The 72,089-nt window shown below is 47.7% G+C and overlaps 2 protein-coding genes and 1 long non-coding RNA gene across 3 annotated transcripts; 1 reads left to right on the top strand and 2 right to left on the bottom strand.

Annotated features, from left to right (window-relative positions):
- Positions 1 to 28,311: 28,311 nt before the first annotated feature.
- Positions 28,312 to 35,719, top strand: LOC127335224 (uncharacterized). The gene is made up of 4 exons (XM_051361830.1): positions 28,312 to 28,467; positions 29,347 to 29,597; positions 31,062 to 32,169; positions 33,003 to 35,719. Exons 2-4 carry the CDS (start codon positions 29,428 to 29,430, stop codon positions 35,379 to 35,381), a joined length of 3,657 nt encoding a protein of 1,218 aa, XP_051217790.1. The 5' UTR covers positions 28,312 to 28,467; positions 29,347 to 29,427; the 3' UTR covers positions 35,382 to 35,719.
- A 541-nt stretch (positions 35,720 to 36,260) lies between these two features.
- On the bottom strand, positions 36,261 to 39,092 carry LOC127335223 (uncharacterized). Its single transcript, XR_007872672.1, has 2 exons — positions 36,894 to 39,092; positions 36,261 to 36,789 (listed from the first exon to the last, which is right to left on the bottom strand). It is a non-coding gene; the product is annotated as an uncharacterized lncRNA (long non-coding RNA).
- Positions 39,093 to 64,277: 25,185 nt separating this feature from the next.
- Positions 64,278 to 66,401, bottom strand: LOC139835290 (uncharacterized). The gene is made up of 2 exons (XM_071825175.1): positions 65,666 to 66,401; positions 64,278 to 65,489 (listed from the first exon to the last, which is right to left on the bottom strand). The coding sequence occupies exons 1-2, from the start codon at positions 66,282 to 66,284 to the stop codon at positions 65,461 to 65,463; spliced, it is 648 nt and encodes a 215-aa protein (XP_071681276.1). The 5' UTR covers positions 66,285 to 66,401; the 3' UTR covers positions 64,278 to 65,460.
- Between the last annotated feature and the right edge of the window lie 5,688 nt (positions 66,402 to 72,089).

Below are 72,089 nucleotides of genomic sequence, written 5' to 3'. Positions count from 1 at the left end.
AAGATGATAGAATATATTTTGGTGAGACTACATAAACTCATAAGTTTTATGGGAATGTACGAAGGTTGAAGACGCAAGGCGTCCCAATCCTCCAACTATTGGGGCACTAACGATATTCGCATATCCATGAAGTGATTGTCCTTAGTATGCACCGTTGCTAAGACTCGTCGTTTCGAAGCATCACGTGATGATCGGGTGTTATAGATTCTACGTGTGCTTACAACGGGTACAAGCCAGATTTGCACATGCGAATACTAAGGTTAAACTTTACGAGCCTAGCATGTACAGACATGGTCTCGAAAATTCGTCATGATATGATGGATAAAATTATGAGTGAAATTGTTCATCATATTAAAAGGTTATTAATAGAGAAATCTGGAACACTTGTCATATGATGATCAACTTCAAAGTAAGAACCTCGAGGTTATTGGTATTTGACCAACAAACCTAGAAGTTATTGATGTTGAAGTGTTTTTTTCTGAATAATGAGGAAAGCTAAAAGAGAAACTGCAAAAGATATTTTGGCAGAAAGAAAGAAAGAAAAGACTAGAAAGTCTAGCTCAGGTGTATATAAATGATATACATGTTATGGTTGTATTCCTAGTAAGGTCACACTATGAAATTCTTGAGAATTAGTACCATATTGGTTGGTATGAAGTGTCATACAAAACAACACAATACAAGAATACAATGGCCTAAGTGACTGACAAGGAATATGATAGGAATACACGTCTGGAACAAAATAAAGTGTTATTATGTTCGTCGTTGGCATTCTATCTAGCCCTTAGAATTTATAATAAAGAACTTAATAATTGTTATTTTGCTCTGGTCAAATGAAAACAATGAGTTGTTCAAATTATGACATTACTCCATGTACGATGGATAAGTTATTATAAATGGTGAAACACACATACATAACACTGACGCTAAAATGCCATAAGGCAAATGATTTGAATTCCACGTATTTGTGGAACCGCCATTTAGGTCATGTTAGAAAGGAACGCATGAAGGAACTCCATGCAAAAGGATTTTGGAGTCATTTGATTTTTGAATCATTTGGCGCTTGCAAATCTTTTCTAAAAAGAATGATTAAAATACCGTTCATAGGCCAAGAGTTGAATGGGCAACTAACTTAGTGAAAAATACATGATGATGTATGTGGTTCACTGGGCATAGTTGTGTGCGGGAGATTCTTCTACTTCATGAAAACTTTCAACAATGAATTGAGTATATATATGTGGATATATTCAATAAGGAAGAAGTTTGAAACATTTGAATGGATTCAAATAAATTTCAGCATGAAGTGGAAATCATCGTAATAGAAAAGTCAAATATCTATGATTGGATCATGGTGAAAATATTTGAATTACGAGTTTTAGCGAACATCTAAGAGAGTCATGAAATTGTTCTACAACTCACATTTCTTGGAGCATCATAATGATGATATAGTATCCGAGAGATGTATCCAAGCCTTGTTGGATTAATGATGAGATAAAATATTATGACGCCATTATATTTTTGTGGATTATGCTTTAGTGACTACCGCTTTTACACTGAATAGAGCATCATCATGATCCGTAGAAATGACACCATACGAGTTATGGCATGGGTATAAACCCTAATAGTCCTTTCTTTAAATTTTAGTCTAAAAGTTAACAACCAAAATCAGATGAATGTCTTTGTTGGTTATCCCAAAGAATTGATTGGGAATTCTTTCCACTATGAAGTAAACGACAAAAGTGTTTGTTAATATTACATGCTTATTTCCAAGAAAATGTTTTCTAGCGAAGTATTTGAGTGGGAGGACAATAGAACTTGATAAGGTTTATGAACCTGAGCATAATGATCAGAGTAGCGCAGCATCGAAAATTGGTTCCGGAAGCGACCATGACGAACATGGCTCCCATGACTACAAAGTGTTTTAGCCATGGAGATCGAAGTACATATTGAACCTTGTAGGTATGGTTTACTTTGTGATCAAATAAATGATTTGTGAACAAAGGATTGATTTTGAACAATGATAAACCAACTACAAACAAAGAAGTTATGATGGGCCCTGACTCCGTTAAAATGGCTATATGCCATGAAATCCAAGATAGATAAATACTTTTTGAAAGTAAATGGATCTATAAAATTGATGGAATTGGATGGAATATCCTTAAAGAAGCTCGACTTATCGAAAAATTGTTTACGACAAAGTTCAAAGAGTTGACTACGATAAGATTAGATCTTCCGTAGCAATGCTTATAGTCTATGTGGATTATTCTAGTAATCACTACATATTTCTTTTATGAGATATGCTAGTAGGATGGCAAAATACATTACTTATCAGAAGTATGTATTAAAAGGTGTATACAAGATACAACCAATAGTTTTCCTGGTCCGTGGAATACTAGATAGGTATACAAACTTCAATTTGATGAAGTAAGTATAGCGGAGTTTGAATCTTCACTGGATGAAATAGTCGAAGAGTTTTTGATTTCATCAGAGACGATGAAGAGGCTTGCATTTGCAAGAAATTAAGTGGGAGCGCTGAGACATATTTATAATACTTATGTAGAAGACATATAGTTGGTTATAAATAATGTAATTACATACTTGATTAAAAGGTTTCATTGAAAAATTAACTTCAATGAAAGTGATATGGACTGAAACAAATTTTGTGTCAAGATCTATGAAGATAGATTGAAACACATAATATGTTCAAGTCAAAGTACATAGAATGGATATTGAAATAGTTCAATATAAAAATATTAAGAAAATATTCTTGTCATGTTAAGTTTTAACAAGACTTGAGTGTATCTGACACTCAATGAGTAAAAACACATGAGTGATTATAGATCACGAATAATATGTACACAATCAGATGTCATGTGCTATAAAGTGTTATGAGCATATACCAGAATGATTCATATGATGATCATTGGACGACAGTAAGAATATTCTTGAGTACTTTAGAAGAACTAAGGATATATATATAGTTTTGTATGGGAAATGACAAACAAATCGCTGTAAGATGTTGCACCGATATTTGTTTTGTCACATATAAAAATTAAATTTCAATCTCAAATTAGACTAAGTGTTGTTTAAAAGGTAGCACGATGAGCTAGAAGTTATCGATGCTAGATTTAGAAGAGTTCTAAATATTATGATGGATTCTACAAAAGAAGGCAGAATATGTCATTGTTTTGACAATCACAAAGGATGTTAAAGTCAAGAGGTTCTTTGAGAACTTGGTGTAGTTCCGACAGAGTCAGAACTTTGAAGCTATATTGTGTGTGACAATATTAGTAACATATTTCAGACCGCGGAATTAAGGTTCCACCAGAAGACCAAACATATTTAATGCCGACTCATTTGGAAATGAGTGATGCGTTGAGATGCAAATGAATTACAAAATACATATGTTTCTGAGCATGTCAGATCCGTTGACTAAAACCTCTCCCATGAGCAAAACATGATAAAACACCAGAAGGCCAAGGTGTTATATCTTTACAAATGTAAACTAGATTATTGACTCTAGTGCAAGTGGGAGACTGAAGGAGATATGCCCAAGAGGCAATAATAAATGTGGTTATTATATATCTTTATGTTTATGATAAATGTTTATATATCATGCTATAATTGTATTAACTGAAACATTAGTACATGTGTGATATGTAGACAACAAAGAGTCCCTAGTATGCCTCTTAACTAGCTTGTTGATTAATGGATGATTAGTTTCATAATCATGAACATTGGATGTTATTAATAACAAGGTTATATCATTATATGAATGATGTAATGGACACACCCAATTAAGCATAGCATAAGATCACGTCATTGAGTTATTTGCTATAAGCTTTCGATACATAGTTACCTAGTCCTTATGACCATGAGATCATGTAAATCACTTATACCGGAAAGGTACTTTGATTACACCAAACGCCACTGCGTAAATGGGTGGTTATAAAGGTGGTATTAAGTATCCGGAAAGTATGAGTTGAGGCATATGGATCAACAGTGGGATTTGTCCATCCCGATGACGGATAGATATACTCTGGGCCCTCTCGGTGGAATGTCGTCTAATGTCTTGCAAGCATATGAATAAGTTCATAAGAGACCACATACCACGGTACGAGTAAAGAGTACTTGTCAGGAGACGAGGTTGAACAATGTATAGAGTGATACCGATGATCAAACCTCGGACAAGTAAAATATCGCGTGACAAAGGGAATTGGTATCGTATGTGAATGGTTCATTCGATCACTGAAGTCATCGTTGAATATGTGGGAGCCATTATGGATCTCCAGATCCCGCTATTGGTTATTGGTTGGAGTGAGTACTCAACCATGTCCGCATAGTTCGCGAACCGTAGGGTGACACACTTAAGGTTTGATGTTGAAATGGTAGAACCTGAATATGGAATGGAGTTCGAATATTTGTTCGGAATCCCGGATGAGATCCCGGACATCACGAGGAGTTCCGGAATGGTCCGGAGAATAAGATTCATATATAGGAAGTCATATTCCAAGTTTGGAAATGATCTGGTGCATTTATGGAAGGTTCTAGAAGGTTCTAGAAAAGTCCGGAAGAAATCACCATGGAAAGTAGAGTCCCGGAGGGACTCCACCTTGCATGGCCAGCCAACCCTAAAGGGGAGGAGTCCAAGGTGGACTCCCCAAGGGTGGCCGGCCAACCCCCCTCATGGAAGGGGGGAATCCCACCCCAAGTGGGATTCCCACCTTGGGTAGGTTTCCCTACACATGGAAGGTTTTTGGTTCGGGTCTTATTCGAAGACTTGTAGTCCAACACTTGGGGCTTCCACCTATATAATGAGGGGCATAGGAGAGGGGGCTGACCACCACAAGCCCATAGCTTGGCCGCACCCATAGGTGGCCGGCCACCCCCTCTCCCAAACCCTAGCCGCCCCCTCTCTCCTCCTCTTCTCCCGCACGCTTAGCGAAGCTCCGCCGGAGATCTCCACCGCCACCGCCACCACGCCGTCGTGCTGCCGGATTCAAGGAGGAGCTACTACTTCCGCTGCCCACTGGAACGGGGAGAAGGACGTCGTCTTCATCAACACCGAACGTGTGACCGAGTACGGAGGTGCTGCCCGATTGTGGCACCGTGATCAAGATCTTCTACGCGCTTTTGCAAGCGGCAAGTGATCGTCTACCGCAGCAATAAGAGCCTACTCTTATAGGATTTGGAAATCTTCAAGGGTTAGTCTTGATCATCCCCTCGTTGCTCCCGTCTTCTAGATTGCATCTTGGCTTGGATTGCGTTCTCGCGGTAGGAAAATTTTGTTTTCTATGCAACGAATCCCTACAATTACATGACCAATCTCATCCAATCCCTACCATCCCCTTCAGCCTACAGCGGGGGAATTACTCACACATGGATGGGGGAAACATGGCTGGTCGATGGAGAGGCGTCGGTGGTGATGATGGTGATGATCTCCTCCAATTCCCCGTCCCGGCGGAGTGCCAGAACGGAGTTTCTGGTCCCGAGATGGAGTTTCGCGATGGTGGCGGCGTACTGGATGGTTTCTGGAGACTTCGACTTCCCGTCTCGCGTTTTTAGATCGAAACCCTTAAATAGTCCAGAGGGGGGCGTCAGAGGCTGGCCGAGGCGGCCACACAGTAGGGCGGCGCGCCCCCCTACAGGCCGCGCCGGCCTGGTGTGTGGGGGCCCTGGGCCTCCCCCAGGCCTGCCCTTCTGGTTCCGTGAATCTTCTGGAAAAATAAGCCCTTCAACATAAATTCTGGGGATTTTCCTGAAAGTTGAATTTCTGCACAAAAATGAGACACCAGGGCAATTCTGCTGAAAATAGCGTTAGTCCGTGTTAGTTGTATCCAAACTACACAAATTAGAGGCAAAACAATAGTAAAAGTGTTTGGGAAAGTAGATACGTTTTGGACGTATCATGCGCCGGTGATAAATTGAGTTACCACCGGTGAACTAGATGGTGTGCCGGCAATAAGCCTTTACCACCGACCCATTCCCACCGGCGGGCGCTGGTGCGCCAGCAATAGCCCGTTTTGGTGCGCCGGCAATAGGCCTTTTCCTAGTAGTGAACGGAGGCAGCCTCGGCATAACCTCTATGACGCTTGTTCAGAGGGAACCCATACTAACATACATAAATTTCCAGCTAACGCCTTACCCATAATCAGGTATTGTGGGGGTACTCTAAAATTGGAATGGTATCACATCCGAACCCAACCATCGGTTTTTGTCAAATTTACCATATCATTCAAAAGTCAGATTCACCTTCCACACTTTCAATAGAATGACTCATCATTCCAAGGTTTTCAAATTCATTTGATTCACAAGTTCCCATCTAGAGTATTCAATTTTAGTTTAGCACTAGAAATTAGTCATGAGGGGTGCTAGCAACATTTTTGATCTCTAAGCTAAGTGTGAAGCTCTTGTGATACTCTACACTTAGACACAATTTAAAAACAACAAGTAAACCTTAGTGATCAAAGTAAAAGTAAAGCAAGATAAAGACTTGGGCTTGGATGAATAAGACTTTAAACACAATTACTAGTGCCATGGTATCTTGCACTAGTAACTTGGCAAGAGTAGAGCTTGCATTAGGGTAGCTTGCCTTGGTTGGTACTGATCAAAGTGTTCCTCCTCTTCCTCGTAGAAGACCTCCTCCTCCTCGTAGCCTTCGGTACTAGCGTCTATAAGCGGATACGAGGTAACAATCACCAAACAATATTTAAGGCGACTATTTAGCCTTAGTGGCTTACTCAAGATGATCTAGCATCATCACAATCATCACTCAACATAACACTAGGGTTTTCTTATTTAACCTTGGGAAAAATAATTTCCTCTCATTTCAAATTACTAAGATTTAATATCCTCAAATAACAAAATATGAGGCCATGTAACTAAGGTCATAACCTCACATCAAATTACTTGGGAAAGTGATTTAAATGAGATGCTACCCCTCATAGATTTGAAATACTAAATTTGAAATAATTTAAATGGGCTAGAATTGACTACATAGCCATTATTTGAATCTAGCCCATGATCATATGAAACAACCATGTCATATTTTTGCATAATCAATTAGAGTTTTTGAAAAGTGAATTATGAGAATTGGAATCACCTCAAATTCATTATGGATGGTTTTCTATAATTGTTTGAATTTTAAAAAGGTACTGCCTTGTTATTTTCATTGCAAGTGTTCTATAATGAACTAGGGTTTGAGACCAGTGGGGTTGGGTAGATATTTTCATCTACTTTCACACAAAATTGGAATCACTCAATTTAAATTTGTAGATTTGATTCTATTAAATTTTTAGCAAAGTACCAGTATTGAAATTTGAATTAACTAACTAAATCGAATTCAAATCATTGGGCTTCGGCGGGAAACTGGATTGGGCCAGAGAGAGAAAAAGAAACGGGCCAGCCCAGCTGCGTGTCTTGCACGAGCGGGCAGCCTAACAGCGGACCCCACATGTCAGTGAGTCATAAAACCCGAATCGGTACGTTTTAAACAGAGCCGCATGATTAGAACATGATCCAACGACGGATTCATCTCCGACGAGATGCAACCCTGGCCGCGGCAAACCTAGGGGGCCGGAGGCTCACCGGAGGTCTGGCGATCGTCGGCGATGAAGCAGGGCGGCATTGTCGACGACTGCGAAGCTCCTGGTACCGGCGGCGTCTCCTGGGGTGGCTCCTAGCTTCAGCTTCTTCTGCGGTGGCTCCGCGGTACTCCGGCGACGAATTGGGGCAGTGGCGATGAAATTGGAAGGGGGCAGGGTTCGAGGAGGCTCAGTGGGAGGAGAGGAAGCGAATTGTGTGAAGAATTTGGGCAGGGGAGTGCTCTATTTATAGGGGCGACGAGGTGCCGAGGCGCACGGGCAGGTCGACCATGGCGACGGTGCTATAGCGGCTCAAGGGCGTGGGCGAGGACAGCGTGCTGTTCCTGACATCATTGCGAGCACGGCGGGCTTCGTGGCACAGAAAATGGAGGTCTCCTGCGATGGTGAGGTCATCGTGTCCTGGCAGCACCGTGGCGGACGGCGTCGACGATGGTTATGGCGACAGGGCACGAGAGAGAGAGGGAGGTTGTCTGGCGCGTTGCTGGTGTCGTGGTGATTGTCGGGGCAGAAGCGGAGGTCAAGGGGAGGACGGAGTCGATGGGGCGACGTCGTGAACTGGCGTGTCCAGGGGCATGTCCGTGCGCGCTCTGGCGCATCATGGGGTCACTGGGCACGTCCTGTGCTGGCCAATGCCAGCCTCTCCTTGGTCGATGGCGAGCATGAGCAGGTGCAGGGTAGTGAGGGCAAGCTCAAGGACATGGTGAGGTCAACCAGAGGTGAGTGGAGAGAGGGGTTGGCATGGTGGTGGCATGAGCTCACGGCATGGCCATGTCCTTGATGAAATCATCAGTGATCATTGTCACCAATGCTTGGCATTGTCCAGGGGATGCAAGAGGAGGCTGAGTATGACATAGGCATGGATGGTTTAGGCTAAAATCCATTGGATATAAGAGTGTATGATCAATTCAGACTTGTGCACACAAGGTGTTTGATGAAATGGCCGAATGAAATTTGAATTTGAATTTTGCCAAACTCTTTTATGGGTGTGAGTCAAATAATGTTTGGCACTTAGTGATGGTGTTGGTTTGCAAAATGGAGTTGGTTTTGGGAAAATCAAATTTGGTATGATCTTAAATCTGTTTTAATGTTGCAACTTTGAATACTTAAAATAAGAATTTGAAAATGAATTTGCAAGGTTGGTCAACACTAGTGTGATCACCTTGATGAGTTCTTGGATGAGGAGCAAAGAGTTGAGAAAGTGTGGTTAAATTAATAACCACATGGGTCTAAAGTGGGTAACATGTTAAAAATGACACAAGTGACCATTATCACATGTGTTAGGGTTTTTCAATTTCTTTTGTTTCGTTTTGATTTTTTGACCAAAATGTATTCTTTTGAGTTGCTTGAGTGTTAAGTTGAGTTTAGTAATGGTTTCATCCATTTTGGTAAAGTAAATAGGGCATATGCCAAGATTTGCACATATGGCTATATGCCCATATGTGTTTTTTTCTTTTTTTCTTTTCTTTTCTCTGTTCATCTTTGGATATTGAGAAGGGGTAGGGTTTAGCAAACATGCTCAACACTTTAAACAAACAAACAGGGCAAAGATCACCACATACATGCAAGATCACTATGCACACTAAGCAATTCAATTCAAGTTTTTGTTGGCTCCAAAATTTGGGAAAAGGGAATTGATCTTCTTTATTGATTTGAAAAGTTGGGATGTTACAGAGGACCACAAGTAATAAAGGAATTACAATCATGCCCCTAGGATCCATTGTACAAAAATCCGGCAAATATCTCCCGAAGCCACCACTGTCGAGACCGATAATGGAGTCGGACATGAGACGCCTCAACAACATGACCTAGAGCAGTTTCGTGCAGCTAAACTGCTTTTTCGACATCGAATGGAATCCTCCGAGACGGACAGAAACACGTACCCTAGGGAGCATCGGCCAGGGAGCACCCTCAACTACTCCGAATCGGCATGCCTCCTGAACCAGTTGTTGGGGGGATGACCCCCGGTATGCCAAAGGCATGCCAAACCGGATGGTTTGAGCCATCAAGATACCGGTTTAATATTCTTACCGGAGCACAAAGATAAGAGCTTGGCTAAGTAAGGACAGGCCGGTATCCCCAGAGGGGTATACCGGAACCGGATAAAGAAGATACCGGAAGGAGGGCAGGTCAGCAAGACCGGTCAAAGATTCTCTTCAGAGCTAGAAGACAAGGATGAGCTAAGCAAAGTGACTTTAATCGGAGCCCTGGCGCCAAAGAGAGGGGTGATGCAGAAAGAAGCCGGAAGACGTCAGCGTCCCTGATTAAAGAAGAACCCGTCGTCATCTATGATTAAAGTAGCTTTGTAAAGTAGTTTGTCCAGTCAAAGATGCCATTAGGGTTTCTTGCCCTGTAAGCCACCCTCTCCCCTATATAAGGAGAGGGGGCGCTGCCCTTTGCGGGCACGATGAACCTTGTAGCCAAAAAACCTGTAACCATGTTAAGATCAATGAAGCATGCGATCTAGAGCAGAGTTCTTCCTCTTGTCTCTCTTCTTGCATACCGGCCTTTGGTTGTGTTCTTGAGGAAAGCATCCGGAAGTTCATCCCATCTACTCGCAAACCCTCCCCCGAATCCTCTAGCGCCCATTCGGCCCCAACTTAAGCCATCTCATGGCATCTGTTCGTTCGCCACGACGACAGTTGGCGCCCACCGTGGGGCATGAAGTGGCGCTTGCTGGAGTTCACATTCGGGCGGGCATCCTCGACATCGCCGGCCAGCGTACGGTCTCCGCGTTGGTGCAGCGCATCTACGCCATGGACTTCATCAATGACAACGCGGGCTGCTTCGCCAACGGCGGCATCTTCCCCAAGAACGGCCGCATCATCGAGTTCGGCAGCCATCGCATCTACTTCGGCACCGTCCCTATGCGCTAGTGCCTCTCGCCGGTACTGGTGGCGCCGGATCCACCAAGATGGCTACATGCTGGCCGCGCTCCTGGCAGCGTGGAGGTGATGATGGCAGGCGCGGTCGACGCCGGCAAAGAAGCTGCGGAAGAAGGTGCTGGGCGTGCGGTTTCGACCCGTGCGGCCAAGCCACCGCTGGAACGCGGCGCAGGCGCTGCGGGAGCATCATCCGCATCGCCGGAAACACCACTCCAAGCGGCAATGAATGTCCTCGCCACCCCCATTGCGCAGAACATCGACCCGGCAGCGGCTCAGGCGGAGCTGGAAGCGCAGCGCCAGAAGATACTCGAGAGCGGCAAGGACGTCGTCAGGGCGCATCGCGAGCTGAACCTAACCGTACGTGAGTATAACGCTGCCCATGGCTTTGCTTCTGTTAGCGCTCATGCTGCTAGGATACCGGAAAACCGGCTTAAGGCTCGCAATCTAGACCAGGATCTGCGCAAAGAAATTGCTGCCGGCAAAAGCACTTCTGCATCTGTGAGCATAGTAGAAAAACCTAAATACAGTAGTCCGGATAAAACAATAAAAGCTGCTAAAGCTGCCGTAGCGCTGTGTGACTCGCTTTCCGGGGACGCACTGGCAAAACAACAAGAGCGTGTCCGGGAGCTTCTTGAAACTATCGAGCAGCAAAATGCTGAGCAGCTTGATAAGCTGAACAAGGCTGTGGCTTCAAAATCCGCGCGTTCGACAAGGAATGCCGGTAGCAAGTCCCATGGGCAGGCTTCGTCCCCCCATCCGGACAGAAGAAGAGAAAAAGAAATGAATGTGCAGCAGATGACTGTGTATGATCCGGTTCTTGCCGGAAAACAACAAGCCGGGCAATATGATGCCGGTAGAAAAAGCCAAGGGGCAAACAGAGGCTATGCCAAAGAAGGCTATGCCGGAAACAATCATGCCGGTAGACAAGAGACCGGGCAAAATTATCGAGCTGCAAGAGCGGCGTATGATGAGGAGGAAATAGATCCCCCAAGGTACCGGCAGGCAAGGGCCGCGGTACCGGAATGTTACGATGAGGCTGATTCCACAAGACCGGCAGCATACCGGAACCCGTTGGGAGAACGCTTGGGAGAAAGATACTTACCGGAACGGGATGCGAGGCACCGTCTGGATAGAGTATACTTGTCAGAAATGATCGAGGAAGAAGGTCCCCCGGGTCCAAAGTGTTTTGGCCCAAGGATCATGAAAGAAAAACCACCAGTTCGCAACTTCATGTTGCCTCGTGACACAAAAACATACGATGGCACCACGAAGCCGGAAGACTGGCTCGCGGATTACGTGACCGCAGTATACGTCGCAGGTGGCGGAGGAACCGTAGCAGGAGGAGGAAACCGGCGTTGGGCCATGAGAATCATACCATCATTCTTGGTAGGACCGGAAAGAATTTGGCTAAACAACTTGCCGGCGGGAAGTATAAATGGTTGGTTGGACTTTGAGGAAGCTTTCGTGAGCAACTTCAGCAGCACCTATCAAAGGCTAAACAGGCCGCAGCAGCTCGCTCTGTGCATACAGCGCCAGAACGAAACAGACCGGGATTACCTAGCCCGGTGGAACACTACAAGGAACTCCTGTGAAGGGGTAATCGAGGCACAAGCCATTGCTTGGTTCAGCAGTGGATGCAGAAGAGGTTCACCGTTGTGGCAAAAGCTGCAGCGGAACATGCCGACAACGTTGGCAGAGATGATACGTGTGGCGGATAGCTATGCATTGGGAGACCCAACGCAGCCGACAGTGCAACCGGAGCCGGAACAGCAGCGCCAAGAGCAACACCGGGATAACCGGAACAACAAAAGAAGGGAAGATTTCCCGGATCGAAGGTACGGTCCGCGACAAGTTCTTCTTGTGCAAGAAAACTCTGAGGCCAGCGGCAGTCAGAGACAGAGAACCGGATCGCAGCCATGGGCGGGTCCTAAGAAATAGTGGGTAGAAAAGAAGCCCTGGGGTCAGAAAAAGAACTGGCAAGAACCCGCGAAGTACACCATGGAAGCTGCCATGGACCAACCTTGCCGGTGGCACACACCGAATCCGGCACACCCGTCAAACCATCTGACGAAGGATTGTACCTGGACCAAGTACTTGATGCAAAAGGGAACGGTAAAAGACGCACAACCACCACAAGACATGCCGCGGCAACAACAACTACCACCACCACCACCGCTTACCGGGGCAAACGCCTTACCGGTACAGCCAAACCGGCAACAATACCAGCAAGTTAACCAGGTGGGAGAAGGCAATGGCCAACCACCTCCACCGGCACCTTTGGGCTGGAATGTTTACCATGACCCAGATATGTGCTGCATTGTGTTCGTAACTGAACCAACCGACAGACAGAGCCTGCATCGCCGTTCTATGGAAGTGAACGCGGTGATGCCGGCAGTACCAAAATACATGCTGTGGTCTGATCAAGAGATCTCGTGGTCATTCAAGGATCACCCTAAGATCATGCCTAACCCGGGTGGCTATGCTCTCGTCTTGGACCCAATCATGCAAGGGCCAAACGCTCGAGTCAAGTTCAGCAAGGTGCTGATAGACAATGGGAGTAGCATAAACATCATGTACCGGCACACCATGAACATGCTGGGCATAACAGAAAACATGCTTCAGCCAACGCGCACGACGTTCCATGGAATCGTTCCGGGCCTGTCCTGCGCACCGGTTGGAAAAGTCCGGGTGGATGTGTCGTTTGGAGGACGTGACAATTGCCGGGTTGAAAATCTTGAGTTTGAGGTGGTGGACTTAGATAGTCCTTACCATGCTTTGCTGGGGAGATAGGCGTTGGCTGCTTTCATGGCCTCAACTCACACGGCGTATCTCAAGATGAAGATGCCGGCACCTCGTGGACCCTTAACTGTGGTGGGAAACTACAAAGTCTCACTGGAAACAGCTTCCGCCGGATCAAACCTGGCAGAATCGCTGGTGATCGCTGAAGAAAAAAGGATGCAAGCTGCAGCTTGCGCCGGCTCGATCCTCACAGCTGAGTTTAGCGGCAATGAGTGCAAACCTGGGCTCACCGGCATTCAAGCCAACAAAAGAAACAAAGGACATTGTGCTGGACCCGGCTTACCCTGAGCGCACCGTTCATATCGGTGCCGGCATGAATGAGGCATAGGAAAGCGCGCTCGTCAGCTTCCTCCGTGAGAATCGGAATATCTTTGCCTGGTCTACAGATGACTTGGTAGGTGTTCCGAGGGAGCTGGCTGAGCACTCATTGAATGTCCGGAAAGATGCGAAGCTGGTAAGGCAGCCGTTGCGCCAGTTTGCTGAAGACAGGAGAAAGATCATTGGAGAAGAGGTAACAAAGTTACTGGTTGCCGGTTTCATCGTGGAAGTACTGCACACTGAGTGGCTAGCCAATCCGGTGCTGGTCGAGAAGAAGAAAGAAGAGAACATGGAAGCAAAAGCTCCAAAGGTGTGGCGCATGTGCATCGACTACACCAACTTGAACAAAGCTTGCCCGAAAGACCCTTTCCCTTTACCTCGGATCGATCAAGTGATTGATTCCACTGCAGGATGCGAGCTGTTGTCTTTCCTGGATGCTTATTCCGGTTTCCACCAAATCCCCTTGAAAAAGGAAGATCAAATAAGAACTGCGTTCATTACCCCGCACGGGGCTTATTGCTATGTCACTATGCCTTTTGGTTTGCGCAACGCTGGTGCAACGTACCAGCGCTGTATGCAAAAATGCTTGTTTGATCAAATCGGAAAAAACGTGCAAGTCTATGTGGACGATGTCGTGGTAAAAACCAAGGTAAAAGAAACCTTAATCGATGACCTCCGGCAAACATTTGATAACTTGAGAAGATTCCGGATGAAACTCAATCCGGCAAAATGTACCTTTGGTGTACCTGCCGGCAAGTTGCTTGGCTTTCTCGTATCAAGCCGGGGCATTGAGGTCAATCCGGTAAAAATCCGGGCAATTGAAAGAATGACAATACCGCGCGATCTCAAAGACGTGCAGAAGTTTACCGGAAGCTTGGCATCGCTAAGCCGGTTCATAAGCAGGTTGGGAGAAAAAGCTTTGCCACTCTATGCTCTCATAAAAAAATCTGACACGTTCGTCTGGACCCCTCAGGCAGACGCAGCGTTTAAGGAGCTAAAAACAATGCTAGCTACAGCGCCTATACTGGCTTCGCCTCTCGAAAGGGAGCCTATGCTATTATACATAGCAGCAACAAACCGGGTTGTGAGTGTTGTAGTTGTGGTTGAAAGAGAAGAGGAAGGAAAAACCGTCTAGAGGCCGGTATACTACCTGAGCGAGGTGCTCTCCCTCTCAAAACAAAACTACCCTCACTTCCAAAAGATGACTTATGGCGTGTACATGGCCGCCACAAAGCTTAAGCATTACTTTGAGGAACACCCCATGAAAGTGGTAAGTGAGGCACCCATTTCCGATATCATGTGCAACAAGGATGCTAGCGGAAGGATTACAAAGTGGGCAATTCAGATATCACCGTATGTACCGGTGTACGAAAGGAGAGATGCCATAAAATCACAAGCTTTGGCTGATTTCCTTGTTGATTGGGCGGAAATGCAATACAAGCCGCCAGATCAAAGAATAGAGTACTGGAAGATGCACTTCGACGGATCCAAACTAAAAGAGGGTCTAGGTGCTGGTGTGGTGCTTACCTCGCCTAAGGGAGATCATCTCCGGTATGTTCTACAAGTGCATTTCAGGGCATCAAACAATGTCGCTGAGTACGAGGCTCTGATTCATGGGCTTAAAGTAGCAAAAGAAATCGGTGTGCACCAGATCATTTGCTATGGAGATTTAGATCTCGTGGTACAACAATGTTCCGGAGATTGGGACGCGAAGGATGCAAACATGGCCTCGTACCGGTTTCACGTGCAAAAGATTGCCGGCTTCTTTGAGGGTTGTGAGTTTCACCATGTACCGCGAGCGGAAAATGAAGCCGCGGATGCTTTGTCCAAGCTGGGCTCATCCAGGCAAGAAATTCCTCCCGGAATAGCCTTGGAACACTTAAGGGTGCCATCGATCAAACCTAGCACGGAGTCGGAATCAGTTTTCGTACCAGAGTCACACATAGTACCCATGGACGTCGATGAAAGAAACCCAGGGACTGCTCCGGTAAACTCGGGGACTGCACCGGCAAGCTCGGGGACTGTTGCAGTTGTACCGGAAGAGACAATGTTGGTGGATAACATGGAGATAGACGCACCGGTGTTTCTGGTTCGAGAGACACCATCATGGGTGAAACCTATTAAGGAATTCCCGATCAACGACACCTTGCCGAATGACGAAAATGAATCCAGAAGGATCCAGAGGAGGTCCAAAGCATACACAATCATCAATGGCGAGGTGTACAAGAGAAGTGTAACCGGTGTCCTTCAAAGGTGTGTGGAACCGGAAGAAGGAAAAGAAATGCTTGAAGAAATTCACCAAGGAGAATGTGGGCACCACGCTTCATCAAGGGCACTGGTAGCAAAAGTATTCCGGCATGGGTTCTACTGGCCTACTGCTTTGGAAAACGATGAGGATTTGGTAAGAAAATGCAATGGATGCCAGCGGTACGCCAAGCAAAATCATACCCCAGCGTCCGGTTTAAAAACAATACCGCTAACATGGTCGTTTGCTGTTTGGTGCCTTGATATGGTTGGCCCATTCAAAACTGCAAGGAGCAGCATGACTCACATCTTGGTCATGGTGGATAAATTCACCAAGTGGCTAGAAGTGAAACCTATCGCAAAGTGTGATGGGCGTACAGCGGTGAAGTTCTTAAAAGATGTCATTTTGCGGTATGGCTACCCGCATAGCATCATCACAGATAATGGGACCAACTTTGCTCAAGGTGAGTTCAAAAGGTTTTGTGAGGACAACAACATCCGGTTGGACTTGTGCTCGGTGGCACACCCACAAGGCAATGGCCAAGTGGAAAGAACGAATGCTTTGGTACTTTCCGGTATCAAGCCAAGACTCATCGAAGCGGTAGAAAAGTCACCGGGGTGTTGGCTCGATGAGTTACCATCAGTGCTGTGGAGCATAAGAACAACTCCAAACCGGTCCACCGGATACACTCCATTCTTCATGGTGTACGGAGCAGAAGCGGTTATACCAACCGACATCATCCATGATTCACCAAGGGTACAGCTCTATACCGAGCAAGAGGTCAAAGAGGCCAGAGAAAATGATGTGGACTTGCTAGAAGAAGCAAGAGAGTTGGCATTGGCAAGAACAACCATTTACCAGCAAAACCTCAGACGCTATCATAGCCGGAAGGTTAACCCGAGAGTATTCCGGGAAGGAGATCTGGTGCTACGCCTGGTGCAGCGCACTGAAGGCCGGCATAAGCTTTCACCCCCATGGGAAGGTCCCTTCATGGTGAGCAAGGCTCTCCAAAAAGGTTCCTTATTACTTGATCGATGCACAGGAGTGGAAAAAAGGAAAGGCGGACAGATCCGGAGAGGAGAGCAAGCGTCCATGGAATGTAGCTCTGTTGCGTCCTTTCTACTCTTGAAGTTGTGGAGTAAGAAGTTCCTTTTTTGTACCTTATATGCTATGAATAAAAAGATGTCGGAACCTCGAATGAATCTCGGGGACTACCCCTAAAGTTGCATGCAATATGTTTATTTTTTCAGTTCACCGGTTGCTTAGTGAACATTTTTTCTTTCCGGTTTAGTAGCGTGCTAAACCTACCGGAGTCTTCGACTCTGCTGCTGTTCGCAAACCGGCTTCATGGCAAGCAAGATAAACCGGTAGCAATTAAGCACGCGAACTGCGAAAAGAGAGAGTGGGAACAAGCAATCCGGAAAAGTTTAACTAACCCCGGTTAAACCGGTTTTTTGCAAAATTTCGAAGTTATTTCTAAGTTCAAGAAAGTGCTTGTTTGGTAAAAGAACCTTGTGCTCATACGCCAAAGAACGCACAGAGAAGGCAGGCAGAGCCAAGGTAAAAGAGCCAAATGTGCATCGAATTGGATGCGGAGACAATTTTTGAAATTTTTGCAGTGCAGGATAAAATCAAAACGATAAGCAAATATGCTAGGGCAAACATAAGATAATTAACCACCGGTATAACATACCGGCATAAACTGTTGTGCCACAACCAAAAGGGAACTTAAAGTTTTACATCATAAACCCCGGCATACCGGGGTAGAATTTAACAGTGTTTCAAGTCAAGCAGGACCAACGAACATATCACAGGCAAATGAGTAACATCAGGCAATCAGGCAACAGGGGCTTCAGGGGGAGCATCGCCAGCACCAGGACCCTCTGGAGGCGCATCATCAGCTTCGGCCTCCTCCTCGCCTTCACCTTCCTCCTCGTCGCTGAGATAATCTTTGACATCTGGAGGAGGGGGATGAAGGTGCGCACGTCGGCGTACTCCGCGATGTGGTACGCCCGATCTTGCCGCTTAGCGGTAAGGATTGGGTCCAGATCGGTTTCAGCGTCTTCGCGCACTCCGGTGAGGGCGTCCAAGTCCAGCTCCGGGTACCAGGAGCAAGCCACGCGGAGCGCAGAGTCTGCTCCGGCACGGGCAGCAGAGCACTGCCACTCCCGGATCCTCCTGCCGGCACCCTTGAGGCGGTCGCTGATGAGGGAGAAGGTGTCCGGCACCACTTCTCCAGGCCAGAGAGTCCTGAAGAGCTGGGTAGCCACATCAGGAATGTCGGAAACATTTCGATCAATGGCGCGCATATGGGAGACCCGCGCATTCAGCGCAACCAGATGGTCATAGGGGGCCCATGGCGCACCAAGATTCTCCTGGGCCTGGCCAACGCGATGCTCTTCAAACCTATTTATGGCAAACGCCTGGGAGTCCGGGAAGAGACCTACACGAAGAAAGAAAGAGGCTAAGAAAGTGCAGCCGGAAGAAACAAGCTTATAAGCAGAAACCGGAAAAGGAAAAAGGAAGAAACTTACGGAAGGCATGCGCATCAGTTTGCGTGATTAGCCGGTCATACTCCTTCCGCTCCGCCTCCAGCCGCGCGGCCTTGTCCTCAACAGCTTTCTGCGCCTTGGCGGCCTCCTCCAGCTCAGCCTGCAACACCGCATTGGAGCTGCCGGCATCCTCCAGCGCTTCATGCAGCTTGGTCGCCGCGTCGGCTTCGGCAGCCTTTAGCGCCTTGGCATGGTCAAGGCCAAGCTGGATGAGCTGACCCTTGATCTCCTGGTAGCTGGTCTTCTGGGTGCTCAACTCCTCCTGGTGCTGCCGGATAAGCTGGTCCTTTTCCTCTGGAACCCGGAAAGAAAGTGTTAGTAAAAGTTGCACCGGTAAGATGAAGAAGGAGCAGGCCAACCGGAAAACAGGAAGTCATACGTTGGGCGGTGGCGAGCTGCGCCTTGAGGGCTTCAATAGAAGCTTCCGGGATGACTGTTAAACAAAAATCATGAATGTTAAGAGAAAGAAAGTTTTCCGGTAAGAAGATGCCGAAGGTACAAACAGTTTACCTTGGCACTTGTCATGTGCCTCAGCAAGATCCCGGTGCTCCCATAGAAGCTCCTCAAAGAGGACCTTCCGAGCGTCAGCCGTGAGTTGTTCAAGAAAAAGATATTAGTTAAAGTTTTGCGCTAAGAACAAGGTTCTTAACCCGAAACTCGGGGACTAGCTATGCCAGTTTCGCGCGTTTCTAAGCTAAGTTTTGCGCTAAGAACAAGGTTCTTAACCCGAAACTCGGGGACTGGCTATGCCGGTTTCGCGCGTTTCTAAGCTAAGTTTTGCGCTAAGAACAAGGTTCTTAACCCGAAACTCGGGGACTGGCTATGCCGGTTTCGCGCGTTTTTTAAATTAAGTTTCGTGCTAAGAGCTATGCTCTCAACACAAAACTCGGGGACTGGGAGAATAGACAGGATTCAGGAAAGAAGAGAAACCGGCAAAATTTTAAAAGATGAGGAAAACATAGACAAGATCCGGAAGGAAACAAACCGGCAAGAATTGAAAAAAGTTGGTGGAACTTACCATCATGTTGTTCGTGGCGTCATACCACGCGCTGTCCAGCTCTTTGACGGCTCGACGAAGCCGCATAAAGTGCTCCTCGGAGGACCGGTCCCCAACAGGGTCAGGCGCCGGCTGCCTGTCCTTGCCCATACCGCGGGTCGCCGGGGTCATGTCCGCGGCATTCCACTTCTGAGCGTAGGGCAGCAGATGCCCTAGCTCCCGGCCTTCACGCTGGAATTCAGTGATCCGGCCAAGCAGGCCGGTGGCCTTCTCGCTGGCAGTGCTGGCGGCGCGGGAGACGTGCAGCACCAAGGGCTGCGGACCGCCAGAGGGGGCGCTGGAGGCCGTCGCCTTTCCTTTGATGAGCTTTGAGGTCCTGGGCGGCGGCGGAGTTGGAGTGGCGCCGGCTGGCTCGGCGCGAGGAGCATCCGGCGGAGGCGTTGGAGCAGTTCTTGGAGAGGGGGGAGCGCTAGGCGCACCACCAAGGTTGGAACTTTTCGGCACGGAAGTTTCCGGCGTGGAAGTATTCTTCTTCTTTTCAAGGATGGGAGGAACCAAAGGTTCCGCCCGCCCGGCAGCTTCTTCCTCGGCGCCGGTGTTGCTGGCGCCGGTGTCTTGATTTTCTGGAGGGGAGACAAAATCCTCCTCCGCGCGGTGTTCTGGCGGTGTAGGGGCCGCGCGCCTCGAACTTGTTGTGCCCCCCAGAGGGGAGGCAGAGGTGTTGCCGGCACCAGATTGTGCCAGGCTTGAGTGAGGAGGAGGGGTTGAGGTCCTCGCGGTACCCTCAGAGCCCGCAGGCCTGGAGCCAAGCTTGAGCGCAGGGCTGTATGAGAGGAAAAGGAAAGAGTTGGAAAGAAGCAGCCGGCAAAAGAACTTGGTAAAAAGAAACAAGCAAGAAAACGGAAGCTTACCCGGAAGAGGTCGGCATTTGCTTGCGCTTGTAGCACCGCACACCTACTTCCTTCTGCCCCAAAGGCTCCGTCCGGAAGCGCTTCGGGGGAGGGGCCTGGCTGGAACCGGCATCAGATGCCGACGCCTTGTTCTTCTGGCCCTGGGCCCTGAGCTTGTCCACGAACTCATGACCGGCCTCCGCTTGCAGGGGCGGCGCGTGCTCGTGGATCTGCAGGTTCGAGATAGCTAAGAGAACATCTACTAAGGAGCAATAATGAAAAAAGTATAAGAAATCGAAAAAGAAAAGTACCTCGAGCACAGTCAGGTCGTCCGAGGAACCGGTTGGTTCCGGCACGGACGGGCCGAGGCGCGAAGCTTTGGTTTTGCCCATCTTCAGATCCCGCCAACGGATGTAAGGATCCGGGTCAACAGAGTCTAGGGCGCGCTTCACGCAGGGGCCGCGTCGCTCTGCGTGGATGGTGGGGAAGCGGTCCTTGGCCTGAGACAAGTAAAAAGAAGGTTAGCAACGGCAAAAAGTTACCGGCAAGCCGACCCGAGTTGCGTAATCTCTTACTTCTTGGGTCGGAGCGTTAGTAGTACTGAGAGGCAGGAGGCCCCATTCCCAATCATCCGGCATCGCAGTTTGGCAGATCTGCTTAGCCTTGCGGACGACGTCCCTTTTGCTGAGAGGAAGGCCGGTAATCTTGGTGGGATCACCAGGACCATACATCTCGCTCATCCTATGCTGCCGACGCTTGAGAGGAAGCACCCGGCGCGAGATAAAGGTGCGGATAATATCATCGGAGCAGATGTTAGTCTCCTTCACCAAGTTCGCCATGAAGCGTACCACCCGGTTGGTTTCGATATGGTCCGTCTTCGGGTTGTAGCCCCAGTTGGCTCTACTGGGCGGCGCCGGGTTGAAAGGCGGCAGATCGATGAGATTTGCAGCGCCGTTGTTCTTCACATAGAAGAAGGTCCCTTGCCATAGCCGGCATGACTCGAGACCGGTAAATTTGAAGAAAGGGCTCCCTTGGCGGGAGCCGATGATGCACGACCCGCAATGAACGGGGGGTTTGGGCTTAGGAATTTCCTTGCCCTGAACGGAATTGATCCGTAGAGCAAAGAAGCGGGCAAACGTCTCGCGAGTGGGACGAATGCCAATATAAGCCTCCATGAAGGTGGCAAAGCAGGAAAGATAGAATATGGCGTTGCCAGGGAGATGGTGAGGTTGGAGTTCGTAGAAATCTAAGAACTTCCGGAAAAACTCGGAAGCAGTAAGGCCGAAGCCGCGCTCAAAGTGAGCGAGGAAAACAACATGTTCACCGGGTTCAAGCACCGGTTCGATCTCGTCGCCAGGAAGCCGGCAGGTTACTCCCTCCGGAATCCTGCGGGACCGGTATAACCAGTCGATCTCATACTGGGTGACGTTGGAGCCCATCCAGGCTCCACGAGTGACACTGGAAGGATTTACACCGGAAGCTTGGCTAGAGCTACCGGATTCTTGGTGGCTACCGGAATCAGTATCCATCGGAACTGAATCAGCGGATCTATCGGAAGATTGGCTACGCCGGCTACCAGAAGAGGAGGCAGAGGAGGAGGCAGAGGAAGACTCCTCGCTAGACATGAGTTTAGATGCAGAAAAACAGAAATCCCACGATTTGCCCCCGCGCGAAGATCTACGAGTAAGAGGAAAATCAAAGGAAAAGAGAAAATAAAAACACTATCGACCCAAGATCTGGAAAACAAGCAAAGGGGGAGCAAACTCAGATTAGACCTAACCTGAGGCGGCGCAGTTGCTACGGAAGAAGTTCGCCGGTGAAGCAGTGGGCCTGCGGTCGCCGAGGAGCTCCGTCGACGGCGGAGCGAAGAAGAGCGCGAGGAAGCGTGAATGCAGCGGTCGCAACAGGAGCACTGCGACGAATCTCCGCACGGTGAAGTCCGGCGAAGAAGCGGCGCGAGTTCGCCGGGCGGCGGAACTCGAGCGATGAACGGCGGACGGAGAACGGCGGAGGCGCAGAGAGCGAGAAGCACTGTGCGCGAAGAGCGGAGAATGCGAAGAAGAGGAAGAAGAGGGGGCGGTTCTCCCTTATAAAGGAAGAAAGAAGGTGGGCCGAAAACCGTCGGGCCGCGGCGGTTCGCTCCGCGGGCCGCGACGGTTCGCACCACGGGCCGCCACGTGGCGCGGTAATACACGCAAGGAAACAAAAAGCCACATGAAGGTGCACAAAGATCTGGAATGGCCACGGGGATCCGCTGTGAGGCATTTAATGCGCGTGCAGAAGTCGAAGGGGAAGTGACCCCTGACACTGGCGCGACAGTTAACAATGCGCATGTCACTGACAGGCGCGGGGCCCGAGAAATTCTCGACTTCGCCGAGGAAAGAGTAAATGCTAGAGATACCGGAGAAAAACATATCGGAAGGAACCTTGCAAAGAGAGAAAAGGTAACACCGGGCAAAGATGCCGGATCCAAGCTCAACGCCGGAAAGATTAAACCGGTATCCTAAAAACAAGAGAACCTGGCATGGTATGTTGGATAGAATCCACCAGACTATACCAGCTTCGGGGACTAATGTTGGGGGGATGACCCCCGGTATGCCAAAGGCATGCCAAACCGGATGGTTTGAGCCATCAAGATACCAGTTTAATATTCTTACCGGAGCACAAAGATAAGAGCTTGGCTAAGTAAGGACAGGCCGGTATCCCCAGAGGGGTATACCGGAACCGGATAAAGAAGATACCGGAAGGAGGGCAGGTCGGCAAGACCGGTCAAAGATTCTCTTCAGAGCTAGAAGACAAGGATGAGCTAAGCAAAGTGACTTTAATCGGAGCCCTGGCGCCAAAGAGAGGGGTGACGCAGAAAGAAGCCGGAAGACGTCAGCGTCCCTGATTAAAGAAGACCCCGGCGTCATCTATGATTAAAGTAGATTTGTAAAGTAGTTTGTCCAGTCAAAGATGCCATTAGGGTTTCTTGCCCTGTAAGCCACCCTCTCCCCTATATAAGGAGAGGGGGCGCTGCCCTTTGCGGGCACGATGAACCTTGTAGCCAAAAAACCTGTAACCATGTTAAGATCAATGAAGCATGCGATCTAGAGCAGAGTTCTTCCTCTTGTCTCTCTTCTTGCATACCGGCCTTTGGTTGTGTTCTTGAGGAAAGCATCCGGAAGTTCATCCCATCTACTCGCAAACCCTCCCCCGAATCCTCTAGCGCCCATTCGGCCCCAACTTAAGCCATCCCATGGCATCTGCTCGTTCGCCACGACGACACCAGTCGATGATGACCCACAAGTATAGGGGGTGTATCATAGTACTTTCGATAAATAAGAGTGTCGAACCCAACGAGGAGCAGAAGGTGTTGACAAGCAGTTTCGATGAAGGATTCACTGTAAATGCTCACAGACAAGTATTCAGGGGGTTTTGATATAGCAGATAAATAAAGTACGAGTAAGTAAAATGCGAGAGAAATAATTGCAGCGAGTGGCCCAATCCTTTTTAGCACAAAGGACAAGCCGGTTTGTTTACTTATAATGACCAAACGTTCTTGAGGACACACGGGAATTTAGTCTAGTGCTTTCGCTTCATATAGCTGATTAATCTTCATTGTTTTGATAAGTGTTGTGTGGGTGAACCTATGCTAATGCACTGCCCTTCCTAGGACTAATACATACTTGTGATTATACCCCTTGCAAGCATCCGCAACTACAAGAAAGTAATTAAGATAAATCTAACCACAGCCTTAAACTCTGAGATCCTGCCATCCCTCCTGCATCGATATACCAACGGGGGTTTAGGTTTCTGTCACTCCGGCAACCCCGCAATCGGCAAACGAATACAAGATGTATTCCCCTAGGCCCATAAAGGTGAAGTATCTGATAACCCACAAGTATAGGGGATCGCAGCAGTCTTCGAGGGAAGTAAAACCCAAATTTATTGATTCGACACAAGGGGAGGTAAAGAATACTTATAAGCCTTAACAACTGAGTTGTCAATTCAGCTGCACCTGGAAAAGCACTAGCAACAGGGGTGATGTGAAAGTAGCGGTAATATGAGAGCAGTAGTAACAGTAACACAGCAGCAGTAATAGCAATATGAGAGCAATGGCACCAGAAGATAGTTGATACTACTTCCAATGACATATAGAACGAGTATATGATGATGAGAGATGGACCGGGGTTCCCAGCGATCTACACTAGTGGCAACTCTCCAATAAGTGACAAGTGTTGGGTGAACAAATTACAGTTGGGCAATTGATAGGAATCAAAGCATTAAGACAGAACATCAAGATTATTAATTATGTAGGCATATTTTCCATATATAGTCATACGTGCTCGCAATGAGAAACTTGTACAACATCTTTTGTCCTACCAGCCGGTGGCAGCCGGGCCTCAAGGGAATCTACTGGATATTAAGGTACTCCTTTTAATAGAGCACCGGAGCAAAGCATTAACACTTCGTGAAAACATGTGTCCCTCACATCACCGCCATCCCCTCCGGTTGTCCCGATTTCTGTCACTTCGGGGCCTTTGGTTCCGGACAGTGACATGTGCATACAACTTGTAGATACAATCTAAGCAATAATATAAAGCTCAAATCTAAGATCATGCCACTCAGGCCCTAGTGACAAGCATTAAGCATAACAAGATTGCAGCAACAATAACTTCACAAACTTTATAGATAGACTAATCATAATGTATCATCCATCGGATCCCAACAAACACAACACCGATTACATCAGATGAATCTCAATCATGTAAGGCAGCTCATGAGATCATTGTATTGAAGTACATGGAGGAGAGAATACCAACTAGCTACTACTAGAACCCGTAGTCCATGGGGGAACTACTCACAGAGCATGATGGAGGCGGTGGCGTTGATGGAGATGGCTTCCGGGGGCACTTCCCCGTCCCGGCAGGGTGCCGGAACAGAGAGTTCTGTCCCCCGAATTGGAGTTTCGCGATGACGGCGGCACCCCTGGAGTCTTTCTGGAGTTTCGTCAATTGGTACTGTGTTTTTAGGTCGAAAGGGATTATATAGGCGAAGAGGCGGCGCAAGGGGGTGCCTGGGGGCTCCTCACCATAGGCTGGCGCGGGCCCAGGCTAGGCCGCGCCGCCTTATGGTCTGGTGGCCCTCTGGCCCCTCTCCGACTCTTCTTCGGTGTTCTGGAGCCTCCCGGGAAAAATAGGATGTTTGGCGTTGATTTCGTCCAATTCCGAGAATATTGCCCGAACAGCCTTTCTGGAACAAAAAACAGCAGAAAACAGGAACTGGCACTGTGGCATCTTGTTAATAGGTTAGTTCCGGAAAACGCATAAAAAACATTATAAAGTGCAAGCAAAACATGTAAGTATTGTCATAAAACAAGCATGGAACATCAGAAATTATGGATACGTTGGAGACGTATCAGTATCATGTAGTCGACGTTCACATGACACCACTAGAAGAATAACACCACAACTTAAATATCAAACCATTGAATATTACCCAACATAATTCACTACTAACATTTAGACTTCACCCATGTCCTCAAGAACTAAACGAACTACTCACGAGACATCATATGGAACATGATCAGAGGTGATATGATGATGAATAACAATCTGAACATAAACCTTGGTTCAATGGTTTCACTCAATAGCATCAATAACAAGTAGAAATCAATACCGGGAGAGTTTCCCCTATCAAACAATCAAGATTCAACCCTAGATGTTACATCGGTGACGAGGTGCAGCGGTGGAGATGGCGGTGATGATGATGGAGATGATGGTGATGATGATGGAGATGATGTCCAGCTCGATGACGGTGACGATGGCGTCGATTTCCCCCTCCGGGAGGGAATTTCCCCGACAGATTTCAGCCTGCCGGAGAGCTCTTTTCTCTCTGGTGTTTTCCGCCCCGCAGAGGCGGCTGTCACTCTTCGCGACTATCCTCTGGAGCTTAGGTTTTCGGGACGAAGAAGTACGCGAAGGAGAGGCGGCCAGAGGGGGCTGTGGGCCCCTCCCCACAAGGCGGCGCGGCCAGGCCTGGGCCCGCGCCGGCCTATGGGGGGGCCATGGTGGCCCTCCTCGGCTCCTCCTTTTGGCTAGCTTCGTCTTCTGGGAAAATAAGGATTTCCGTGTAATTTCCGTCAATTGTTGGTCTTCCGAAATATTGCATTCTGACGGTGCTTTTTCCAGCAGAATCCTGACTCCGGTGCGCGATTCTCCAATAATCATGAAACATGCAAAATAGATGAAATAACATAAGTATCACCTCTAAATATGAAATATATCAATGAATAACAGTAAATTATGATATAAAATAGTGATGCAAAATGGATGTATCAGTCGACAAGGTCGACGGAGGAGACCAACGAACCCACCAACATCCGCAAAACCAATACTAGATCCGTCAGCTTCTCGTCGATGTCGATGCCCGAGGAGGCGCCGGTTGCTGGTCCGTTTTGGTGCATTTTCTCCTAGTCTCCATAGTGACGCAGGAACATGCACGACTGGACAAAGATGGAGGAAAATTCCACAGCGGATTCGCTGCCCCTACCTCTGCCACAACAAACCCAACCCGGCTCGCAAATCCGACTCCATCCATAGTGAAGGACATCATGATTGCGCAAGATCCGAGGCCGACTTATTGGGCGGCGCCACCCTCGTCATCGTGGACAAACTAGGAGTCGGGCTAAAGATAGTTAGGAATAATAACCCTAGTCTACATCTATAAGAATTCGAGCGACGAATCTGGAACCTTCCCTCCCGCCGATGAACACGAGGCCCATGGGGGAGAGGCAAAACCGCCACCGAAAACTTGTTCCCCTCTTTTTTCGCCCTTCTTGGTGGAGAGACGAAAGGGAGGGGAAATTTTTTGTGAGACCCGCTAAACACTGATCTTTGTACATGCCCTTGATCCCATTTCATTGCACGAGTTGACTTTTGTGTATGGCTAGTCTTTTGTCGCGCTAGCCTATACAAATGAACATGCCCCTCCGTCTAAACAATATATTAGATTGGAGCCTTTGGCTCCCATGTGTACGGTGCCAACAAAAATGCACGTGACCTTATTATCTTTTCTTTTGAAATCCATCCATGCACAGGATATCACAAGGGTTGCAAGCCTCGTCCTGCAAAAACATAATTAAAGCAAAGATGTAGGAGTAGATCCGGGGGAGAAAACTTGAAGGGGCTAGATAGGGCTGAGAAAAATATTCCGTCCCGCATCCCATCCCCCGCCATCTCCATCGTCGAAGCAAAGGGACTCTAGTCTAACCGACGTGGGCTGTCTCCGCTCGCTTCCAATCGTTGCACACCGCAACTCACAGAACAGTAGGTACAAATTTCTTCTTCGACAGGAAAAACCTATGCGACTTACTCAATCCTCCTAAGTATAACCGGTAGCTGTATTTCGAATTTGGATCTGAAAACTATCGAGATTGCAATGCACATTGTTTCAACACTCACAATGTTTTTCGAAATTTCTAGAAACATGTAGATTTGAATTTTGAGAAGTGTGGTATCCTGGTATCATGATATATTTCCCTCTGACCAGCTCACGTAGGCGACAAAAAAGTGGAGAAGAAAAAAAATGATACTCCGTATTTGTATTCTTTTTTTTTTTGTAGTGAAGGAAAAAGATGATAGAAGTAGCAGTTGGTGCAGGACAAGACAGGCCTGGGCTGTCTGTCTGCTCTTGCTGTCCATCTCCATGGGTCCATATTGGTCCATCCCCTCTCCTTTTCCATCGCTCAAAGCAAATTACACTGTTGATATAGCCCCTCTCTCTCTCTCTCAGTGTAGATTAGCGGTAGACCCCTGAGTTAGCGTGGCGGAGAACCAGATGCCCCCTCTCTGATGACTGATGTAGTGATGTGCGAGTGGTTGGTGTTTCCTTCTCCGCCTTTCCTGCATTTCTTCACTCCTATCTCTAGTTTATTTACCACTTTACTCCACCACTATCGATAAGCTGAAATGTCAAACAGAAAAAAGTATTATTGCTCTAGTCTCTGGAAGTGGAGCTTAACCAGCAGATAGACGGTAGTCCGACTCCCCACGCTTCTCCCCCCCACTTCCCATCCCCTCTCCTCTCCCTCTTCCTCCCCACCCGTACTGGACACTGAGCTCCACACTCCTCCCCCCAGCTCCCCCGCCGGTACCCGGTCCCGGGGCGGATCTACGCGCCTGGCTCGAGGAACAGAGGTGAGGAGCTCCGCCTACCATCTGGCCGTTCTTGCCGTGATTTGTTACATAGCATGTTCTTCCGCTGAGACTCCTCCGCCTGGATCCATCCCTGAGAGAGACTTTCTTTTGCTCGTTCTGCCCCCCCTTCTCATCTCTAGCTCGCGGCAAGAAGATAAGGCGGCCTACGGTGGATCATTTTCTTTTCTTTTTTGGATTTTTCTTCTCCTTCTCGTGCTGGATCTTGGCTATTCTTTTCCTGCCGATGCATATGCTGCTCTTAATTAGCTGCACGGAGAAGATTCCCAACTGATTCCTGCCTCGCCTTTCTTAGATTTGGTGCGGATTATGCCCTCCCCTCTCTAATCCGTGCTTTGCTAGCCAGGGGGGCAGTACAGTACTGCTTTTAATTTTTCCAAGCTGAACCTAAGATTAAGGAGCTTAAAAATACTTACTTTCTATTCTGGATTCCTCACAACATATATTCCTGGTTATACTACCCCTCTCCCCCCTTCTCCCATTTTTTCTATATTTATTTCACCATCAACAAAGCACTGCCACCATACAAGCTGACCTCCGGTGCTTAGCAGCTACAGTACTGTTCATGTATGATTACCTCATATTCCCTTTGTTCAAATCCTTGCAAGAGCTGCGCGATCTGTATAAGCTCCCCACCGATCTGCTTCTTTGATTTGCCAACACCGCTCCCTTTTTTGCTTTCGACTGCTGATATTTCATGTGATTTCGACTAATCCAAGAACTCGCGCTACTCCGCCCTTCTTCTCCACCACATCATTCCAATCTCTCTTGATGCTCCCTCCCACATAAAATGACACGTTGGATTCCCCAACAAGAGCTCGTCGGACATGAAATAACATGGGCCTTGGTTTCTCCTCGCAGGTGCCAGATGAGGTAGTTGGGGGCAGCCAAAGAAGCAAAGGTGGTTCTTGCTATCCCACCTGCTGAACATTCACCAGATCGATGCTATCCAGTGAGCACCCTTCAGACGCCTCATGCTCCTCCAAGTCTGTGCCCGGGGGTGTGGGTGCTCATCCAGCCGCGTCGTCCCCGGCCTCCACCACCAACACGCCGTCTCCGGCACGGGAGGAATCCCCAGATCTTGTCCAACGGTGCCCCGCCTTCTCCATAAGGTCAGAAATAGGAGGGTCCTCTCCTGATTATCGATTTACTACCTTTATGATATGGATTAGCAGCTTGAGGTTTATTATCTTCTTAATGGTGGATTTCAGTCTTTCTGATGCGTACGTACAGACGAATTAATTATTGGCTGCATCTTGGAGGGGTGGGATCGATGATTGGGTGTGAACTGTTGCTTTCATGGGGTTAATCTCTCTGTGTTATCGTGCTGGCCTGGTGGGTGTGGGGGAAGGGATCCAAGAAACTGAAACAGAAGGGGTTCCTTGTTTCATGAATCTAATTTGACAGCTGTTTACAGCTTACTTTTTTTTTTCTTTTCCTTTTTTGCATACTTAGTGACGTTGGGCTATAAATAGGTAGGCTGATTTTCAGCTCCTTGCAGATGTTTTCCTCTTCTTTTCTTCTACTTTTTTACACCTCCGATTAACATTAGTTGCCACTTAATATAAATGTATCTACGCGTATTTTAGTTCTAGGTACATCCATACTAGTGGGCTTTGAACCTGCTTGAGTTTTGTCAATATTATACGGGGCATGTGGGTAAAAAGGAGAAGCAAGCAATGTCAACACGTCTTGTGGTGGTGGGAGTTGAAAGCCACAACCGGCGTTACCTTCTCTGTGTGACAGATTCTACTATATGGAATGTCAAATTGACGTATAGAGGTATAGGGCACATTACCAGGGCCTGATCAAACACCATACCCATTCTTGAAGTTTGTTTGGAAGCACCGGAGAAGTGATGGTTCTTCAGCAGAAGGGTATCCCAACCGTTGACATGCAAAAGACATCCTCAACGACAAGTAGTGCCACCTCTGCAAAACCACCTCAGAGATTTCTCAACACTTTGGTATGTTGCTCATTTGCATGCGCGGTCTGTCTCCTGGAATGTGGGTGGCCACATGAATGACTGGTAGGTAAGGCAGCTGTTTGCAAGAAAGTGGCGAAGGCAAACTTATCGCTAATGATGCTCGCTCTTTCAGGGATGTGGAAGGAGCACAGCTGTGTTTTTAAGAGTGAACTGGTAGTGGAAAATGGGGTTTTTGTGATTATCAAGGGAGAAGTGTACATGTGAGCAAAGGGTGGGAGTGTTCAGTGTATTCCTTGGTTGATTCTGTCTCCACAATTTTTGTTAAAAACACGATGAAACCAAGAATCTCGCCCTCCCAACCAATGCCCCTTCCTACAGTGACACTTATTCTCTTTCTGTTGTAGAAGTTCATATTGGGTTAGTTGGGCATTAATTCATGTCAAATTTAATATACATTTTTTGTCCGAATCTGTTGAACAAAATGAAATGGTGCGCGGATCAATCGATGCAGAGGCCGGTGACATTCCTCGTTTTCGAAAAAAGAAGTTCAAGAAATTATGTTTGAACTCAATTTTAATACACATCATTAATTCAAAAGAAATGTTATCCCCTCTATATGTTCTAATGGCTCTGTATTTTCTATTTCCAGAGATTATGCTTTTGATTCGAGGAGCAAAGGCATCAAGAGAAGTTGGCCTTTCCGCCCACAGTCGCTGGAGCTTTGCTTAAAGCGCGGTGTTAAAGATCTACTGCCTCCATTTGAGCCTCCCGATTTGCTCCGATCAAAGTCTTTTTATACTTGCACAGACTTTGAGCAATCTGCTGCCTGCTCAGAAGCCGATGCTTTTGTTGGTTTGGTAAAGATTACAGAAGATGTTTTGTCAAATGTAAACACAACTGGTATCAACTTCCAGTCAGGTCAATTAGCAGATGAGTCACTTGGTCCATCTGAATACACACCACCAGAGGATAGGAAGACTGCTACTAACCGAGGTGGAAATACAAATGAACCAGGCCATAGTAATGAGGTTATACAAGCAGACAAGGAAGATAATATTTGCACCAAAGCAATTCGGCAGATAGAAGTTGCTCGACCCCCTTGTCGGTTGAAAAATCTTGGCTCGTCATGTGAGACTTCAGAAAAGAAGGGCAAGCTGCTAGTCAAATCAGGATCTATGAAAAATATCCGCCAGACAAAAGATGTATTATCTAACTCTAGCTCGGTTCTGGACCCAAATGCTTCGAAAACCTGTCCTGTTTGCAGAGTGTTCTCTTCCACATCAAATACCACTTTGAACGCACACATAGATCAGTGTCTTTATGCTGTGTCCAATACTGAGCTAGTAGTAGAGACAGTTAGTGTGAAGCCAAAAGTGAAGCAGATGAAGAAGCAATTGATGGTGGACATTTACAAGACAGCCCTTCCGTACACACTTGAGGACCTTGATAAGAGAAATGGGACTAACTGGGCTGTTGAATTGTCTGTGCCAACCGTGAACAAGGAGGTTTCCAAGAAGAACCGAAGCCCAAAAGTGGTACCATCTGAAGCAAGAGACGCTGAACGAGATCAAGATGTTTATGTTGATTCAAATGGCATAAAGATCAGGATTTTATCCAAGTCTATTGGTGCACCTGTGGTGTTGAGGGATGATATTAGTTTAAAGAAAGTTGCAAAGCACGAGACTGGAAAAAGTATGAATAAAAAGTTCAAGGTACATGGAAAGAAGCGCAACAGACTAAACCATTTGAAATCCCAGGTATGCAATCTAATTATTTGTTGCATATATTTGTTACTGCAATTATTTATGTTTTGTGTTTACATAGCCTTATTCTTGGACTTAAACCATATTGGGTTCCATGGAGTTCATACACATGACTCAATTTTAACCTCATAGATTTTGGTTCAGATTCTATGATTTGCGTTCTTGCTTTTTTTTCATTACGGTCTACTTCTGAAAATTTTAAAAGTCAGAATAGTATTCAAACTGTATTCTCTGTGGGTTAATTTAGTTCATGAATCATAATAATTTTATAGAAGCCATGTTGGTTAGTGATATTTTTGGAGAAAATCTCCAATTTCATATATGAAGTTGCCCCGGGTGTGCGTTTTGGTCATGAACTTGCAAATCGTGAATTGTGGGTCAAGAAGTTGACCCGCACGAGCGTTTTGGTCATTCTGTAATGGAAACCGTTAGTTTGCTGACGTGGCCAATTTGTTTTTTTGCAAATTGCCCCCTAAAATGTCAAACCGAGGACTAGAAATTAGAAAAAACAAAATTTTAGGGGGCAACTTGCAAAAAAGTCAATTGGTCACGTCACCAAACTAACGGCCGCTGTGACGGCATGACAAAAACACTCGCATGGGGCAACTTCGTGACCCATAATTCACGATTTGCAAGTTTGTGACCAAAACAAACATCCGGGGCAACTTCAGAGACCAAATCGGGGGTTTTCTCTATTTTTTTTATGCTACTTGATTTATTTGCAAATCATTTCTCAATTGCATATGATGTTAGCTTCCTCTTCAGTGTTTCATTTACTTATATTCTTGGTTTTAACCTTTCATTCTATTGTTTTGATACATGTCCAGGTTGGAGATATCCATGATGACACCTCCGAGGAGGAGCTGGCCATGCATACACGGAAACCTACTGAAAGCACCAGTTGCGGTGGTTCAGAAACTATTAGGCGATGGGTGTGCTCCAAACGCTCAGATATCACTAAGAGTTCTAGCACAATGCTTAATAGTAAAGCATCAGATGGTATGAAACCTGTAAAGAAATTGGCCAGGAGCTGCTTGCTTGGCTTTGATGATTCTCGAATTACAGAAAGTTATACTAAGGTGTTTTCTTCACGGTCAACAGAAGAGATAGGCACCACTTCGGAAATCAATGATGATGAATGTGGAAATGGTTCTTCAAGATTACTCGGATCAATTCCTAGATGGTCATCAGAAAATCCTTCATCCAGCAGTGCCTTTCCAAAAGTACCTAGATCAGCTGCTACTCTTGCAAAAAGAAAAATTAAGGAGATTGGAAGAAGAGAAGCTTCTAAGTCTAGTAAGTATGATACAGTGAGGAGGATTTCTACCATGGCAAAAAGCTCTGAAGCTTGTCTTTCTGTCTCCATTAAAGGACTGAGTAATGAACCAAAGAGGACAACGTCTACATCCAAGGTGTTAAGAAAGCATAGATCTCTATTGAGGACTCGCAAACGTGAATTTTCACCTTCTCTAAGTGGGCTAGTTCCTGGTTTCGGTCAAGAGCATGAACTTGTTCACAGACATCTAAACAATAAATTAAGTGTTACTAATAATGGCACCTTTAAGAAGCTTACAAAGCATACACAAGAAGATACCACAGATGAGACTGATGTTCCAGCATTGAGGCAAGGGGATGGTCAGTATGATATGGCAAAACAAACAGCAATTACACATGCAACTCAAGTGCAATGTACTTCAGTCTCCAGAAATACTCAGGAGGACTGTTGCAGTGCAATATGTAGTGGTCCTTTGAGTCCTGAAAACAGCAAGACGGCAGGTGAAGTCTTGGCAAAATGTGGTTTGTCAGTGGAGGATCCGTGCTCTACTGAGCAATCAACACATCATAATCATTCATCGAAGATCGTTGCCATTAATGCGATGGAGGAATGGCAAATAGACCCAGCTTCAGCTAAAAAATCTAGAATCTGCTTCACTAGCAACCAGGACATGGGTCTTGCAACTCCTCAGGATAACTCGTCAGTAACGTCGACCAGAGAAGACTCTAACCAAGATCATGGTTTTTCGGCATTTGACCGGGACTCATCCAATTCTCCCGTTTCGGTTGCCTCGACTATATCTTCTCCAATAGCTCTGAAGGACTCAAGAATTGAAGAGTCGGGACCAGGCCCATCCGCCATAAGTGTTAGGACAGTTGAAGAGAGCATGTCTGGGAGCTCAAATCAGGAAACGAAGACGATGCCTCCTGCAAGAGAAGGTGAACAGTTGCCTAATGAGAAACTGTACTGTTGCTCTTGTCGGGAGAGCATCTCCAGGGAGCCTCATTTAGACCATGAAAGTTCAACTGCCAGATCAGACACTTTTACTAGAAAACAGGTTCCACAGTTGCACATTGGTTTGCGGACATCATCGTCTTTCAGCACATACCAAAGAACAGATACAAAGGCAGACCCTTGCTTAGATACACATGATCGGCCATTAACTGGCAAGGTTTCAACTGAATCTGCCATGAACTTCTATGCGACAGATTGTATCAGACCATCAGTACAAACTCCGCTTCCATCACCGACAAGTCCTATGCTGAGACTGATGGGCAAGAACTTGATGGTGATGAACAGCCAGGAGAGTCGGCATCCTCAAGCTCCAAGTTCAGACTACATGCTGAGAGGGAATTACATGGCACCTGTTGGCTTCGTGCCTCCAAGCTACCAACATAGTGATTCAGCATTTATCGGCGGAACTCCATCAGTAAGGAGTCAACAAATTCCCTTTCAAAGTGTTCAACCTGGAAACTTTGTTCGGCCTCCAATGCATGGTGGTTTCATGACGCAACCTAATCATCATTCTCTGGATAAACCATACACAAACCTTGCTCCAGTCATGCATCACCCTAACTACATGATGAAAGAGGTTATCATGATTTATGATAATTCTCAAGAATGCAGAAGTGAGCCTCAAGTCAGCATGCTTGTTCCCACTGGAACCTATCCAACATCAGTCTCAGGTCTGAATACTTCGGCGCCGAGGCCATTTTACTGCCATCCATCACCAGTCCCAATTTTGCCAAGGGAGAGCTTTAATGGATCCATGCCTGTTTTCAGGAACACTAGCCCAATGGTTGGTGTTAGTACATTTAGTCAAAGAAATCAAGTCAGATATAGCCAACCCTTACATGTCACACCCTCTCGCGTCCAGACTCCAGAAGGTTACCTAAACCCGCCTGTCTATTATCCACAGGATTTCCGGTGACAACTCAGTAACCCAAATGAGCAAGAGAATTCCATTTGGCCTTTTGGTCATCACCGCCAAAGTGGGGAAGTGAGAGCTTTGTGATGGGTCTAAAATACTGGGTTTTCGGAACCTGTCTAAGATGTCCGACTCGCAACAGGATTTTTTTTTTCAAATAGATTTGATTTCTTTAATTGTATTTTCAGGTGAACATGTTTTGCCTTTCAAAGTAATTAAATAATGTTATGCATAGTTGCAGAAGGAGATTATAGTATGGTATTTTTCAATGGTGATAATGCATATATTTCACTATTTATCAAACAGATCAATAATGATATACTTCCTGGCAAGTTTGTCTCTATCTGTGTTCAGTAATCTTCTACCCTGCTCCGTTGAAAGTTTCTTAGTAGTTTGTGATATCTGGTGCAATCACAGAAAATATGTTACCAAGAAGCGAAGGGGTCTGCATGCCCCTTCTTTTATTGTACTATTTTTTTTGACGAAAAGCCATTGGACTTGCTGGATTTCATTGATGAAGAATAGGGGTTTGCAAATTACAACAAGAATGTTAAAAAAAGCTACTGCTTGCTGGCGCTGGAAACCGGCTTTTATTGTACTAGAAAGCAACATCTGTATAATTACTCAGTTTGTACTAAATTTGAGTCAATTAAAAGAGAACGGAGGGAGTAATTCGGAGTCATGAGTGGAGAGATTTGGCCTGGCCAACTTCTATCATCTTTCAGTACGTTTTTGTTGTAGCGTAGTACAAACCAGAGTTCTGAAACACTGGTGACTCAAGACTGCAGACCGTACACTCTGCAACGCTGAATGCAAACGACAGCTCATACAATGCAGTGTTATAGTTCGCTACACATACTAATATTAGTGCGTCATAAGAGATCAAACAGAGATTTACATATTTTCATTGTTGAATCCCCACAGCGCCAACGTACAGGACGATCATGGGAGGAGAAATGATCAGAAAGATCCGATGAGGACTTGCATGAATCCATGAACTGAAAAGGGAAAAGAAACTGACACTACAATGGATGCTGGCAGGTTGTACAAGGAAATCAGAGAACTGATTTTACAAGTTCGTTTCTATATCGGTCTCTAGGGAGTGCCACCTGAACCTTGGGCGCTGTTACTATTGGGCATTTGACCGTACTTGGGTACTGGAACAGCAAAGCCGGTTACGCCTGCGCCGGCCGACATGCCTTAGGCTCCTGCTGGTACTGCCGCCATCTGCTGTCATGTTTATCTTTTCCCTCGAATAGTTGAATGCTTCCTTAAACATCCACTTGGTGCACATTGCTGAACTTGAATCTTCTTCGTACCCTTCAAGAATTGCGTTGCAGGTGTTCGTGGCACGGGCATGTCTAGTAGGCCTTGCTAGTTCCAGAGTTTGATTATAAGGGAACACCAGGACCTGCTTCATCAAGAGATAAAACTGCAAGTCAAATAAACACCCTCTGTAGGAGGGAGCCTTCCTAAGCGACACAGGCAACCACAAGCATGATCACGAAGAGTCACCATAGCACAGGAGGGTTTTTACAAGTTGCTGTCAACGAAACCGGCCAGCCGGGAGAACGCTTCGCAGGCTCAAGGGTACACGGCCATCAGCTAGCACCTGTAATTTACACTTTCAGTAAGAGAAATATTCATATATGGTTCAATGGGTCAAACAAAACTATTTATTCCTGCAATCTAGTCTGCAGGACAAAGATTATACCGGAGAATCATAAATACTGTCGAAACTAGAAACAAATAAGTTCACAATTGACTGCACAGGACGAATACTGTATATAATGAATACACATATGGACGAAGCAAACTGAATCAAGCATATCCTGTTTCCAAGCCACCTTTTGCTATGAGAACAATGAAAAAAATGGAATGGAGACACGGATGAACAAAATTTATTTTCCACACCTGTGCCCTATGAGAAAGAAGAACTGACATTTTTATAAGAGTTGCCGGCTACGAGATAGTATACACACAAAAGCAGAACAGTAAATTTCTTGAGCAACACTATACAATCATAACATGATACCAGTGATGTAAACAAAAGGCTACTTTCTGGGGTCAGCTTGTTCCGCAGATAGCTTCCTTATCTCAAAATCTAGTACTGTTGATGGTGAAAGATTGCAACCATGTAAGCGAGCAGGATCAACAGAAGCACGTGTTGTAGATATACCTGAAATTATAGATAACATAAATGAGATATGAGCAGATGCAAGAATTAAACACTGACAGCTATGATCCAGTTCTTACTTAAAAAACTTACCATGTTTATAATATTCTGATATAGTAAAAGAACAGTAATCTTTGCCAATGACCTAATTGTTTTGGGTATGTTATATCCAGAACAGCATGCAGAAGCAGAACTTCTCACAGCTGAAGTTCCATCATGATAATTGATGGAGAAAGAGCATAACAATAAAAGAGTGTTTAATGTCTTGGACCAATTTCCTCAGCCACAAACTGGGAAATAACTGGGATTGTAAGTTCCACGCATTAATGACAAAACACTTCAATATGAATAAATATTCACTGTTCATGAATACACTATGCTAAGCAGCTAAAACCTTATGAAAAGCAGGTTCTGTGAGGTATCCTGCATATTCTTCAAATAATTTTGCAGGGATGCATGAGTTCATTATCAATGTGAGGCGTCAGGCATAATGGGCACCTTTGCATTCATGAAAGCAAGACGAAAAGCTAAGAACAAAACCGAGAGTTCAGTTACAAAAAACCTCAGCTATATGCTTGCTATGTTGGGTATCAGCAATCGCCTATCAGTGATTCAGTGGTGCACTTGCTGAGGTCGCATAATGGATACACACCAGCTGATCTCTGTACTAGAGTCGTACTCACACGACTTAGGCCCGAGCCATATTGACTCAGTCTGTCCAGACAAGCTAATTTCTTGGTCAAATTAGCCCCTCGGCTAGTCAGGATAAACCCTTTTAAACTGTTGTACTCTTTAGGATCCTAGAGATATGGGTTATCCAACTGACACACAGTTTGGAGTAACAGAGATAAGATGAGACGGGTATTTGGTACTATATAAACCACAAGATGTATACTGTAATCTATTGAGCCAAGCACAGAGGTAAGCGGAAAAAAAATTCCTTCTATCCTTTTTTTGAGAGAGCTTCCAGCCCAAACCCTAGTAGCATACGGCAAGAACACGAAGTGTCAACCTCACACACACGAGCTAATACTCTCCAAGAAAATCCGTTCCCAGAACTCAATCCATAATATGCTAAACTTAGAACACTCAATTCAGTCACTATCATTTATTATCAGCTAATTTTGGAGGTTCTATGTCAACCAATTTACGTCAACTCTCCAGGCAGCAGTCATCAGACTAATAAGGTGAACAGCCTAACATTCCTCAGATATCTGAGTAAACGTAAAGAACAAACTAACAATCAGGCTATGACAAGGAACAAATAAAACGCTAAAATTTCTTCAGCAGCAAACTGCTCATCTGGACAGAACTGAGTTCTCAACGATGGATGGACGTTACATCTGGTCTGGACACCGGTGTAACCAAATTCACATCCAACATATCTCCATACACTTAGCACCAGCGTCAAAACAAGAACAGAGGATCTATCTCATCTAACAATTAAGATTTAAAAAATCATTCACATGGTTGTAATATCCGAAAAGCAGCTAAATATATATAGAGAACTCAACTAGTTTCCACGAATCGACATACGAGTAGGGAGGAGAACTGGGTAATCAATACGTCGAATAGGGAGGAGAGCGTCGCGGAGGGAGGTGGACCGACTGGAGCAGAAGAAGCAGCCGCAGTGAGGATTTGGTGGGATGGGAGGAAGCGCAGGCAGGCATGAACAGGCGCTGATCAAGTTCGCCCGCCGTCGAGGGATCCGCCGCGCTCGCTCGCCGGTCCATGCCGCTGCCCGCGTCCGCGTCGCTCTCGACGCTCCTCACTCTGAATTTCGACCGCTGCGCCGAGCGGTTGTACCGACAATCCGTTCCTCACGCTAATCTCCGTACGGACGAACCGCCGGCGACATGGAAGAAGAAGGCGGCGAGGGAGCGGGGTGGCGGCTGCGGCACGTGTGGGAGAATAGGAAGTTGACAAAGTAGACGAGGAGGAGCAGATTCCGTCCAGTTCTGTCCCCGCCCTCCGTTGCGGGCGCCGTTTGGTGGGTCCCGCCAAGTCGCCTGTTTGCCTTTAGTTCAAGGTGGCGACGGGTACGGGGATGACCGGGGATGCCTCCACCGTCCCCGCCCCGATCCCCGCCGGTCCCCGTCCCCGCAAGTCCCCGCCAGCCTATCGGGGAGGAAACGGCCCCCGTCCCCGCCAATGTCGGGTACCCGGCCCCCGTCGGGTTCCCCACGGGGATGCGCGGCGGCGCCAGTGACGAGAGGATGTGTGCGCGCGGTGCGGCGCCAGTGACGAGGGGATGCGGTGCGCGCGGTGCCGGCGACGAGGTGATGCGCCGCGATGCCGGCGATGAGCAGTTGCAGAACGACGCGCCGATGCGGGCGATGAGCTCCTTGCCGATGTGGGCGACTCCTTGCCTATGCGTTCAGACGACGAAGACCGATGCGGTCAGCGAGCCAGCGAGGTCCGGAGATGGCCGGAGTGCTACCGCTAGCGCTAGGTGTCCGGTGTCCCTCGCGCGATTTGGGGAGTTATGAGCAGGGGGGCGGCGGGCGGCGGGCGGCGGCTGAGTGAGGGAGGGAGAAAGAGGAGTGGGTGGCCGGTTTGGAGAAGTTAGGTTTTTTTAATATATATATGACGTCTCTTATTACACTGACAGGTGAGGTTTCGGGTCCCCGTGGAGTACCCGCGGGGGGGATTTCCATCCCCGTACCCGCCCCGTTTCGTTACCGGGTACCCGCCCCGCTGTCCCCGTGGGGCGAATTTGCTCCCCATCCCCGGTTCTTAGCGGGTAATTACCCGCGGGTACCCGTCCCCACGGGAAAAACTGCCATCTTGACCTTTAGTACATTTTTTTTTAAAACCTGTGCCTTTTTAACCCTCGAGTTAAAAGTTAAAACTCTTTTTTTCAAGATGAACTTGAGTTGAAACTTGATTACGAGTAGGAGTATGGGCAAAAACCACAAATGGTGCCCGGTCTACATGTAGACGGGTAGTTGTCAAAATTCAAAAGTAAGAATTTAATGTTTTAAAAAAATCTGGGAAAAATCCTAGATGTATTCAATAACATATTCAAAGGGTATGCAAAACATGGACGAAAAATACTTACTGTACTATTTTAGGCTGCACAAAAAATGAAAAAAAAAACTAACAAATTTTGGAGATTTGAAACCTCGTGCGCAGCGGACCAAGGGCACGCCGCAATATTTTTTTTTATCACCTTTGTTGGGTATTGAACCCTCAACCTCTTGTTTCAAGTTGTATGTGCCTAACCAATTCACCAATCAGTCCGAACTAATGAAAAGAGATTAGACAGTGTATTTATATTCAACATCCCCCTCACGTGTCTATGCTATTTTAGTCCTTAGCGTGGATTCGGTGCAGGCTGCATAATTTTTTGTTTGTTTTTAAAACTAAGCAGGGTCTTTAACTTGAGACCTCTTGGCTCTGATACCATAAAAGATTGGTGCACTAGCTAATTGAACCAAAAGTCCGAACAGAGAGAGAGGGTCGGTCATTACACTCTTAACATACAAATTTGTTAATTGTTCCCAACCTAGAATATTGCTTCTTTCGCATTGATTTTTTTTTGCATATTGGAAGTTGTCAATATCTAAAATTTTGGTTTAGAATATTTTTGAAGTTGTGAATTGTTATTTTCAATTTTTGAAAAATGAGCTATATGTAGCTCGTCCTACATTTAACCGCACTTGTAGGAGTATTACCTATTTCTTCTTTTTTGAGGAAACACTTTTCATGTGCAGCTTGCGAACTTGCATCCTGACAGAAAATTTTGTGCATGCATGATCATATAGATGATAGGGCTGGCCAATAGCACGGACCGCTTTGTGTGTGCAGTTTGCAAACATTAAAAAGGGAATTAAACTTTATATTATATATTCACATCTAAAAAGCTGTACATAATTCACGATACACCTAGGATGATTCATGATAAGGGTGAACTCAATGACCGTCAACTTGGATCGTGGTGTTTCAATCATTGCGTTATAAAAATCATGTGTGCAACAATTTCTTACGTGTTTGCAATGCTGTCAAAAACCTCTTCTAATTGTATGTCAAAAGAAAAACAAATACATTCCAACATTAGGACACATCCATGCAGCAATTATTATTGTGTATGCAACAAATCCATTGATTGCAACAAATCACCAAGAAAATGCATGGCATGTATGCAATATCGAAACATGTGTCTGCAACGACATAAAAACAACTTCATCATGAATGAAACATTTGCAGCAGACACAAAGAATCATCCCAACCTTTCTCACCTTGAGAAGGGTGAGAGAGAGGACCTATATGTGCTTGACCAAATCTATGATTTCTCTCAAATGGTGGCTAGTGGAAAAACCGGCCCTAACATCGTCATTCAAGGATTAAGCTATACGTAAAGTGAATCCGATCCAAAGAGGGCCATGTATCTTTATGTGAAGATAATCCTATCACTGCATTGAAAGCGCAGACTTGCACGTGATTTGTTTTGGATGGGGAGGTACACTCACATCACCATATCGTTGGACACGAATTTACCAAGGTTTATGTCCCGCACAGACCGTGTATTCGTCGATTGGACGCGCTTCCGCTTTTTCGACTCCGTGAGTGGCACATGCGGGTCAACACGAAAGAAGCTGGTGCCGCAGAATAGACTCGCCTCGTGGTCGTTCCGCGAGCGCTGACGCGAGGATGTGTATCGACGACGCGAGGGGGAGTCTCCATTGGCCATGGCGGCGGCACAAGAAGGTGGATCGACTACGGTGCTAGGATTTGGATGAGCCGATCTATTGGTGGTCGAGTAGCGTCGTGGCTAAGGTTGTGCTAGGTTGTTGTGTGCACTCGGGTTTGGACAGGGGCAGTAGAAATTGGGCTAGAAAAAAGAGCGATGGATGGTACAATGGCTTCCAAGTGGGTCAGGGAGGACAAGAGGAGGACCACGGACACGGTCTGCTAGCCCCCATTTCGATTCCAAATTTGGGATCATTTTTTTTTTGTGAGATCCCAAATTTGAATTAAAAAATTGGGACCGGCGAGTTGCCTAGTAGACAGAGGACATGTTTGGGGGCCATGACAATTTCAGAGATGGGAGGGAGGGCGAGGAGGGGGTGGGGGGGGGGGGGGGGGGGTTGACGAGCCCATTGGAGATGCTTTTAGCCTATTCAAGATTGCCACGAGAAGACAACAACGGTTGAAAAAGAGCTGGAGAAGGATAAGTCTATATTTAGTAGCAAAGTATTTTTAAAGTATTTTACCAATACTATAGTTTCTCAAAATACCATAGTTTCAAATAATTTGATGTGTTTAGCTGTGCCTAAAAATTAGCATTAATACTTCATTATCTCTTAAAACTTGCTATTTTTTAATTATTGAAAAAATAACTCAGGACCATCTTTTTTTTCTTCTAAAACTGAAGTATTGCTAGCCGAGCGGTTGCATACTATGGTTTTGTAATAGTTGAACCGTAGGAAAACTAGGTCTAAATGTATCTGGTCTCTTTTTTCCTTAGCGTAATCTGTGTGGTGCCAAACTCTTTCTTGCCGTGAAGAATGTTGGTCATTTAACTTACTACCATCGGCGATCGTAAAAATTGAACATCTCTCCGGTTAACACGCATAGTGTGTGGGGGACGTAGCTTGTATCGGTGTGGTGCGTGGATGGAGAGGTACTCCCTCCGTCCACAAATAAGTGTACGTGCCGGGTTTTCAAGATATATTATGAAGTGAAGTAAAAAAATGCATTGGAAAGGTGCATCTCCCCTCTTTAATTAGTTCACCTCCAATGAGCTAAGTACTTGTAGAAAACAAGAAGAACATAAGCTCAATATTATTGAGTTTGATTTCCGTGCGATGAAAGAGAAGCAATTAAAGTGCATTGAGAAGATAGGAGTACACTCTTTTGTGGACAAAATTTATAGCTAGATGTCCACTTATTTGTGGACGGAGGGAGTATATACCATCATTGATCTCTTTCCTCTGAAAAAAGAACAAGGGACAACTGGAGCCCACAAAGAATATGCCGCGACGTCGGTCTGTACCACAATTCGTTGGGGAGACCGGACCTATGGGGTGTACCGGAATTCCATCATACATGCCTGCTTTAATGACAGAGGCAATAAACGTGCTTAATTACCTCACTACTCCAGTTCATCGTACATCGGCGATAATGAAGAGAGTAGCACGCGGGTAGATAATAGATAATGTTTGATGTCCATTTTTTTCTTCAATAAACGACGCTTTATTACTCGAAGTTTTAAATGTTACATTCAACATCTACATAACTAAAATGCACACAGCCGTTTAAGAATCCAGTATCCAACCATAAAAGGAGTACACAAATAAACGAATGGAAAGAAGCCAACTAGTCCACAGCTCCATTGGCTTCTATCTTACGGCTATGCAACCGCACTTGTTGGGAAACAAACTTGTTGGCCGTATTCTCCAACCGTGTAGCGGCGACCATGAACAGAGCATAGCCGTACACCGGTAAATAACCTGCATGATTGAAGAATTTTTATCATTAAAAACTTTATCATTTCTACACAGCCAAAACAACCATGCAACCGCAATCGCTCCCACTCGGATAATCGTTTTGTACATGAAATCCAACCCATTAAACTAATTTCCAAAAAAATTAGCAATACTATGAGTAGAACCTATCTGAATGGTTGACCACATAGATCTAGCAATTCGACAATTAAAAAAAAAAGTTTGATGTTCATATCCTCCTGGAGTCGTGGTTCCTTATTTTGTGTATCCATTACTGGATTCAAGAGCGGAAATCCACTTTTAAACTTGGAGGATATGCTTCTGTTACGTAGAAAAATGTTTTGAAATGTTAAAAAAATTTCTCCTATGTTGAAAACATAAAAAATGTCAGTTTTCCGTGAAACAAATTTATGAGCAGATAAAATGTTAACATGTATGCGTTAATTTTTATTCGGAATTTTTTGACATTTTCAACTGCGATTAGAAGTCATTTAGAAAACCGGGAACACATGCTTCCGGTGGAAAAACGCTTCGTCCCTTCAAGAGACATTTTAGATTTGGAATGTGGGTTCTCCGAGCATCTCATACAATATGTTGTTTATCTCAGCCAACAAAAACTACAACGGGTTTGGGGCTGTTCCCACACCGACGACCCCCATACGTCGGTCTAATATGCTTTCTTTTCCAAGTTTTCAAACATGATAATAATTTTACATAAACGTCTGATACCAAACACCAATTTACATAATATTACAATTACTACCTTTTAAGGCACATGCTCAACAAGATCCAGATGGGAGCATCTCACTCATCACAAATTTGCCGGATCCTCTTCATCATGTACTTGTTTGCATCACTAGCTTTCAGGAGATCAAACAACATGTTTTCCAACATCTTCTCTTCCTCCGTCGGTTCTTTTATTCCATGTCCCACTTTTTCTTCTCCTATAGGAGCAAGTTCTTCTCCTTCTCCATCTTGCGCAACTCAATTGCATATTGCTCATAGTTCTCCTTTAGTTTCGCCATTTTTTTGCTCCAAAACACACGGTATCCATCTAGTCCTTCACATTCCACATAAGCTGGTATATGTCTTGTTCACCTTATTCTTCTCTTCAAAAAAATTCGTAGCCAACTCGGGTTTTTTATTTTCTCTTGAATATGAGAACTGTTGCTATTCTCATACATGCCCCGCAAAATTAGTAAGTGAACGTTAGCATGGCAAAGACCACTCAGAATCAGCCCAACCCACAAAGCCACGGTTGATACAATCCTACAAATATGAATTACGAATAAATTTCAGCAGATCATGATGATACTAAATTGAAAAAATATCGCACACTACTTACAATGCATAGAACCGCTGGCATGTATCCGTTCCTTCAAAAGAAACGGCTTTCTCCGGTAGAAGGTCATGATGCGGCAACACGGGGCCGATTCAGGTTGGGGACTCCGGTTATGGCGGGAAGAGCCATGCATCATGGATTTTGACATGGATTTCTCGTTGGCGGAGAAGAGATTGCGACATAGTGGTTCCGGGAATGGAACACTAATTCCCCATACGACCCGGGTATATACGGGTCGGTTGGGCCAATATCGGGTAAGCGGAATAACTAATTCCAGGCCAGGCTGATACACGGGTCGGGGCAAAAAAAAAACATAATACCGCATATCAGCTGGAGTTATCTGGGCCGTGGGACTTTGCCGGTATTTGCTGGAGATGCTCTGGTACAAGTGGATGTCTTAGCTAGGTTGGTCGATAAATGATGAGAGATATGTAAAAAAAAAGATGAGAGATCGTTAACAATATTGCATAGTTTATGCATTCACATTTATATCTTTCCATTTTTCTCACATTTCTACAAAAAAAAAATCGTACATGACAAATTTTACGAGATGACATGGCAGTATAGGCCTCACGGTCACGCGGAGCAGGTGCGTCCATGGTTAATTAGGTCTGAAAATGTGACCGCAGCACACAAATTTGAAGCTAAACAGTTGATTACCGAATTAACTATGGTGGTAACCAAATGCAACTCGAACGGATTTTGTTTTTGGCCCCTTGCTGCGTTGACGTGGGCAGACCGTTTGCGCACGGCTTGGAAATGACGGCGCTTGCCAGTTGCCACCCTGCGTCCTGAAATGACGGCGCTTGCCGGTTGCCACCCTGCGTCCTGTCTGTGAGGACGGCCGGCCGGCTGATGGCTGACGGCGCTAGCTAGCTGCTTAGGGCATCTCCAGCGGCGCGACGCAAATGGTCGTTTTCGTCCGCCGTGACCGGAAATGCGTCTGGCACCCTCTCCAGCGAGGCGACGCAAAGTGACCGGGCCGTCCGCGGAGACGCAAACCTGGCCCAAATATGCCTCGGATGCGTCTCCGCGGACACTGCGCGGACGCCGAAAGTGTCCGCTCGTATCCGGCGGACGTTTCGACGGGCCCGCCTGGCAGCGACCCTGCGTCGATGCGTCTTCTCAAACGCGCCTGCGACTGGCGCCGCTGCGTCGCTTCGGCAGTCTGCGCCACGTTAATGGCGATGCCTCGGCTGCCGAGCGGTCGCAGCCCACCTCCGCCAACCACGTTAATGGCGTCGCCACGCGTCCCGCGGCCACCGCATGCCTCCGGCCTATATAAAGGGGCCGCGCCTTCTTCTTCCTCATCCACTCCTCCATAGAAACCCTAGCCGCCACAAAGCTCCAGCGTTCCGCCGCCTAGGTGTTCCTGCCACGCAGCCAGCCCCGCGAGGAAGCCCATGGCGGGTCCTGGTGGCCGCCGAGGCGGTCGAGGCCGCGGCCCTGGACGGCCCCGGGGACGGGGCAGGGGCCGCCGTGGTGGAGCAGCTACGGCCCCACGCTCGCCGTCGCCTGCGCGCCCTCTTCGTCTTCCTCCGACGTGGAGGGACGCTGCTTCGAGTTCCTCCTCCGCATCGACGACGACCCGCTCGGCATCAAGCGTCTCCCGGACAAGTTCGCCGAGTTCGTCGACGGCGTCGAGCCGGCGCATTTGCAGCTACGGGAGGCCGAGTGCAACTTCGCCGCCGGGCCGTGGAGGTCTGTTCGACGGGCAGGGCAAGATGTACTTGCACACCGGGTGGGGCAAGTTCGCCCGTGACCTGGCGCTCGAGCCCGGCTGCCAGCTCACCTTCCTCTACGAGGGAGACGGTGAGATGGTCGTCAAGGTCTTCGACGACACGGCCTGCCGCAGGCACTACCACACCGGCGAATCCGAGTCGGACTCCGATAGTTAGAACGTAGAGTGTTCTTTCTTTGCAGCGAATCTGGCTACGGGCCAGACGAAGCCAGTAGTGGAAGGTTTCTGTCTGTTCGCCATCGGTAGAACCAACAAGGGCACCGTCAATCCTCCCGCTGGATTTTCCAGTTTGGGTGACTGGGTGTGCCCTCGAATGTTCTTTCTTGGCAGCGAACATACGGAAATCAACACAACTGGTTTCTATTTTTAAAATATTTATATTTGTGTCCACCATGGTGCAAACTATGTATTAGTTTGTGTAAACCATGTTCCAAACTATGTATTAGTTTGTGTAAAATAATCTTCCAATTTGTAATATTTGGAAGTATGTTGAAATGAAAAAGAGAAAAAAAAATGCGTCGGGCCGCTGGAGCCAACCCCAGACGCAAACGGACACGCGGACGAAAACGGTCATTTCAGCGTCCGCTGCGCGACGCAAACGGACGCGCGCGGACACTAAAATGCGTCGCGCCGCTGGAGATGCCCTTAGCAATTCTAATTCGTAATCTTTCTCCAAATCTCCCCTCTCTCTCTCTATAACAGAATCGCTGACACACTCTGATACCTCTCGATCTCTCTCCTACGCATGGCGCGGTGCGTTGCACGGTTAGCTCCAAGGTGCATCCACCCTCCCGGCCGCAACATTTCTTCTCCCGCATCCACCTTACCACGTCTCCTCCTCCTCCTCCGCAGTAGCGGAGGGCGGGCGGCGCCGGAGACCAACCCGAGCGTACGTTCCGACCATGTTCTGTGCTGTGGTGATCCACGCACACGCCACCGTCATTATTTGGAACAGTGCTGTGCCAGTGCACAACGTCACCAACTTACACAGAGGTATTATATGCGTAAAACGGTAGCGTTGCAACTTCTAAACGCCGCTATTTTTAACAGTGATGTTGCGCGAACCAAATACATCACTAATTACATGACCCACCTAAGCATATCTCTACTAGTATGGGTGATCGGAATGTGACTGCATCACACGAATTTAAAGTTAAACAACTAAAGTAAGGTGATCGACGTGAGGTAGGAGAGGGGCGATTGTAAGTAAAACCCATCTAGAGTTCCCTCCCCATCGCCGTCAACGTCACCAGTCTTCTCCACCTCCGGTGGCCTTGGGGCCTTGGAGTTGTGGCGGACCACGACCCCTCGCCGACGGGAGGGTCTTTGTTTAAGTTATTTTTCCAGTGTGGTCGAATACATCTCGAAGTCAGCATCAGGTCCAAACCCTCCTATCCTCTCTCCGATGGTGGGTCCAACGTCAGCGGAGGGCACGAGTTGTGCATCCCGCAAATCTCCTCAGATTATGTCAGTTTTCGTGTTCGTTGGTGTGCTTACAGGTCTGGCTCTTTCGATATGTGGATCTTATCTCTGGGGATATTTGTTGCTCAGGTGCACTGGTTCTTTAGCGTCTCGGCATGACAACTTTCCGTTTTTCTATTACGACACAACTTTCCTGTCACTGGTGATGGAGGGTCGAGGACGGCGTCGCGCCTTCGGCTCATGCTAGTGTCTGTAGTTGTCGGTAGGTGCTCTAAAGACCATTTTGTGTTTATTGTGTGTTCTTTGTACTAGTCCTTCCACCAGGAAAAAAACAATATCCAAATTTAGATAAACTTGAGTATCCTTTTCGGGGCGAAGGAAGTACTAGAGATGATTATAAATAAGGGGATTTTCTAGTTCTCAGGTAGTTAAGAACTAGCTTCGTGCTCAGTTAAGTCTTACACCGTTTGATTCACATCTTGATTCGTGCTAGTTATGAGTTGCAAAATAAGTTGTAAATGAAATGTGATGATATCACTTGACTGAGAACGATAAGTTCCTAGTCCACTGAGAATAGTCACATTCTATAAATAGATCCGTAGATTTTTCTCAAAATAAATAAATAAAGGTGACCGAAATAATTACGGTGGCAATAAAATGTAACTGGAATGGAAAAGAGCAGTTTGCCGCTCATTAGTTGACGTGCGCAGAACTTGGAAAATTGACGGCGCGTTCCGTCCTTGCCACCTCCTTGCGTGTGTGACGGCCGGGCTGGCGGCGCTGGCCAGCTAGCTGCGTTAATTAGCATGCATGCTGCGGCTACACGCAGAACAAACTAATCCAGAGTTCCTAACTAACTCTCTCTCTCCAAATCTTTCTCTCTCTAATCGGAATCTTTCTCCTGACACACGCTCTGACACGCAGAGGATCATATCTCTCTCTCTCTCTCTCCCCCGACGCGATGCACTGCTAGCGAGCCCGGCCACCACTTAAAACCACCCCAGCGTTGTTGCGAAAGGAATTCATCCATCCATTTCGACGGTGTTTCGTCTCGCATCCCCGGCCCTCTCTCACAGCAAGCCTCTCCCACCACCTCGCCTCCCTCCTCCTCCTCCTCCCACTCACGCGCGCAGCAGCGGCGGCGCGGCGCCGGCGACGCGGGCACGCACCAGGAGAGGCGCGCGCGCAGGTCAGTTCCTCGCACTTCCGGCCGCCCACCTTGCTTGATCTCGCGCGTTCTGGTGTTTTGCTTGCCTACCGCGCGCGCGCGTCTCGTACGTGCCCGCGACGGTGTCCTCGATCCGTCGTCCACCAGCTAGCGACGCCCGTTCTCGACTCGTCGCTCATATTATGCATCTGGTTGTTAATTTCTGGAAGCGATATATCGATCCATGGAGGGGCGCAGCTTCTGCTGATTTTTTTCTTCTTCCATCGTTCCGGCCATGTCGTTCTGCGCTGTGGTGCGTGCTTGCTTACGGCCGGCGTACGCGCGCGCGCGCACCGTGTGTTCCGCCCTCGCCTAGTGACTGATCGACTGCTCCATGGATTCCGTTTCAAAAGGAGCTACCGAGATCCAGCGCGCTGCGTGAGTTTGTTGTGCTCCCGGCCACGGCTCCGGCCATATGTTGGTGCTTATTTGATCTCGTTCTCGTGTCTGTTTACCGTGCGCGCAACACGTCCGTATGGCGGTGTGCTCCGTCGTACGTCGATCGACCAGGAACCGACCCTGATCTCTACGATGCGTTTGGTGTTTAGCTTTGCAAGGATCGATCTCCCGATGGAGCGGCAGCTTATGCTGCTGGATTAGTGATGATTCATTTTTTGGTTCATTTTTGGGTTCGATCGATACATCCGGGAGTTAGCTTTGTTCCACCCGGCCTCTAAAAAGATTTGTGATGTTCAAGCGTAACTTAGTCCACTAATTACGTTATTCCACTAATTTCCTGGATATATAGTAGTATATACAGTAGTAGATCGCACCGTGTGTGTATGCTTTGTTTGATCTGAGAACCAAATGGAGAAGCTAGCAGACTCGTTTTTAGTTTGCTTGTAATTACATCACAGAGGCTGCCACACTGCCCACACATCCATCGAAACTACTGTATTTGTAATTTGCAGGCTGCGTATTGTGTATCATCTCCAGTCGTAAGAAAAAATTGTAATAGACTGTCGGTATGTGTAGCATTACTTGTATTTGGCTTGTCATTTGCCTGATGCTAATGTATTTCCCTTTAATTTGTTTGACCATCCATCCATCGCAGCTTGACATGCCCTTTCTTTGTCATTCTTTGGACAGGAGACCACCCGTTGACGGCGGCCGGAAGAAGGGAAGGATGTTGCTGGCCGTGGGCGTTGGCTTTGCGTCGGCGGCAGTGATGCTCTGCGCTCGCGACGACGTATGTATATCCGCTTCCTTGATGTCGTGCGTACATGCCTTTAGATCAGTAAAGTAATGTGAACCATTCCATTGTGCATGTTGATCAGCCCAAATGAAATGATCGATTAACGCAGATGCATGGGTTAACTCAGTAATGTGAACAATGTATTCTTACATGGAGACATTTGGACTACTAGTTGGAGCAGTGTACTTCTATGCATGCATGGTTTGTTTAGCTTTGGCTGTTGCCCTGGTATTCTTGCATTGGTAGTAATAAGGCTCAGACCTCTTGTTTTTTTTTGCGAAAAGGATCAGAATGCATTTATCCAAGATTCATACAGAAAAGCCCAGAAACAAAGAGAAATACAAAAGAGGTCCTTCTAGGCTTCCGCTTCGTCTCCGTGAGGCAACACGCTACGCCGGCATGGCCTCCCGCCACTCCTCCATGAAACCTTGGACTGGGAGGAGACCCCAGGCGGTCGGGGGGTCGACGCTCCTCGGCACCAGGGTGCCTCCATCTTGCACCGCAGACGACGAGGCGATCTTGGACAAGCACAACCAAACCTTCGAGATCTACACGAACCGGCACCGCCGTCCCACGGCCACCGGCGAGGGGAGAAGTCACCCGAGAGCTCCTCCGAGCGTCGAGCGAGAAGAGGGCAGCAGATCGGCGACGAAGCTCCTCGGGAGCCGCACCATCGGAGGAGGAGACCACCGCCGTCAAAAGAAGCCACTCCGGCACCGCCACAACCTCCACAGCGCCGCCGGCTAGCCACCAACTACTACCTACGCTATATACACGCCGAGATCCGTCGATTCCCCATCCTCCCGCCGCCGGAGCGACTGCCGGAGGGTGAGAAATCGAGCGGATCTGCGACGATAAGGTGGGAGCAGGAGGGGGGTTCACAAATCGCCTTCCTTACTGTAGACGGGAGGAAGGAGACGGTCCAGGCTCGTCTTCTAGCACTGGCTCAGACCTCTTGTTAACTGTAACTCCAGCTTCTTGGGGGCCTTTTGATCAAAAAAAGGGAAAAAACTCAGTAATGTGAACCATGCATTCGATCTGTGTGGGTTTTGAGCTGTGCATTCTGAACCACGTTTCTCGTTCTTTCTTTCCTGCTGGGTCTCTAATTTGGATGAATATTGCAATGCTAGGTGGGCTGGTCATGGAGGGATCTGGCTTTTGATGTGATGGGTAAGGGTATTACTACTTGGTCTGGGCTTGGCTCTCACCAAAGTGGGCTATCTCTAACTCTAACTTTGCACTTTGCAGCCTACGGCACGTTTGGCGGCGTCTGCCTCCTGCCCATGTAAGCAGCATGGCCCCATTTTACTGTATTTTTCTCCCTCTTTATTATTATATAATAATACAAATACAATCTCATGTCCCTTTCAACATAAATTTGACCAACCAAATACCAGTTGTATATACATGACCAAAGACTTATTGTTGAAACATATTGCAAATGTGAATCCACTTTAGTGACATATAACTCGCATTTTGTTGGTCAAGCTCTTAGTGAAGTGTTTTTTCTTGCCGAAATACGTATCGTCCTTGTACACAAGATGAAATGAATACATGTTTTTACTTCCTAGCATCGACTAAGCCTTAAATGATGATGTCATGATTTTTTCCTCGAAATACATAGCATCCTTGTATACGAGATGAATGTGTTATCACCAGAATTTGACCGAGTCAGAGGTGGGCCGCGATCAAGATGGACTTGAAGAATATATATATAGAAGAAATACGTGAATCGGCCCGTTATGCAAAGTTTGGGCTGGTTTGCCCGTGTATCTGTAATATAGTAGGATACGTGTCGGTTAGTTAGAGTTTGTCTCGTGCACGGTGGGGATTATTCCCACGTTAGAAAGTCTACGGACTATAAATATGTATCTAGGGTTTATGAAATAAACAACAATCATCGTTCACCACAAATCAATCTAGGCGCATCGCCAACTCCTTCGTCTCGAGGGTTTCTTCCGGGTAAGCATCATGCTGCCTAGATCGCATCTTGCGATCTAGACAGTACAAGTTTATTCGTTGTTCATGCGTTGCTCGTACTGAAGCCTTTTTGATGGCGAGCAACGTAGTTATCTTAGATGTGTTAGGGTTAGCATTGTTCTTCGTATCATATGCTGTCGTAGTGCAACCCTTAGACATCTAGCCGCCCTTACACCTATCTTAGGTGTAGGGGCGGCACCCCGCTTGATCATTATTTAGTGGATCCGATCCGTTATGGTTGCTCCTTGTTCTTCAAGGATTAGTTTAATATCTGCATAGTTAGGCCTTACAAAGGGTTGGAGGATCCAGCGGCGCGTAGGGTGTAGTTTGCTAGCCCTAGACAGGATGTTCCGAGGATCAACCTCGTGTTGGTTTTTAGGCCCTGTCTAGGATCGGCTTACGATCACCGTGCGCGGCCGCGAGGCCCAATCGTGAGTAGGACGTTCCGATTATGCGGTGAAAACCCTAAATCGTCGTAGATCGCTTTAGCTTTATCTTGATCAAGCAGGACCACCATATATTCGTACACCTCGTGCGAATCATGGGTGGATCGGCTCTTTGAGACGATTCACAGGACAACCTGAGAGCCGATCGAGGCTCGTATTTAATGTTTACGTGTATGCCATGCAGGAAACTAAGCGAGGCATCTCCATCACCTTCCTGACCAGGTATAGGTCAGGTGGCACGCCCTTGCATCAGCATCGGACGTGCGTGCCGGAGTCTTTGCGGGCCGTCGCTCGGAGGGACCAGGGCCAGCCGCAGCCCTAAGTTGCTCCCGGCTCTCCTGTGTTTCCCGTCGTTGCTCGCCGGTGGGTTCCTGACCGCAACACATTCTGGCACGCCCGGTGGGACCATCTTCGACATCAACCACATCGCCATCTACATCTGAGATGGCGGACGGCACCCCAGTCACGTACGAGGATCTGACCGACGAGCTCAAGAAGAAGTATGACGAGGTCAAAGCTATCCTCGAAGCCGACCTCATCGGCTCTTTTCACAGAACCCGTTCACATGGCATCAGGTGGAAAGGGTTCTCGCCTGATGGTGCGCTCGATGGAATAGACCTGTCCGCCCCGTCAGAAGAACGCACCGAGTCCTGCGTCGGGAGATTAACTACATGGTGGCTCACTCGCCGCACCGCCACTCGAGAACTGGTGAACACTTTGGAGCGTGTCGCTCTTCGGGTGATCCAGGAGATCATGAGGCACCAGTACTCTCCGTCAGGACCAGCTCTCGGGACATACCAAGGAGAGATGCCACTCCAGTCCCGTCCGCCGCTGCCATTCGCGTTGGCAGCACCAGAAGTGCCGAATTCACCGGCATTCGTCGTCTACAAGATCGGTGGTGACCCTAGCGACTACCAGTTCTTGTACGAGGCGCCTAAGGAGATCCCTCACGGATACACGTGCACATACGTGCCAGACTGCGGCAACTGGGCACTCACAAACCAGGCCGCAACAGCAGGGACTTCTGGAAAAGCAGGAGGAACTTCAGCGACAGATCTTGAGAAGCAGACGTGGCTAGCTAAGTATGCCACTCCGACAAACCTCCAGAGCTCAGCTCCTGCAGTTGGCTCAGAGTTGGAAAAACAAGCATGGCTGGCTAAGTACGCCACTCCGGCGAATCTTCAGAATTCGACTCCTGCAGCTAACACCGTGGATCAAATCAGTACGATCCTGAGGAACCAGTTCGGCATGGTGCCGAAAAGAAGGACAATCGGCTATTCCAAGCCGTACCCCAACGAGTACGAGTTGGTCCCGCTACCACCCAAATATCGGCTCCCTGATTTCTCCAAATTCAATGGATCAGATGGTTCCAGCTCCATCGAGCATGTGAGCCGATATTTGGCATAGCTAGGAACGGCCTCAGCGTCGGATCCACTACGCGTGAGGTTCTTCGCACAGTCCCTCACGGGATCGGCTTTCGGGTGGTACACTTTGTTGCCACCGGACTCGATCCGGACTTGGAAGCAGTTGGAAGAACAGTTCCACATGCAGTATCACTCAGAGGCTTCCGAGTCTGGCCTTGCCGATCTGGCACAAATACGTCAGAAGCGTGGAGAAACTGTGGCAGAATACGTCCAACGCTTCAGGAATCTAAGGAACCGATGTTATTCGACTCGTGTGACTGAAAAAGAAGCAGTCGAGTTGGCAGTGGTGGGCCTTGCATCACCAATCAAGGACATGGCCTCCCAAGCAGACTACCCTTCACTGGCGCACATGGTTCAGAAACTGTCGGCATATGAACAGCGCCACCCGGACTTGTACCAGGACAAATTCAAGCGTGCGGTAGTCCTGGTTGAGGCAGATGAAGACGAAGGCTCTGCGGGAGATCAAGAGGTAGCAGTGGCTGAATGGACTCGGGGGGCAACCCCCGTGTCCTGCAAATGGGTTAAGCCACCAGGTCCGCCCAGAGGGTTCGATTTTGACGTGACTAAAACTGAGCAAATCTTCGACCTCTTACTCAAGGAGAAGCAGTTGAAGTTACCCGAAGGCCTCAAAATCCCCACGGTACAGGAGCTGAACGGAAAGCCATACTGTAAATGGCATAACTCGCTCTCCCATGCCACCAACGACTGCAGGGTGTGGCGTCAGCAGATCCAAATGGCGATAGAACAAGGACGTCTGATTTTCAACCAGTACGCCATGAAGGTCGACACCCACCCCTTCCCCGCCGTTAACATGGTGGAGTGCACTTACCCTGAAGGTTGCCAGCCAGGATTCTCGTTCAGCATCAACATGGTAGGACCTGGGCACCACTCTGGCAAAGATGGAGACGAGGGCAGCTGCTCTCGTAGCAAGGACACGGAGGAGGCCGCTCCACGCGATCGGCTCCGTCACGACGGCAAGCGCTATATCACAGAGGGAGAAGTGAGGAATGTAAGATATCAGCGACCTCTCTCTGATCACCTCCTCAACAAGTACGTGAGTCAATATAGCCAACGCCGACGATCCAGCGACGATGATGATAGAGACCGTCTGGCTAGGGACGCCAGGAGACATCGTCGGCATGATCGCGATGAGGAGGAGTACGAGCGCCGTGCCAAGGAAAAATCGAGGGAGCAAGACGACGAGGATAGGCACTGGGATTGCCCCTTCTTCAGACAATCGCTGGGATTCAGGGAATGAGCCGATTGCCTACAATCGGCAAATCGCCCGAGAATGTAAGCAAAAGAGGAAGGATGCAGCTAACGTGTCCGTATTCAAACGTCTAGGGCCTCTCCCACTTCGGAACAAGCACGCTGAGTCCCCTCGGGTGGAAGATCTCGAGGATTTGGAAGACGATGAAGAAGAAGAAGAAGACAGGTACCACCGGCCAAGGTGGTGCCCTGATGGACTCAGCCATTCCCAAAAGCGTAGGGTTCAGCGATTGCGCGGCTTGGAGGAAGCCGAAAGGTTATATCTGCACACGCTAAGGAAAGCGCGGCCTGATCTGGCCGCGAAGGTCCAGCGAACCCTGGATGAAGAGGGTCGACCATGAAAAATGGAGTGGCGCCCCAAGCAAAGGAAAGCCGATGATGAAACATCGGCTGGCACAAACATGGTGTTCATCCTTCCTTCGGAGTTCAGTGCTCCAGGATTAGACGAGGCACCTGTGGCACAACTTGACTGCGGCCCACGGCCGGTTATCTTTGAGAAGCCACGAGAAAGAAGCTACAGACATCTGAAGGCCCTGTACTTGCGAGGTTATATCGATGGGAGGCCTGTCAATAAGATGCTGGTGGACACCGGAGCGGCAGTCAATATTATGCCATACTCTATGCTACGTCGGTTGGGACGCTCTAGCTCGGATCTGATCAAGACCAACGTGACATTGAGCGATTTCAACGGCCAAGCGTCTGACGCACAAGGTGTTCTGAACGTGGATCTGACCGTAGGAAGGAAAACTATCCCTACGACGTTCTTCATCGTCGATAGCAAGAGCACCTATGCTGTTCTGCTAGGAAGAGATTGGATCCACGCCAACTGTTGCATTCCCTCCACGATGCACCAATGCGTAATACAGTGGGATGGAGATGAGGTAGAGGTCGTCCAGGCCGATGACTCAGCCGAGATTTCAACGGCTGGCATGAACGCTTGGGAAACAGCAGGCCAAGAGCCACTCTCAGGTATCAATTTGGACGACTGCGAGCGCATCGACGTGACGAAGGGCAGGGTTAGGCTGGTCTTATCCACCGGCCTGACCGTGTAGCAAGAACAAACCGATGAGCAAACATGGCGAGGCCGATCCTTGGGATCGGCCCCAAAGATCTATGAAGGAACATTACAAAACCTTCATTGCGTGATTCAATATGGAGGCCGATTCCAGCAATCGGCCAAAATTATCCTCACCACATGTTCTGCTTGTGTTCAACATAGATCTATTGGGCAGCAGTTTTGCGTCGGCTGATGAGTTAGGAAAAATCAACATTGGTCCTACCGGAGCCGACGTGCAAATACATATGCCTTGGCTAAACTACAGAGCCGATATCTGCAGTTACCTGGCAGATTCGGCTCGGGGGGCATCTAATCAGATGAACATGTGCAGGTAAACATGTGTGCAGCGAAACATTGGGGGCCGATAGAAAAAATCGGCCAGTAAAAAAAAAATTTTAACAGCCGATGCAAGGACATCGACTTTAGAGCTAAGAAACAAAGCCGATGCACATCCATCGACTCTAGTTCAAGACGCGGATCTACACCAAGTCCAGTTCAGCTGTGAGGCCTTCTACGTCCTCGAGGGGCCAACAATGAGAGCTTCCTCAGCTGCAATGAGCCGATTGCAACAGTACTGTCAGAAGTCAGTTTTGGCGTGCAAGGCGGCCTTTTGCTCGTTGAAGCCGTTAGTGTTTCGTCTATAATATCGGCTTTCAACGGAGGAAGAAGCAATCGATGGGGTCAAGAGCGACTGGTTCGGCATGGTGGCTGTCTTAGAGTTACCTGGGTTCAAGGCCCTTAGTCACCAATATTCACCAATATTCTCGCCATGACTGAGGCTCGGGGGGCAGCTGGCCTGGTGGATGCTCTGTTTTTTAGAAGCCGATTGAGGCGTCATCGGCTGATCCTTCATTGCAACCTCCTTCAAAAATGGTGAGTCCTTGCAGAAGAAGATCATTGGGCCTGGTTGGAAGAATTTAAAGGCTCTCTTGAAAACTCCGCATTATCCACCAGATCTCAAGGTCATCAGTTGAAGAATTGGAGGATGGATCGTAAAGGACCGATGCGTTGCTATCGGCTCATTAAGCATTGGCTAAGGGGACAAATCGGCAAAATCAGTATGAGGGGAAATCGGCTAAATTGGCTCAAGGGAAATCGGCAAAATCAGATTGGGGAAATTCTTCATTGATAAGCAAGATTTCTTACATAAAGAGCTGATTGCTCCCAAAAGGAAGTACTAGGGGATACATTGCCCCGTCTACTACTACTGATCCTATGCTAATGGTCCTATCTACGGGCCGTCGCTGCCCTCGTCGTCGCCGTCGTCGCCGCTGTCGGCGCTACTCCCGGCGGGCTCGTCGTCGCTGCTCCAGCGGCCGCCGGCCGGGCCCTCATTGTCCTCATCTTCCTCGTCAGCGTCGTCGTCGTTGCTGTCGAAGTCGCTGAGGTTCCCCGGCCAGGGGCAGAACCGTTTGGCCGGCGGCTCGTCGGAGGAGGTGTCGTCCTCCTCCTCTTCCTCCTCCTTCTCCTCCTCCTCCTCCTCCTCGGGAGAGGTGAAGTCGTCGCAGGAGAGGCGATCGTCACCGCTCTCCTCCTCCGTTTCCCCGTCTGCGAGGAAGCGGAGGTCACTTTCCCCGTCGGTCAAGGACTTGTCGTCCTCTGACCAGACGGAGAAATCATGGCTGGATTCCTCCCCGGCCTCGATGGCACGGCGGGTGTTGGCCGCATGGACCTCCGCCGGGTTCGGCTCCGGCGTCGGCTCGCGGAAAGAGGAGGACTGGGTGGAAAGATCCGATGAAGCAGAGGAGGAAGAAGACATGGTGGCGCAGGAGGGCTTTTGGAGTGCTAATGCGAAGGGGATGCGGAAGCAAACTGTTTGGAGCGGTTAAATAAAAGGGGATATAGTGGAAATTCAATGCCACAGCAGTTTCCGAGGAAGTGGTGCCTAAAAAAAAAAAAAACTGCCAGGTCACGCAGAGAAGTTGAGAAGGCAAGGCATCATGATGAAGGATACTGCGACGGTTCTGCCACGACATGACCCGACGAAGAAAAAGCAGAGTGATTTTGGAATTATCAATTCCAAAACCAGGGGGGCATGTGTTATCACCAGAATTTGACCGAGTCAGAGGTGGGCCGCGATCAAGATGGACTTGAAGAATATATATATATAGAAGAAATACGTGAATCGGCCCGTTATGCAAAGTTTGGGCTGGTTTGCCCGTGTATCTGTAATATAGTAGGATACGTGTCGGTTAGTTAGAGTTTGTCTCGTGCACGGTGGGGATTATTCCCACGTTAGAAAGTCTACGGACTATAAATATGTATCTAGGGTTTATGAAATAAACAACAATCATCGTTCACCACAAATCAATCTAGGCGCATCGCCAACTCCTTCGTCTCGAGGGTTTCTTCCGGGTAAGCATCATGCTGCCTAGATCGCATCTTGCGATCTAGGCAGTACAAGTTTATTCGTTGTTCATGCGTTGCTCGTACTGAAGCCTTTTTGATGGCGAGCAACGTAGTTATCTTAGATGTGTTAGGGTTAGCATTGTTCTTCGTATCATATGCTGTCGTAGTGCAACCCTTAGACATCTAGCCGCCCTTACACCTATCTTAGGTGTAGGGGCGGCACCCCGCTTGATCATTATTTAGTGGATCCGATCCGTTATGGTTGCTCCTTGTTCTTCAATGATTAGTTTAATATCTGCATAGTTAGGCCTTACAAAGGGTTGGAGGATCCAGCGGCGCGTAGGGTGTAGTTTGCTAGCCCTAGACAGGATGTTCCGAGGATCAACCTCGTGTTGGTTTTTAGGCCCTGTCTAGGATCGGCTTACGATCACCGTGCGCGGCCGCGAGGCCCAATCGTGAGTAGGACGTTCCGATTATGCGGTGAAAACCCTAAATCGTCGTAGATCGCTTTAGCTTTATCTTGATCAAGCAGGACCACCATATATTCGTACACCTCGTGCGAATCATGGGTGGATCGGCTCTTTGAGCCGATTCACAGGACAACCTGAGAGCCGATCGAGGCTCGTATTTAATGTTTACGTGTATGCCATGCAGGAAACTAAGCGAGGCATCTCCATCACCTTCCTGACCAGGTATAGGTCAGGTGGCACGCCCTTGCATCAGCATCGGACGTGCGTGCCGGAGTCTTTGCGGGCCGTTGCTCGGAGGGACCAGGGCCAGCTGCAGCCCTAAGTTGCTCCCGGCTCTCCTGTGTTGCCCGTCGTTGCTCGCCGGTGGGTTTCTGACCGCAACAGAATGGTAGCGACTAAGCCTTAAATGATAGCATGGTAAAAATATCAAACAAAAGTTGTAGAAATGTTGTCGTGGCACTAAAAAAATCAAATAAATTTGTAAGTGTGAATATTGTCACCTCATCTTCTTTTTGTACGTTTCAACATATGCGTCGTCTTCTTTTATTTGGATGATGTGGATTGAAATTCGTGTGGAAGTTTATGACATTTCGAATCCATGCTATGTAACAACATGGATGATCTAATTTGTATCTTCTTTTCTTACATTTCAACATGCACCGTCTTCTTGTATTCTAGTGATGTTGTTTGAAATTCGTGTGGAAGTTCATGACATTTTGTGTCCTTGCTATTTAAAAACATACTACATGATATGATTTGCAATGCTACTTTAGTTGATATATCATTGGACGTTGGTACCACCTGCTAGCAATGTTTTATAAATCGAATTGCTCCTTGTGGCTGCATGCAGGCTCAACACGTTTTGGAGGGTTTGGACGATGAAGGCCGTCGGGGAAGGGACTCGAGGCGAGCCGTTGCTAGCTTCTCTTCTCAGCTCCGCCTGCTGCCTGCTCGCCAGCCTCAAGAACAACGAGTGGGACCTCACCAAGGCTGAATGTGACGAGTCTTTCTGGATCAATGGCCTCGGTACTTTGGTCAACCTCATTTACCTCTGCCTGTTCCTCATCCACGCCGACCGCAACAACGCTTGGTGGACGATGATCTTGGTGTGGGTCCCGACTGCTTGTTTCTACTTCGGCTTCACTTTATTTGCCGTGGTAAGTGAGTACGTCGCAGCCGTTCAATGGCTTTGCACGCTGGCTGTAGCAGCCGCTTGGTGCATCCCTCTTGGGATGGCCTTCTTTGTGGTAAGATAAAGATTCGACCCCTTCTGTTGATTAATGGCGTTTCTTCTCTCCCGTCCAAATACTATGTTAACTAATTGTCGGCGCATTTAAATGATGCAGATGGAGAGGATCGTTCAGAACCTGCCTGATTATATGTCCTCGTCCGTTAGTCTAGTCTATTCCATCATATGGTTCTGTCGGGCTTTACACCCAGAGCTGGATTATCATGGTCTGGTAGGTGATGAAAAAAATTCTCACTTAGATTTGTACTACGACAGGCTATGCCCTGTTTGGAAAATAAATTGAATGGACACTTCAGAATCTCAATATGAAAACTGTTTTTTATTTTCTTTATCTTGAATATACTGCTTACTCAGGAACTGACAAAAATTGCCTGTTTTACTCGCGCAGGGGCAAAACCTTGCAGGCGCTGCATGCTCTGCAGTCTTCCTCGTTCTCCCCAGGCTATGGCCACAGGCTGAGCCGGCAGGCCATCAGGGGGGCCTGGAACAGCAGCTCATTAACGCCGATCATCTGGTCCTCGTCGTCCCGCCGCCGGTGCTCCCTGCCGATGCCGGCCCACAGGATGGGATCCCCGTCGTCGTCGACCCGCAGGATGAGCTCCTCGTTGACGTCGACCCGCAGGAGGAGATCCCCGTCGTCGACGAGCCGCAGGATGAGCTCCCCGTCGACGTCGACCCGCAGGAGGAGAACCACGTCGTCGACATCGACCAGCAGGATGAGCTCCCCGTCATCGTCGACCCGCAGGATGAGCTCCCCGTCGTCGACGAGCCGCAGGATGAGCTCCCCGTCGACGTCGACCCGCAGGAGGAGATCCACGTCGTCGACGAGCACGACGAGGAGATCCACGTCGTCGACGAGCACGACGAGGAGATCCACGTCGTCGACATCGACCCGCAGGATGAGCTCCCCGTCGTCGACGAGCCGCAGGATGAGCTCGCCGTCGACATCGACCCGCACGATGAGCTCCCCGTCGTCGATGAGCCGCAGGATGAGCTCCCCGTTGACGTCGACCCGCACGATGAGCTCCTCGTCGTCGACGAGCCGCAGGATGAGCTCCCCGTCGACGTCTGAAAACTTGCTAGTATTGTAGGGGTAAGGATCGTGCCTTGCAACAGGGTCACGTCCAGGTATTTATTGATCAAATCATAGTCGGTACAGAGAGGTACAAAGGCACACGGCCTGGGCTTATTTCAGCCGTATACAACAAGGATTAGAATCTATCTAACTATCCTATTATGTCAGCTAAACGTGATAGACACGTTGTTTATCATCCTCCCTCAATCTCAACCTGGCTCCATAAGATTGAGATTGTGTCGACATGCCTCGAACGCGGGTAATGGAAGAGGCTTTGTGAATATATCCGCTACCTGATCTTTGGTAGAAATAAACTTGATTTGAAGTTGTTTCTGAGCTACTCTTTCTCGGACAAAGTGAAAATCAACTTCAATATGTTTAGTACGGGCATGAAACACTGGATTTGATGATAAATATGTAGCTCCAATATTATCACACCACAATATAGGTTCCCGGCCTTGGGATATACCTAACTCTCGCAGAAGAGACTGTACCCAAATAATTTCAGCTGTTGCATTTGCCACTGCCTTATACTCAGACTCGGTACTCGATCTTGACACAGTGGCCTGCTTACGCGCATTCCAGGCGATCAAGTTGCCTCCATAAAAGACAGCATATCCCCCTGTGGATCGCCTGTCGTCAGAATTCCCAGCCCAGTCAGCGTCAGAGAAAGCGAACAAGAGAGTATCAGGTGTACGTCGAAGAGCCAATCCATGCGAAACTGTGAGTCGAACATACCGAAGAATGCGATTAACGGCTGTCCAATGAGAATCTCTAGGAGCATGCAAGAATTGACAGACTTTGTTGACAGCAAATGACAAATCTGGTCGTGTGAGAGTAAGATACTGTAAACCTCCAACGACACTACGATAGCGAGTACCATCATCAGTAGATAGAAGAACACCCTCATGTGCAGAAAGCTTGTCAACAACAGTCATGGGAGTAGACGCTGGGGTACACTTGAGCATACCAGCACGCTGAAGAAGATCCATAGCATATTTCTTCTGAGTAAGAATAAGGCCAGAAGACTGATGGTGAACCTCAATACCAAGAAAATAGTGAAGATTACCAAGATCTTTGACAGCAAACTCAGCACGCATTTCACAAATTAGCTTATCAGTAGCTGAGGTGGAGGAACTAACCACAATTATATCATCAACATAAACCAAGAGAAACATAGTGAGGTTAGACCGGCGGAGAATGAATAGTGAGGTATCCGCGGTAGATGCTCGAAACCCAAGGGAACCAAGTACTGAACTGAGACGAGAATGCCATGCGCGAGGAGCCTATTTGAGACCATAAATAGCCTTCTTAAGATGGCACAAATAGGAAGGACGTGTAGGGTCCTCAAAACCTGGAGGTTGTCGCATGAATACCTCCTCTTCAAGCACTCCATTAAGAAATGCATTTTGAATATCAAGCTGACGCATGCTCCAACCTTGAGACACTGCAAGAGATAGTAGAAGTCGAATAGTAGTCGGTTTAACAACTGGACTGAATGTATCCTCATAATCTTGTCCATACCGTTGCCGAAACCCCTTTGCGACTAACCGCGCTTTGTAGCGCTCAATGGACCCGTCAGAATTTTTCTTTACTTTGTAAACCCACTTTGAATCAATGATATTAACACCTGGACGAGGAGGAACTAGCTCCCACGTATTATTTTTCAGCAAAGCAGAGTATTCGGTATCCATTGCAGTTTTCCAGTGAGAAGTTTGAAGGGCATCAGTGAGATTCTTGGGTTCAGACAAGGCACGTTCAGCTGCATGTGCCATGCATGTCACTGTCCAGGCTATGGTACCATCTGATCGTTGTTTTGGCTGGGTAATCCCACGCTGAAGGCGAGTGATGGGACGATTGGGCTCAGGTGGCACACGAGGCGGCAACTGAACTGGCTGCCCAGCAGGCGACGGAGAAAAGACGAGCTCACGCGGCTCGATGAGCTGATCGAAGTAGCCCGGCGAATAATCAGCAGCTTGATGCGGAGACGTGCCAGTCGTGGTGATACGCGACGAAGGACCGGGAGTACGCGACGCAGGGCCAGGAGTATGCGGATCCATCCCAGGATCCGACCCAGCATGGGACGGCTCGCCTGACGAGACAAGCAGGTGATCGACTTTGTCAGCAACGCCAGGAACAGATTCATCTTCAGGCGTCAGTAATTCCAAGCGGGCACCACGAATTTTTCCTGCATCATGGTTAGGCAAAAGCAGAGAGGTATGTGCAATATCATCAAACTGGCCAATATGTGGAGTAGAATGATTCGTGGGATCGGAATTTTGGATAGGAAGTTGAGAAAACGGAAACACGCCTTCGTCAAACACAACATCACGAGATATATATATACGATTTGTAGGCACATGGAGGCACTTGTAGCCTTTATGGAGGGAGCTATATCCGAGAAACACACATTTTTTGGAACGGAAGTCAAGTTTCCTATTATTGTATGGACGAAGATGAGGCCAACATGCGCAACCGAAAACACGAAAAAATGTATAGTCCGGTGCTTCACCAAGGAGACGCTCCAATGGAGACTGCATATCGATAACACGACTAGGAAGTCTATTTATGAGAAAACATGCGGTAGAGAAAGCATCACTCCAGAAGTGAAAGGGGACCGAAGCATGTGCAAGTAAGGTTAACCCAGTTTCTACAATGTGTCGATGCTTCCTTTCAGCCGTGCCATTTTGTTGATGAATGTGAGGACAAGAGACTCTATGCGAGATACCAATGTCACCGAAAAATTTATTGAGTTTGATATATTCGCCTCCCCAATCAGTTTGCACATGAACAATTTTTCTATTTAGGAGTCGCTCAACATGACGTTGGAACTGGATAAACACATTGAAAACATCATTCTTGCGCTTAAGAAGATATAACCATGTAAAGCGACTATAGCCATCAATAAAACTCACATAATATGTGTGCCCACTAACAGATGTTTGGGCAGGACCCCATACATCTGAATAAATTATCAAGAGGTGCTGAAACTACACGACTAGAAAGGGAAAAAGGTAATTGATTACTTTTGCCTTGTTGACAAGCATCACAAATTACATTATTATGCAAATTTGACGAAGGAAGTTGACGATGATGTAAGATATGTTGAACTATCTGAGAAGCTGGATGTCCTAGACGACAATGCCACTTATCACGTGACACCCTTATTCCACTGAAGACTTGTTTGAGAGTAGATTCATCAAGACGGTAGAGACCACCATGACATCGACACTAAGAAGAATTGCCCTGGTGCGTCGGTCCTTAACAAGGAAAAAATTTGGGTGAAATTCAATGAAAACATGGTTGTCTAAAGTGAATCTTCGAACGGAAAGGAGACTACGGGTGACGGAAGGGACATGTAAAATACCCCTAAGATGCAAAGAATTTGAAGGTGAAATAGGAAGTTTAGAGTGGCCAATGTGATGAATATGCATACCATGTCCGTTTGCCGCATGTACTTGGTCATTGCCGTTGTAGTTTTCCTTCACCGTGAGCTTGTCCAGCTGGTTGGTGAGGTGGTCGGTGGCACCGGTGTCCATGTACCACCCGGAGTCGACGGAGTACGAGCTTGTTTGGCCATGAGTAGATGCTGCAGCAACTTGACGGTCCATGTACCGACCATCGTTGTCGACGCCGAGATAGTCCTGCTTGAACCGTTTGAAGCAGCTAGAGGCCTTGTGGCCCGGTTTGTCGCAGATTTGACATATGGGACGGTTGCCGCCGCCACCGCTGCCCCCACTGGGACGTGCACCACGGTCGTAGTTGGGGCGATCACCACCTCCGCTACGGTAGTCACCGCGATCACCCTGTCGAGGGCCAGAACCGGACCCAGTCGGCTTGTTGAAGTAGTTGGGCCTTGACGTGTTGTTGTTGGAGTAGTTTCGCGGGTCAGAGCCCCCACGAGAATCAGGCCGGTAGGCCGGTTTGCCGCCACCGCCTCTGTGGATAGCATGGGCAGATTGAAAGCCCCCTTGATCGCCATGTAGCAGGGCCTTGCGGCGTTCGACGCGCTGCTCCGTGCTGAGCATCTGGGCGAACAGATCGCGCAGAGGCATGGGAGTAGTCCGTGCCGACACCACCTCGACCAAGGCATCGTAGTCCTCATCGAGACCAGCAAGCAGGTAGGAGATGAATTGTTCCTGACGAAGAGGCTGTCCAATTGAGGTTAATGTATCAGAGCCACGGCTCTACCTCTCGTAGATTTCATCTAAACCATCTCCAATGGATTCCTCGCCTTCCTTCAGCATGTCGTCGTCTGGGTCTGCGGCAAGCAGCGGTGGTGCCTCCAAGCTACCGAACCCATCGCTGAGCTTCTCCGCCGGATCGTCGTCGTCATCAACCCAGGCGCCGTTCAACTTCACGCCGCTGATCACCACTCGGCTTGGGCCCGAGAACTACCTCTACTGGAGGGCGCAGGTGGCACCCATACTCCGCAGCCATCTCCTCGCGGGCTTCGTCGACGGCAGCTTCCCTTGTCCGCCTGAGTACATCGACAACCCCAAGGTGAAGGAAGATGCGGCAGCGCCTCGCCGCCTCCACAACGCCGAGTTTACTGCTTGGCACCAGCAGGATGCGGCTCTTCTTTCCGCAATCATGGCCACCTCTACGGAGGCCGTCCAGGGCATGATCTTGTTCGCAGCGTCCTCTCAAGATGCGTGGACAACTCTGGAGACGAGTTTCTACTCGCAATCTTCTGCACGTGGGATGCAGATTTGTCGCCAGCTCTCGGAAGTGAAGAAACTTGATTCGTCCGTGACAGCGTATTTCAACAAGGTTAAGTCTTTATCTGATACCATGAAAACTTGCTAGTATTGTAGGGGTAAGGATCGTGCCTTGCAACAGGGTCACGTCCAGGTATTTATTGATCAAATCATAGTCGGTACAGAGAGGTACAAAGGCACACGGCCTGGGCTTATTTCAGCCGTATACAACAAGGATTAGAATCTATCTAACTATCCTATTATGTCAGCTAAACGTGATAGACACGTTGTTTATCAACGTCGACCCGCACGATGAGCTCCCCGTCGTCGATGAGCCCGACGAGGAGCTCCCCGTCGACATCGACCCGCAGGATGAGCTCCCCGTCGACGTCGACCCGCAGGATGAGCTCCCCGTCGACGCCGACCCGCAGGAGGAGATCCCCGTCATCGACGAGCCGCACGAGGAGCTCCCCGCCGTCGATCCGCAGCTCCCCGTCGACCCGCCGCCGGAGCCCGTTGACCCAGAGCCGGGTGCCCACTAGCGAGCATCATTTCGTTATTGATACCATCGGGACAAACAGGCCTTTTCCTGCTGGATTTGCAAAAGATTTCATTGTTCTTTTCTGAGAACGGGTCATTGTTCTGTGCAGAGAATTATCAATTATACAGTACTTGTAATTTCTAAGCACAGTTCATTGTTCTGTTCAGAGAATTGGATTTCTGAGGACGGGTCATTGTTATGTTCACCTGAGATCTGGTAATCAGCCTCAAAATAGCGGTTTCAAAACTACAGTTTTTTCAGATGCATATAACCAGGTTTAGGCCTTGCAGAGTAGTCCTTGCATTTAACCTGTTGTTGCTGGAAATATATTTTTATGACATAATTAGCAGTTTAACTAGTCTAGTTACCAAGAGCAATAGAGGTTGTCCAGCAAAAAATATAAGGAATGTTTCTAATGGCCAAAAAGGATGACATCCAGTTATGTATTAGGACGTGTTGATGTATTATGCTACCATAGGAATTGAAGTTATACTGGAGCACTCATACTTGCAAAATAAGAAATGGCTCTCACGATACCTGTCTGGCGGTATGTCGTAACTGGTGCCTTCTAGGTGATTCTCTTTTACTTGAACTACGACAAAGTAAAGAGGATTTGTATTTTCTGTGGCCTGATGTTTCATTCAGTGCAAAATTGCCAAACAGGACAAAGTTAATCAGGCACCTCCAAAGCATAAACGTCAGTACATCCTCAGTCCCATTTTCAATATAGGAATCTGGACTTCCCAAGCAAAAAAGATCCCAGTTGAAGCTTTCCAACAATCAAATATAGTGGGAGGTCTGGCGCCGGAATTCAGAAGACTTCAAAAATGGAAAGAGCAGCAGAAGCAAACTAACTCTCAAAGTCCAGATTTAAAATCTTAGATAAGAATGAAGATCAAAACAGTTTCAAATGCACGGCCACTGAAAAACTTGGTCTTACAAGCAACCAAGCTAAAGCTCAGTTGACACTAGAGTCAACTTCCTTCTTTAGCGACCCATTATCCGCTCAACCAGAGTTTAACCAAGCAGCTTTTTTCAAGCATAAATCAGTAATTGATCCGACCCCACAACAGAGGCTAAAATGACATGCTGAACCAGAGGAATATCCAAGTCCTCTGGCTGCTGATCTTGGTTGCTGATCTGAGTAAAGTGTATTGCCCACCGCATAAGCGCAAACAGCAAGTTCCAGTAAATAGTGACATAATTCAGAAGTCAAGTCAGACTCTTGAGCAGCAGCATCAATACACGCTGCAAGCGGCAGCGGGCCGTCTGCGGCGCCGCAGACTAGGCCCAGTTAAATGCATATGCAGTCACCGACGGAAATAAAAAAAAGTAAAAATGGCGTATGCGGGCCGGCCCGCAGATTCCGCATATCGCCGCAGAGCCAGCGACTAGGGAAACGCTTGCGCCCAAGCCACCACAGCTATTCTCCTTCGGCTGCGCCACTGCAGCGCCGCCATGGCCGCCATTCCTGCTCCGGCTCCGGCTTCGGTGGCCCTCTCCCTCTCCTTCTACTCCTTTACCACCTCCAGGGCCACCCTTCTTGGCCGGTTCCTCGCCTCCGTCCTCGATTCCCTCCCTCCAGTCAACATCCCCCAAGGCCGGCGACGGGCAGCCGCGGGCTAGGCCGGCAACGGCGCCAAGAAATCTATGGTTACATGGCAGAGAACCACCTCCTGCCATTGGCGACGTGGGGGGGGGGGGGGGGGCCAAGAGATCGATGGTGGCGAACCAGAGCGTGCTACGGACGGCGGCGGTGATCCTCGGATGTGCACAGATGTCGGCGGCGGGAAGCGGCCGCAGTGCAAGAACAGTGAGCGAAATCAGCGCAAGAAGGCCCACGTGAACTCCCTCGTTCCCACCATCAGGAAGGTAGCAAAGTTTCCCGATCCTTATCATTCTGTACTCTTTCCGTTTGAAGCACACATTGTGGCCTTAATTGGATTTGGGTACCACCTTGCAAATTATACTTTCACAGAAGTTTTCAAACCAAGCAGAGGTCAACAATAACATCTGTGTTTAATTACTTCTGTAGGTCCAACCATTTAGCCATGCACTCTGGTCAACAAAATTATTGTTCAGGGCAAGGCATTTGTAGAAGTTGAGTTTGAGTACTGCTTCTTTTTGAATTGGCATGCATATAGTTGCTAGCTGCTGTACCAAGTAGATTTTCAATGCAGCATATCATGTACTGCCTCTGTTAGAGTTGGTATTACCCATTACTAGAATCTGAACAATGCCGTCTATAGATGGTTGATTTGTACATATCTTACAACAGTAAACAAAGTGAGTCCATAACAGTGTAAGAACGAATGGCCAAACTGCTTTTCAGTATTCATGTCTGGACCCTATTGATGTAGCCCGACCTTCGGTCTTCACCGCATCATATGCTTCATCGCCAAGACGACACGCAAAGGTGAATCTTCTCCTTTATGCGTGCCTACATTCGCCTATGTGGAACGATATACTACTTCATACTCCGTCATACCTTGATGATAGGAACTCGACGACAAGTATGGAGGGAAGAGAGGATGCCATGGAGACCCGAGGAAGCAAGGCCGATGTCACGGAAGCATGGAAGAGAAGAAGGAAGAAGCGCTGGACGCTCCAGGCCGGAACTTCCGCCCAACCTCGCCGGAACTTCTGCCCAGATGCTGTCAAGACCAAAGGCGCTCACGCAGAAGAGCTGCGGCCGAAACTTCCGCCCCTGATGGCCGAAACTTCCGCCCGGCCGGAACTTCCGCCCCAAGGGGCCGGAACTTCCGCCCCATCGAACCTCAGCCAGATCTCAGCCCCCCCTTTGGCTTGTAACTTACCCCTTCGGCCCCTACCTATAAATAGGATCCTACCCCCACCTTCATGAGGGGGAGATGATGTTTAGATGAATTGGCTTATGCCTCTATTATCCCTTTGTGGATTTGGGAAACCCCCACCTTAGATTAACCATCTATTGTACCCACCCGGGCTCCTTATCGAATCCTATTGTATCTCTTTGGTGACTTCTACCAATCTTGGTCTTTTGTTTGCACTTCTACCTTTGGGTCTTTTGCTTGCACTTCTATCGATTTTGGTCTTTTCACCCTTCTAGATCTATAGGATTTCGATTCGTCGATCTTTTTGCGGGACTTCTACCGAAAGGTCTTTTCCTGCAACTTCTATCGAGTTGGTGGTTCGGGCCAACGAGGACAAACAGATTGTGTTGTGTGCGTGCGTTTGTATCGTGTTCTTCGCGTTCATCCACTTCCCCGCGAATCCCTGATACGTCTCAAACGTATCTATAATTTCTTATGTTCCATGCTAGTTTTATGACAATACTCACATGTTTTATATACACTTTACATCATTTTGATGCATTTTCCGGCACTAACCTATTAACAAGATGCAAAAGCGCTAGTTCCTGTTTTCTGTTGTTTTTGGTTTCAGAAATCCTACACAAGAAATATTCTCGGAATTGGACGAAACAAAAGCCCACGGTCTTATTTTGCACGGAGCCTTCCAGAAGTCCAAAGAGGAGACGAAGAGGGGCGACGAGGCGGCCACACCCTAGGGGGGCGCGGCCCCACCCTTGGGCGCGCCGCCTTATGGGGTGGGCCTCTCGGGCGCCTCCCGATTCTGCCCCTTTGCCTATAAATTCCCTCCGTCGCGAAAACCCTATCACCGAGAGCCACGATATGAGAAAAGTTCCAGAGACGCCGCCGCCGCAAATCCCATCTCGGGGGATTCAGGAGATCGCCTCCGGCACCCTGCCGGAGAGGGGAATCATCACCGGAGGGCTCTACATCACCATGCCCGCCTCCGGACTGAAGCGTGAGTAGTTCATCCTTGGACTATGGGTCCATAACAGTAGCTAGATGGTTGTCTTCTCGTCTTGTGCTATCATGTTTAGATCTTGTGAGCTGCCTATCATGATCAAGATCGTCTATTTGTAATGCTACATGTTGCGTTTGTTGGGATCCGATGAATATTGAATACTATGTCAAGTTGATTATCAATCTATCATATATGTGTTGTTTATGTTCTTGCATGCTCTCCGTTGCTAGTAGAGGCTCTGTCCAAGTTGATACTTGTAACTCCAAGAGGGAGTATTTATGCTCGATAGTGGGTTCATGCCTCCATTGAATCTGGGACAGCGACAGAAAGTTCTAAGGTTGTGGATGTGTTGTTCCCACTAGGGATAAAACATCGATGCTTTGTCTAAGGATATTTGTGTTGATTACATTGCGCGCAGTACTTAATGCAATTGTCTATTGTTTGCAACTTAATACTGGAAGGGGGTGCGGATGCTAACTCGAAGGTGGACTTTTTAGGCATAGATGCATGCTGGATAGCGGTCTATGTTATTTGTCGTAATCCCCTAATTAAATCTCATAGTAGTCATCATGATATATGTATGTGCATCTCTATTTGTCAATTGCCCAACTGTAATTCGTTCACCCAACATGCTATTTATCTTATTGGAGAGACACCACTAGTGAAATGTGGACCCCGGTCCATTCTTTTACATCTGAAATACAATCTACTGCAATCTCTGTTCTCTGTTGTTCATCGCAAGCAAACATCATTTTCCACACCATACGTTTAATCCTTTGTTTTCAGCAAGCCGGTGAGATTGACAACCT

This window comes from Lolium perenne, chromosome 2 (assembly GCF_019359855.2).
Source record: "Lolium perenne isolate Kyuss_39 chromosome 2, Kyuss_2.0, whole genome shotgun sequence".
Classification (NCBI taxonomy): Eukaryota; Viridiplantae; Streptophyta; class Magnoliopsida; order Poales; family Poaceae; genus Lolium; species Lolium perenne.
The sequence above is the reverse complement of the archived record's forward strand: the minus strand, read 5'-3'. Positions and strand labels throughout refer to the sequence as shown.

Coding starts and splice junctions, on each gene's coding strand:
- LOC127335224 (XM_051361830.1), top strand. CDS start 29,428: ATGCTATCCAGTGAGCACCCTTCAGACGCCTCATGCTCCTCCAAGTCT. Junction 29,598..31,061: donor TGCCCCGCCTTCTCCATAAG/GTCAGAAATAGG, acceptor TTCTATTTCCAG/AGATTATGCTTTTGATTCGA. Junction 32,170..33,002: donor TAAACCATTTGAAATCCCAG/GTATGCAATCTA, acceptor ATACATGTCCAG/GTTGGAGATATCCATGATGA.
- LOC139835290 (XM_071825175.1), bottom strand. CDS start 66,284: ATGCCTCTGCGCGATCTGTTCGCCCAGATGCTCAGCACGGAGCAGCGC. Junction 65,490..65,665: donor ACATGCGGCAAACGGACATG/GTATGCATATTC, acceptor TTCCTTGTTAAG/GACCGACGCACCAGGGCAAT.